Source organism: Silene latifolia, chromosome 10, assembly GCF_048544455.1.
Source record: "Silene latifolia isolate original U9 population chromosome 10, ASM4854445v1, whole genome shotgun sequence".
Classification (NCBI taxonomy): domain Eukaryota; kingdom Viridiplantae; phylum Streptophyta; class Magnoliopsida; order Caryophyllales; family Caryophyllaceae; genus Silene; species Silene latifolia.
This window is the reverse complement of record NC_133535.1, coordinates 62,780,211-62,852,299: the sequence shown is the minus strand read 5'-3', so window position 1 is coordinate 62,852,299 and position 72,089 is coordinate 62,780,211. Positions and strand designations below refer to the sequence as shown.

Sequence of the window (72,089 nt, the reverse complement as noted above, 5' to 3'; positions counted from 1 at the left end):
ATCATCAAAGGGTTATCTCATTATAATTCGACGGTTCGAGAATATATTTCAAATACCGTAGCTATATCGTAACTATATCAACTATATTTCAAATATCGTGACAATTGCAACAATCACCTTAGCATTTCATGACAATACAACTATGAACATATCCAATAAGGAACAACAACACTATTTTATTATCATATCATAAGTTTGAGGTTCAATGAAATAAATTAATGCAATGAAAGTAATAAGTATAACTATAGGCACACAGACTCACATAAAAGACATGAGAACTCAGATGACATCCTACATGTGTGAACATTTAGACATACTCATTACTACCATCCATGTGTAAACATTTAAACATAATTATTATAAATATTCACGCGAGTATATTAGAACAATCAAGTTAACATTTAACGCCACCAACATTACCAAGATATGACAATATAGTTTTATATTTATATATATCCGACCACTATACAAATATGATGAACACACCAGAGATATTACAACATGCCAAACATATATAAAATATGCAACAACTGGACTCGTATAAAATATTTCACCCTTGATTCAGGATCAGATTAAGCTATTCAATTTCACACATACTATCATGCCAACAATGTTATAAACTAAACTTTAATTTTTTTATCACTTGTTAAGATACATAACCAATGAATATGTGTGCTACTATCATCATATAAGGACACTATAATTTCACATTAATAAGGCTCATGAAATAATCGAACAACTGTTTGAAAACTCAACATAGAATTCACATTTTAAAAGTTATGATTCACGTTGTAACTTCCAAAAATCACGAATAAATAACCGTTCAACGAAAACTTGAGTTATATTACTTTTTATAACATACAGAGAGTTAATAATTCGTGAGAAAAAGAATGAGGTCCAAAGCTCAAGAATTCAATTTTTAAAGGATTTTACAACTCAGTTGGTCCAAACAAGTATGTGACAGCAATTGGTCTGAAACTTGGGTCAGTTTGCAAAACTTACCATTTAATATAGAAACATCAAGGATTTTCATGGCTTATCAATTTGAAAACATATGCGGATCTTCTGATCGATGGAGTTGGAATTATGCAAAAATTATTAATACAATTTAAATGAGGATTTTTACAAAATCGTTGGTCAAAACATCACTGCACAGGAACTTCCTGACCACAGCCCACTAAAATATTTATTACTCCTAATCCGTATATCCTATAAGCATGAAACCAACGCCAAATGAACACTAACTCCCGAGGCTATCTCCCATAAAATATTATCCATAGGTAATAAACAGAAAAGAAATGGCAGTAAGGTCAATTAAAGAGTAAAATCAAACAAAACGAGTTTTAGCACTAGGTCATTCTTTACTATGTTACAAGCTCTTATGAACATACTATGTATACTAACCCATCCCAACTTAAATCTCACACTTTGTACTTACGAAAACATCATCCCATAGAATCCCTTCGCATCTCGATCTACTCCTTACATCTAAATCACGATTGCTATGACTAGAAACATGCAATTCAATAGTGTTTCTAATTACTATCACAATACTATACTAGCATGGCTTCGGGATCACATAACCGCATATCATTAGACATAATAGCACTATCAACACGTCATTCAACATCCATCTAGATAAATATCATCAATTCGCAATTATTTCTACGCTCACGATTACCACAATCCAACACTTCATTGATTATCAACCTGAACACGAAAATTTATTTCTCATCTCCACAACATCATATGATCACGTCATCATTCATACAAAATACTTACCGTAACGTTGTCCTGCAGAGTGGTTAGAATATATAGGTCTTAAGGTGTACACCCACTCGATTATATCCAAGGTTTTCCTTCTAACTACCCCACTCACTCAATTTCTCTCGGGTTACCTGGTTCAAAACTGAGAGGGCAAAAGAGCACGCATTAAGGGCGCCTTCTTAACCGCACTGTGAGCTCCTAACAGTTTATTCCCAGGGGTTCATTTTATTTAGACACATCCTACGTTCATTGGGTTCATTGGTTTAGGCCTGAGGATCGTTCGCTCTGATACCACTTTGTAACACCCCGATTTATAAAGGAGCCTCTAGCAAGACATTCCCTAATAAACCGGACTGTTACCATCTTGGTTTCCCGAGGTAGTGAATAACAAATTAAACTCCAAGGCAAATTACATAATTTCTTTAAGTTAACTTTTTTACAAAACCTCATTTACATCAAATTACAAAGAACTAACATAAATAAAAGTGAAAGTCTTCTAAATGATGATCTAGCTACTAAGTCTTCGATGCGTGTCTCACGCCCATCAAGCTCCCATCCTATCTCATAAACCTGTCAAGTCTGCTCGCCAATATTTGGGTCATCACAGGTGTTCACGAATACACAGGGTCAACCACGAGGTTGAGTAGGGAATACAATAAAACAACAAAATATGATATGCATGCTCCTCCGTCACCTCCATCTCCATCTCAACACATATCTCATAACCCGTACAACCAAATGCCATACCGATCCCCGGTAGACTATATATCGACCGTAGCCGATCCGCCATGACTCTTGTTGAGGACACCGAGCAAGTCCTGCACAACCCGCCTGGGCCTTATCAGAACATCATCATCACCACACCACATCACCACAACATCCTCCATCTCCAATGCATATGAATGCTTAAGAAATTAATGCAACACAATATGTATATCATTGAACTGGTAAATCATAGAATCATGCCAGTTTATCGAATGTTGTGATAATATACTCAATACGATCAATTGATCAAGCACATTCCAGGATATGAATCATAACATGAATCAACAACCACGAATCACGTCAACGTTCACAGTTTGGTCATATGAAACACAAACAAGTCAACACAATTCAACAACAACGGTAATAAGTCAAGTGTATTTCCCTACCTTTTCGCAATCCAAGCACACAAGCAATCAATTATGATCCTTCACATATCCATCACCTACATAACATAATTATGTATAATTACCACCTACTCAATCAAATAATCATGCACATAACCTAGACTCATCATAACTTAATAGGAATATCAACTTAAAGAATAAACACGATTTTTCCTGATTTTCCAGCACATGACAGACTCGGAATAAAATACATAACTAATTCCAGAAAAATCAAATTTATACAAGGCCAATTGGATTGGAACCCCATGAGTCTTAGCTACAAATTATATCTAACGTGTTTTTCTCAAATTCCAAACTTATCAAAAGTTTTCAGACTGATTTCCAAAAACTGACAGAAACCGTCGCATAAAAAGTATTGATTCATAAAACGAGTTTAAAACATTATTTTGCAGTAATTCCAAATCCTATTATCATCTAGACTATACAAAGATGATGTATGAAGAAGCCTCATAACTGAATCGACATAAAAATTAGGGTTTTAAATCATTTTCCACAACCAAATCAGATTTACGGACTTTTCAGCGACATGTTCATAAATAAATCACCTAGGACAAACCATAAAGAATTTGACTACGAGATTTTATATGCATAAACTAGACATCAAATAAACAGGACTCTCTTTTCAAACTTTTTGAAGACGAACAATTTAAAACAGTATAAACAATGGAATGAAATCGACTTACAAACAGGGAAATCGAATTAGGTTGGAATCGATGAGAAATCTTCAATCAAATGAAAGGCTCGACAATTCTTCTTCCTCTCCCTTTCTCTAGGTTTAAAAATAGTTTTATGAATGATAAAATGAAAAGAGGGGAGAGGGAGAGCGGCTCTTAGATTAGGTTTAGGGTAAATGGTGGTTACATGTTCCAGGTAAGGCAAATGGGTTAAACGGGTATGGTCGTTGGGTAAATGTAGATGGGTAATTCTTGACCCCAAAGACAAAATGTGATGTAGCCCAACTCAACATATACGATATAAACCCGACTTAATAACATTCACGATATTACGATGCAACCAATATAAAATGTATAATACTAATATATAATAATATCCTTTTAATCGATTATATAAAATACGGGGTATTACAGGGTTTGTCCGAAGTCGGACAAATGGGTTGGAGCATTCCTTTTGAAGCAAGTATCTCCAGAGCGGTGCCATATGTTATTCCCAGATCTGTGAATTCCCTTTGATGTTTTCCCATGATTCCCACATTGGAGTTTTTGGGGATGTTTTTATGAGTTTTGTTTTTGTTTTTGTCAATCCTGCGCGGAAACAGGATTTGGTCGTTGTTAATGGGAAGTTTTAGGGATGTTCCTTGGTATTTTGAAGGGTATTTTGGTGAGGCAATTTCATGTTCTTTATTGGTGGGTTCATGGGTGTCCGAACCATTAGATGATTCCTCATGTTCAACAGTTGTTGGTTGGTGAACCAAGGGTTGGTTTTCTTCGTGATGGTCAGGTTCATTTTCGGTAGTACCGACCCTTTTCTCCTAATTAGCTACTCGAGTGTTCAAGTCACCAATAGCAACTTGCAGCTTTGAGAATATGCTATTGATGGAGACAAAGAGCATCATTATAACGCTTTGAATGCCATCCTCATCAATTGCATGAATTTTCTCATCGTTAGGAGAGATGAGATGAGAGCAGTCTAGGGAAGATTCCTGACTGTGTCCAGTAGGGTTTTCTGGAGGGTTGTTTTTCTTGTTTTTTGAGGGATGGTGTGGTAATTCGCCCTTTTAAATGATATCATTGGTGACACCTTTTAGGGGGAGACACATTTCAGTGTCATCTCCGCGACCTTGGTGATATTGACAAAACTGTTTTCCGTCCCATCTACGTCCTCACTTGTTTTGTAGAGGGTCTGGAGTTGGACCAATCGGTTTGAGCTTTCCTTTGGTGATTAGCCTTTCCAAGGCTGTGGCATAAGGCATACCCAGATGAGGGAAGGACCTATGAGGTCGTCTGGTTTTGGTTGGTAGAGCACTTAAGGAGTTAGCTTCAGTGGTTTTGGTAGCCTTCCAACTAGGGTTGGTTTTGTCGTTGGCAAGTAGTTGGCTTTCAAGGAGCGTAACCCTTTGCTCAATGTCAGAAGAGAGAAAATTCCCAGTTATCATTTTGTCCTCAACTTGGGAGAGACGAGTGCTCAAGTTTTCCACGGTAGCTAGGAGTCGAAGGACCATGTTGTTTGTTTTAGCAGAAGTCATGGCGGGTGAAGGTTGATCAACTTCTTGAGTTCCTGGTTGGCGATTGATGGCACCTAAGGGATTCCTATTTGACATAACGATAGGCTTTATAACTGGTCTTGGCAAGGGGTTGCACAAACAAAGGCAAGTACGACACCTATGTACAAAAGGTAGTTTTGTCGTGAAGACGCGACAGTGTGACTAGGTTATGAGTTCATTAAAGATCGTGAATGACCTCTTGTGTTTGAACTCTTGGTGCATGACATTGAACTTAGACTCGAGTGTCAACTTTGGCATAGTGATGCCTAGACAGACGATTTCTGAAGAGATTTGGAGGTTTGTTGATGGCGTGACGCCGTTAGACAAGACACGTACACATACTTGACCTTTGACCCGTAATGTAGGGGAAAGACGGGTTTAATACCCGAGAGGTTTTGACTCTCCTGACGCCATTGGAGATGTCTCGACAATTAGGCGATACGAACTAGACCAGAAGCTAGGTACTAACTTTGGCAGAGACTCAACATTATCGAGACGACTTTACTTGAAATCGATTCGAGGCTGAATGAGGATAATGGACTGAAGTTTTCGAAAATAGAAATTTTTAAAAAGATTCATTTGTCGTTTTATGGACAGCTTCCGAAGAGTAAGGATCTTTAGAAGGTCGGCCAGTTGAAAGTGTTGTCTTAGGTTTATTTTCAAAAGAAGATTTGATTTGAAATTGCGGTGGCTCTGAAAAAAATGTGTTGTTTCCGAAGACGGTTTTTGAAATTCCGAATCATGGATTTGAAAATCGAGAATTGAAGAATTCAGAATCGTCATCACAATGGCCATGAAAACGGTTAAATTCGTTTTCAAAGAACTTCAAATTGGGTTGAAAATTTGAAAACGGTTAAATTTGTTTTCAAAGATTTGATTTTGAATTGAAATTTTAAAATGGTTAAATTGGTTTTCAAAGATTTGATTTTGAATTGAAATTTGAAAACTGTTAAATTTGTTTTCAAATGATTTGAAACTGGATTTGAAATTTAAAAACGGCTACATTTGTTTTCAAATATTTGATTTTGAATTTGAAATCTGAAAACGGTTAAATTTGTTTTCAAAGATTTGAAATTGGATTTAAAATCTGAAAACGGTTATATTTGTTTTCAGTGATTTGAAATTGGAGTGAAATTTGAAAATGGTAAAATTTGTTTTCAAAGATTTGAAATTGGAAATTATGAGGATTGAATTCGTCATTACGACGGGTTAGAAAACCGTTTTAACCTTTGAAAGACGGTATACAAATCGAAAATTGTGAGAATTGAAATTGTCATTACGATGGCTTAGAAAAGCTAAATTTGATTTCGAAAACGAGATTTGAAATTTGGAAAGTTGCACGGGTTGAAACCATCATTACGACTGTTTGAAAAAACGTTTTTGTTAGAAAATTGATTTCGAATTTTGAAAATTCGAGGGTTGAATTCGTCATTACAACGGCATAAAAGGGCTCTTTGAGAATGCAACAGTCAGCGAGGGACCGAGGTTTGAAATGGCCATTATGACGACGTAAAAGGGTATTTTGAAATGGTTTGTGAAAACCGAGTTTTGAAATCGTCATTACGACGGCATAAGAATGTGATTGATTGGTTATAAAAAACCGGGTTTTGAAATAGCCATTATAACGGCATAAAAAGGTGTTTTTTAACGGTTGTAAAACGGGGTTTTGAAATCGTCATTACGACGGCATAAAAAGGTGTGTTTTTTGAAACGATTGTGAAAGACCGAGTTTGAGAATTATCATTACGACGGCCTAAAAAGGTGTGCAATGGTCGGTGAAATACCGAGGTTTGAAACGGCCATTATAACGGCGCGAAATGTGTTTTTGAAACGGTTGTAGAAAACCGGTTTTGAAAGTCGTCATTACGACGGCCTAGAAAGGCGTGTTTGTTTTGGAATGCAAAGGTCGGCGAAAGACCGAGGTTTGGAACGACCATTATAACGGCGCAAAAAGGGTGTTTTAAAAGTTTGAAATGACATGGAAGGACTTATGATCACATAACAGATAAGCACTCGCAGTTTCGTTATATTATGCATCACGCTGACACTGGTTTTGGCTTAAAAGGGTGGGTTACACACCAAGCAATCAAACCCCGATTTTCTACAGGGATACCAATCCAAACAAAATGTGTAAAGAGGTTGCCCTAGCCTCGTGCTCGAAGGTGATGAAAGCTCTTTGACGAAACAGAAATGTGTAACGTCAATGGCATGCTTGACTCAATCGGGATTCGAAATATGAGGATGAGAAAACTCACGCCGACGAGATGAGCCAATTGGTCGATAAAGATTAGGTTGTGGGCCCGGACAAGGAACCCGACTTATGACCGTAATATCAATTAATGCACTTTAACCACGACCTCGTTCGAGTTTCACCTCTAAGGATCACAAAGACACAAGTGTCCTAGTTTTCTCAGCGGAGTCGCCAATCTGTGGACATGGGCCACAAACCGGTCTACGGGCGAGAGCCATCTACCAGCCCATGGTCACGGGCCACCTACACGCCAAGCTAATCTGTGGACATGCAGCGATCTTTTGAAAGCCACGCTCGGTGACGTAAAAATGTTTTCGACCGAATCGCTTTAGATCGGTCGGTTTCGTCTATGCAAAGGTCTCGAAACGATACAGAGATTTTCGGAGTCGCCACCAAGCATATTTGGGTGCCTGGAACCCGTTCGAAATCAACTTTATACCAAGGTCAACCAAGCCAAAAAGCGGTGTTTGACATAGGTACTAAATATAAGGACTCGTCCCCCTTTTAACATTCTATGCCTAAAATGACTCTCGTACGCCCTGGATAAGGCCATCCACTATCCAAAGGTTCTGAGTAAGGAGTGAGGGTACGTATTGGGAAGCCCTTTAATCGGACACCCAATCCCGCCCGCGTTAGCGGCCTCTACTGATCGATCGTGGTTGTTTAAGTGCAAAAGTTGATAAAACGTTTTAAATGCATGAATGCGCATCCAAAAGCCTTAACCTAACATGTGAATATTTCCTAAGTCGGTTGTTTATGCATGTAACAAGAAATTGGTGTCAAAGTTGGATTTAGATTGATTTTCATGTGAAAGCGGAAATTAAACATCCATTTACCAAATTCGGGTCATGATGCTTAACACGATCGATTTATTTGAAAAAGGGTGTCGAATGACCAAGTGTAAAAAGACGTAAACTTGTCAATCTGATCCGTCATGTATACGAGTTAACCGTAGTCGGGATCGTCCTAGAGAAGTGCTAAAAATGGGACAGAACAGTGCCAGGCAGCCCTATTGGGGCGCAAACCTATTGGCGAGGGAAGGGGCTTTGCCCATGTTTTGAAAGATGGAAATAGGCAGGCTCTTGGGGCGCGAGCCATAGGGCTAGCCAAGAGGTGCCTCCTGGTTGTTAAAATGGTTGTTTAAAACCATATTTGTGTTTAAATGATTTGCAAGTATGATTTGCATGACTCAGAATAATTACTATTATGTAAGTAATATTCGTTGTCGGATTTGCAAGTTTGAAAAACATAGTAAAATGTGTAAAAGAAAAATGTTTGATTTGAACTAATTATGTTAAGTTCAATTATTTGTAATAAGTCAAGTTTGTCATCGTACTCGGATTAAACCGACATGGTATAAAGAACCAAGGATGATTATGAATTATGACTAATATGTTTACAAATGTAAGTAAATGAGAAAAATGGCAAATAAAATAAAAAGGGGGTTAAAATACCCTTTAATTTTTAATTAACCAATAATATAATCGAGTTACAGAATAAACCGTCACGGTATATGGAACCAAGGGTTATTATAATTTATGGCTAAAAAGTTTGGCATAAAAATGATTTGAGGCATTTGAAATGGTAAAAACCCATTGCAAATAAGAAAGAAATAAAGAGGAAAGACGAGAAAAAACACGGATGAGTCTGACCCGATAACCCACAAGAAGCGCGAGACTCTTTGCATAGCAAAGGGCTTCTGTCTCGGGCCAAAACTCGGTTTTGGCTCATCTAACCTATATTTGAATCAGGTTATGCATTGTTTATGTTTATAAAGTTATGAAAATAGTAAAGACATGAAATAAATGAGATATTTACACCCTCAAACTTACGTGTATTGATGTTTGCGTGGTAGACGACTTTAGAGACGGTTTCCTCGTTGTGACTACTCGCGATCAAAGAAGTTTGAAAGAGTGACTTAAAAAAGGATTTTGTTTTGAAAATATGTTTAAAATATGTTAATTAAAACATGTTGATTGATGAATTGAGTTGGTCAAATGGGTCGGTCGAATGCACGATGACGGTACCAAACAAATTGTGTAAGGCTTGTGTTTACGATCTGTAGGTCGTAAACACGTGTCGATGTTGTGAATTAGGAAGTCGGGTCTAGAATTTTAAGGGAGAAGGAGGGGGCGGACTCTCGCGTAAAGATTATGGGGTGTGATAGTGGGTATTTATAGAGAAATGAGGGTGGTTGCAAGTCGGTTAAGTTTGCTTGCTGGCCAAGGGCATGCCAAAAGAGGCGCAAGCTACCTGGTGACTGAAAGGGGTGTACTGTCGCTTTCATAAATTTGGATTTTGCATTTGTTCTAACCAATGTTTTGTTGGTTGTGATTTGTGGTCTTTGACGGTTTCTTAGCCGTGTAAGCTTGATCTTGGGTGTTTTTTGGGGTAGGTATTTTGTGTTCTTGAGTCGGGTTTGACCCGTGTGAGTCGGGATTTGAATTTCGAGTCGATTTTTGGCTCGGTGTCGGTTTTGACTCTAATTAGGGTCATTTTAATGAAAATGGCATGATGAAGACATTCTTGGCGTTATATTTGACATTCGAGATTTGGGTTGACTCGGGTTGACTCAAGTTGACTCGAGTTGCGGGTTTCTGAGTCGGTTTTGTGTCCGAACACGATTTTAACTCTTAATAGTGTTACTTTAATGCAAATGAAGTTAGAAAACCATTTATGAAATCATTTTTCATATCCGAGTAGTGCATTAAACCGTCTCATGTATTGGCAATCCACACACGCATATGAAAAACACGTTATAGTCCGATCATCATCGGGTAGTTTTTGGGAGGTGCAGATACTGGGTATCTACATTATGGAAGGTTGTCAATCCTCCAAATAAACCCAAATAATCTTCTAATTACCCAAAATAAAGGAAGAACAATAGAGAAATTAAGGAAAGATTAAGATGTGATTAATATTGAGAAATGTATTACAACTACACTAAGACTAATTTTAAATAATTACAACTTGATTAAGATATGGTTAAGAAGTGATTAAGAGGTGATTCTAATCTAGGTAGTACAAAGGGGTATTTATACTAAAGATTAGGTACAAGGATTAGGGTTACTAAGGGCTTAAATGACTATAAAGACCCTAAGAAAAGTTGAGGAAATTTGATGTGACTCATATTTGCGCACATTTAGTCCCCTACTTGAACCTATTTTGCATATTATTATAGCGTCTCATACCTATTTTACCCGTCAAATGCTTCCTATTTTGCTTTCCTATAGCTTTGTGTTTGATTTGTAGGAAAGGAGACAATTACGCGGAAAATTCCCGTCTCTTGAGCCTATTTGGAAGGACATTGACGATCTTAGTTGAACGGGTATTGAAGGAAGGCAAGAACTAAAAACCAACATTGCAAAAATAAGAAGTATGCGAAGGGAAGCATTCTGAAGAGGAATCCGAGCATCCAAGGAGCTAACACGCTCGTCCAAGGAGCCCGCAATCCGAGCGTTCTGACTCCTCAGCCGCTCGTCCCTCCATGCAACAATCTGAGCGTCTTACCTCTTGGACGAGCGAACCATGGCGTCTACAGAAAAGATGTCCATCTCTCCGAAATACTTGCGATTTCCTGCTTAGAACTTAGAATTGTTAATTACTAGTTTAGCCCTAGTTAACCTAATGAGATACTACTATAAATACCCCATTTTGATAATAATCAAAGGGGGGCTTCCACATTATAAATTCTTCTTAGATTAGATTAGGAGCAGATTAGAATAGATTACTCCTTAATCTTTCCACAAATCACATATTAATCTCTCCTTAATTATTGTTCAAGTTTATTACTTTTGGTTAATTGAAGATTATTGGGTTATTATTGGCGGATTGACAACCCTTCATCAATCATCAAGTACTTCTATTATTCTTTGCATTATTATTATTTTGGAATCTCCATAGGTATAATTCTCTTAATCCTTGTTTTAATTATTGTTAATCTTTCTTACTTGTTCATCATGTTTGGCTTTGTTAGTATGATTGACAACCTTATTAACATGTTAAACTTAATCATGAGTGAGTAGTTACTTAGCTAGGGTTAATGGGTAATTAAGGGAAACCAACATGGGGATTGATTCATGCTTAATCTAATATGTTTCCAAAATTAAATTTGCTTGCTTGTTGTGATGTCAACCTATGCACATGTTATGTTTGATGAAATGCTAAGCCTATGAATCCTTACATTTACAACCATCTCTTATCTTTTCAATGAGACTTGTATGATATAAACCAACTCGAGTCTTGTTAGACCATGCATAGAAGTGATTAGGAGGAAACTAAGTCGACTTGTAGGTGTTGTACAATCTAATCGATTCGGCTCCGGGACCCAACTCTTCCTAAGAACCGTAAGACATAAACCAACTCGGTTCCTTTACAACATTAATTGCTTGCAACTTTGAGAACATGTTTGTATGGTAAACTCCCATGAATCCCTTGTGAACCCATGACATTCTAGCACTCTTTAATACTTGTTTGCGCTTCTATTCACATTATTGCTTGCATTAGTTTAGACACAACTACAAACCCAAACAAATTGTGACACTAGCATAAATTGAGGTAGATAGACTTAGAACCCAAAGCACACCGTCCCATGGATCGACCTCGACTTACCACTAACTAGTTGTTTGTTGAGTATTATAAATATGTTTGATTGGATGTGTGATGACCAACTCTTGTCTCATCAAAATGGCGTCGTTGCCGGGACGGTGCTATGTGATTAAGTTCTTACTTGTTTGTCTATTTTGATTTTGCTTTCACCTTGAGGAATTTGTTCCTCAAGGATTGTTCTTACCATTTTTGTGTAGTTTCCATGCTTGTAGTTGTTTCCTTGTCTTAGCTATGATGGCTCAAGACTTGACATATGGAGTATGTGGTGGATCTTTTGAGTATGACTATGGGTATGGGGAGTTTGAGAAGCAAGTCAACACAAACCTACCTTATTATTCATACAACGGAAATCCTTACTACTACCCCATTTTCCACCAAAATCACCACATACAATATCCACAACAACCACACACATAATACCCACTTTATAATGAATTTCAGTTGCCACAATACAACCACTTTCACACATGCCCACAACAAGATGATGAACCCATTCAAATTGTGATTCTCCAAATGATGGGAGATCAACAAAACTTCTTTAAACAAATGCTAGAGAAGAGCCAAAAGAGGGACACTGTTCTTCAAGGCATTGTTACCCAAGGTGAGGAATTGGATATTCAAATTGCCTAAATGAAAGAATCCCAAGCAATCACTCCCCACCGTTTTTTGGACATTGATCATGAATGTGAATTTGAAGTAGTAACCTTTGACATAGAAAATGAGAAGTGGGAAGAGTCAACCTCCTTGAGCTCTTGTGAGTATGAAAGTGTGGTATTTGATGAGGAAGATATGAGGTTGAGTAAGCCAAATACTCTTAGCCTTTGTGAGTATGAGGGTGTGTCTTTTGATGTGATCTTTAAGATGTTGGAGAAAGAATTGAATGAAGCGGCCATTTATGATTCATATGAAGATAGTAATGATGACAAGAGCATAAAAGAGGCATACAAAGAATACGTGTCTTACAAGGACCTTTGGAATAGGGGAGAAGAATGGACTTGTGATATCACCTTGCTTGAGGAGCCTATCCTTGAGATATTTGAGATATCTTATCATGAAGATGAATGTCCCTTCCCTATTGCCCATGAAGATTACTTAGCACCCACCATGGAGCCAATGATTGTTAGAGATGATATGGTGGACCTTCTTCAAAAGGTCAAAGCATCATACAAAGGATATTTGATGGAAAAGATCAAAAAGAAACTTGCACATGAAGCTACTTGTAGAAATTTGGCACCCACAACATCAACTCCAAAAGTACCCTGTCATCAATGCTATAAGAATTGTCCTTCTACTCTTGAAGGATTGATAAATTCAAATGCTATCATCATCACCAAAGTCGAAGAAGAAGGTAGTGAGTGGAAGTCTCCGGACAACCATGAACCATACTTCCTACCTTACGCTAACAAGAATCATGGGCTAATTAGTTTGAAGTATCGTGAATATTCAAGTGCCAAAAAGAAGAAGAAAACAAGAATGAATGACAAATTCCCTGGGCCAAGCTTCGTCTTGAAGTTAAGCAAGCCTCACTTATGCTTATTTGGAGCTTGTTCACAAGCTTTTGATCTTCTATTAAGAGCCTTGAGCTCTATGGACAAGAATTTCTACAAATTGAACTAGTTTGGCGGAGTCCTATCTCAAACCACCATTTGTAAGATATTTCTAGGACCTTTACCTTGTATAATATTGTACATTTTCGCATTTTTATTTACAATTTCTTACATGAGAGTAGTGAGAGAGAGTTTTCTTACATTGTTATTGAGCAAAATTTCATAGAAAGATAAGGAGGAATAGCAAAAGGGTGCAAGGGTACGATCTTGCAAAAGAAAAGAAAGAAAAGTCTGAAAAGCAGCGGAAGACGCTCGTCCCAAGTCCTGGACGCTCGTCCTCAGCTTCCATCCAGGTGGCGTTTAGTTCTGACACGAAATCCGAGCGGATTGTTGCCCAAGACGCTCGTCCAGATAAAGACGCCCGTATTCTAAGTTGGACGCTCGTCCTGTAGGATACCTGAAGAAAATTTTGGGACTGAACTGGAATCCGAGCGGATTCTGAAGAAGACGCTCGTCCAGTTTCAGCTGCTCGTCCCAGAAACAATACGCTCGTCTTTTGTTCCTCCCAGAATAAGCAGGACCCCTGTAACGAAATCCGAGAGGATTTTTCTTTCGACGCTCGGACCACCTGAAGAAGACGCTCGTCCCGTCCGTGAAGACGCTCGGATTTTTGCGTTTTCCTCGGATTATCCGCCCAGACCCGACCCTCAGCCGCTCGTCCCACCCCTCTTTTCTATAAAAATACCCCCACCATCCCTCATTTCCTCATCTTATCTAAACAAAATCCATTCATCTTCATCTTCAAACACTCCCTTCTCAACAAAAACCAACCAAACCCTAACTGTCCCAAATTGAAAATGATGAACCTCAAGGGAAAAGCAAAGAAGCTTGTTGAAGCCGCTACCAAGAAACGCAAGGGCTCATTTTCTTCATCCCCTCAACAAATGATGGTACCAAGAAACTTTCATCCCGTGATAAGAGGAGGGGTGGAGAAACTTGAGTACTTTCCGGAGGTACTCTTCACATCCGATGGCCACCATACTAAGTTCGTCAAGTTGCTAGGTAAGCATTAGGAACCGACTCAGTTTATTGACACTAGGGTGTTAGAAACCCTAGTTATAAGGTACCAAACTGAAATGTTTTTTGACGGTTTGGGAATTGCGAAATTATTCCATGCCCATGAAGAGACGTACGTTAGCCTTACCTTGGAATTTTTTAGTAGCCTTCGTATTGTGTCGAACACAAGGAACAATGTTGGTATGGAGTTCCGGTTGTGCAACCTTGCCATAGCCTATTTCTTGACCAATTTGCTCAAATTTTTGGTCTTATTGTACCAACAAACAACATCAACAAACCCTCCGGCTTTGATGTGGACCTAATATGGAAGGCTATTTCGGGGAGGGATTTCATTCACCAAAAACAATGCTACACCTTTGCTATCCAACACCCGGTGATTCGCAACACCGAACGTTTCGTAGCCGGCACCATTAATGGGAGATATGAGCAAGATAGGTGCATTCTCCTCGATTTGACATTCATTGAGTCCTATCTAAATGTCCGGGGGACAAGGAGGTACAACTTCAATACCTCCCTTGAGATGCTTACGAGATTCTATGATTTCTCTCAAGGGAACTCCCAACTTAAGACCTTCGTGATGGGAGGTCTAATTACTATCTTGGCAAACTACCTTTGTCCCGGGTTCAACACCCATGGGACTTATACACCTCTTGAGGGTAGTACTTTGATTGATGAGGATGTCGTCTTCAACCACCACCGGTGGTGTGCCTACACTCAAAATGGGAGTGTAGAATGGTTCACAACAGGGTGTTCCTCTATTCTTCTTTCGGGGTGGAATATACCCGGTACCGACCCAAGGTTGAGCCCGTATTCGCCTAGGCCGAGCTACCTTCTCGACATCCAAATCCTCGCCAACCCCCCTCAAAGAGAAGAAGTACCCCGCCAACCTCCACAACCTCGTGGGATACCGGTAAGGCCCATTGCCCCGCCATCCTATGTGCCTAACCCACCATGCCCTACTCCTCATACACCATTCACACCACAAATCCCCGATGCTCCGGATATGCATGACTTGATGAAACTTATGAAGAAGGTTGATCTCGGAGTACATGAAGGGCGGGTCGATCACTACATGGCCCTTTATCCTCAGTACTACCAAATGGCACAACAAAGGTATATCGACCCTAATGGCCCTCGACCATCTTGGGCTCAACCACATCTTTTGTTCCCTAATCAAGGGAACCAAGCCGGGAACTTTGATGGTCAAGGTGGAGGATACTCTGGTCAAGGAGGAGGGTATGACCAAGGAGGAAGTTCTAGTAGGTATGGCTACCACCAAGATGATGATGACGAGTGAGAGATGCCTACCTCACCACCTCCATTTGTATGATACTTTTCTCTCCCTCTCTCTTTTGTATAGTGTGTTACATTTAGTTTAGCCTTCAACTGCATTTGTATTATATTTCATATTGCATTTGCATTAGCTAGTTCGTATAGTATAATTTGCATTATATTATATTCCTTATGATTCATGTAAAATAATTGCATATAGACTAGAGTTCATGCATAATCACTAATGACCAACCTTATCCTTTTCTACACTAGAAATAGTGTTTAAATCGGTTTGGGGAGGTTTGATCATAGGTGACCATAGTTTAATAGAGAACATGCATCATCTAGTGTAGTTTAGATTGCATTCATTTGTTATATATGTCATATAGAATCGCATTTAGTTAGAGCACGCATTCATTCATCTCATTGCATTTGTACTTCAATTTTCATAAAACTTTAAAAATCCAAAAACATGTACTTTCTTTTTCATTCCTACTTCTACATGTACATTGAGGACAATGTCCAAAATAAAGTGGGGGATGGGAATTTATATTCCAAAAATGCATAAAAATTGAAAATTTTTGAAAAATCATAAAAATATATGTTTTAATTTGATAAAAACAAAATCCATAAAAATTTGAAAATTTCAAAAACCAAAAACATGGTCTTTAATTTAGTAGTGTAGAATTTTATATATACTTGTGTTTTTGTTCTCTTCTCACATAGATACAACACTATATTTGAGGTATTAGTAAGAGAAAATGAAGACCGCTTGGTATGATCGCTCTAATCTCTATTTCCCTTCCATTTCTTTTTCATTATTCATATGAGGAGGATGGGCTTACATGTCAAGGAGGATGTGGTGTATTTTGTTGTTGCGGTTTGTGTATCTATGTGTTGTTAGGAGTTTTATTTAGTTCATATGACATACTAGTTGGTAGAAGCATATGCATTAGGATGTATATATGTTAGTTGCATCATGGCATATAGTTGCATGTTAGATAAATTTTGTGAAAGCATCTATTTGAGAAACTTGAGAAGTGTATATAAGGCCCTTGTAGATACTTTTTCTTCTTAAGACTTTGCTTGTTAGAATACTTGTAAAACACCATAGTATGTGTCATGCTAGTATCCTTTGACCCATGGATTAAGGCCTAGTCAAGAGTACGTTGTGGTGTGATAAATCCTTGGCTACCGTTTATTCCAAGGTGACCCTTGAAACCATGCAACCATCATTCATCCATGTTCTACCATATTTTTGTCATCAAAGGGAAATGGGCACAAAAATTGTTCAAAAATTTGAGTTCAAGAAATGAAATAAAAGTTGAACAAGTTTGCAATTGCATCAAAAAAAAAAGAGGAGTAACAAAAATGAAAACTCCTATGCTTCAAACATAAGGCACCCTCATTACAAATTGGGGTGACTTTGAAAATGTTCAAATGAAAATGCAAAAAGTTGAAAATTGTCAAGTATTGAAATGCCAAACATCAAAGAAATGGCAAGAAATTGTTCTCAAATGTTATATGCCACAAGAAATTGGGGGGGAAACAACAACAAAAGCAAACTCCCAAATAAAACTCAAATCCTATTGATCCCTTTATCCATCATATCCATTTTTGTGCATGGTAGAGAGGGGACGACCCTTCTTCTTGTCTAGGCAAGAAGGGGAATTCCGCGATCCTCCAGTGTTTCTAACATCATAGGGAGTCTATTCTTGACAAAAGCATTTAACGATTGAGGATAAAAGTACCCTAGCTTGACACAACTTGGAGGTGATTTATTGGTATCCTTCTAGGCTTAGTAGTTTGAAGAAACCATATCTATGAAGGAGTGTGTACCCTTGAATTGCCTCCCTTGTAGATAATTTCCGCCACATAGATGAGGAAAGTGGCTATTCTATTGTAGATGCATCCATTACTTGATTTTGTGTACTTTAATGCTTGGATGTGTCGCCATTTTGGCAAGACCCACCTTGCCTTGCAAGAAGGCATCCTACCTCATGGTTGTCTTGTTCTGAGTTGAAGGGACGGAGTGAGACCCGCTAATTGTCTCACATCGGCTATATTAGTAGGTTAGTCTGAAAAAGAATCCTAGTTTTTGTCACCTCTTTACTCGGGACGAGTAAAGGTTTGGTTTGGGGATATTTGATGTGACTCATATTTGCGCACATTTAGTCCCCTACTTGAACCTATTTTGCATATTATTATAGCGTCTCATAGCAATTTTACCCGTCAAATGCTTACTATTTTTCTTTCCTATTGCTTTGTGTTTGATTTGTAAGAAAGGAGACAATTAGGCGGAAAATTATCGTCTCTTGAGCCTATTTGGAAGGACATTGACGATCTTGGTTGAACGGGTATTGAAGGAAGGGTAAGAACTAAAAACCAACATTGCAAGAATAAGAAGTATGCAAAGGGAAGCATTCTGAAGAGGCATCCGAGCGTCCAAGGAGCTAAGACACTCGTCCAAGGAGCCCGCAATCCTAGCGTCCTGACTCCTCAGCCGCTCGTCCCTCCATGCAGCAATCCGAGTGTCTTACCTCTTGGACGAGCAGACCATGGCATCTTCAGCAAAGATGCCCATCTCTCCGAAATACTTGCGATTCCCTGCTTAGAACTTAGAATTGTTAATTACTAGTTTAGCCTTAGTTAACCTAATGAGGCACTACTATAAATACCCCATTTTGATGATAATCAAAGGGGGGCTTCCACATTAGAAATTCTTCTTAGATTAGAATAGGAGTAGATTAGAATAGATTAATCTTTAATCTTTTGACAAATCACATATTAATCTCTCCTTAATTATTGTTCAAGTTTATTACTTTTGGGTAATTGAAGATTATTGGATTATTATTGGAGGATTGACAACACTTCATCAATCATCAAGTACTTCTATTATTCTTTGCATTATTATTATTTTGGAATCTCCATAGGTATAATTCTCTTAATCCTTGTTTTAATTATTGTTAATCTTTCTTACTTGTTCATCATGTTTGGCTTTGTTAGTATGATTAACAACCTTATTAACACGTTAAACTTGATCATGAGTGAGTAGTTACTTAGCTAGGGTTAATGAGTAAATAGGAGAAACCAATATGGGGATTGAATCATGCTTAATCTAATATGTTTCCATAATCAAATTTGCTTGCTTGTTGTGATGTCAACCTATGCACATGTTATGTTTGATGAAATGCTAAGTTTATGAATCCTTGCATTTACAACCATCTCTTATCTTTTCAATGAAACTTGTAAGATATAAACCAACTCGAGTCTTGTTAGACCATGAATAGAAGTGATTAGGAGGAAACTAAGTCGACTTGTAGGTGTTGTACAATCTAATCGATTCGGCTCCGGGACCCAACTCTTCCTAAGAACCGTAAGACATAAACAACCTCGGTTCCTTTACAACATTAATTGCTTGAAACTTTGAGAACATGTTTGTATGGTCAACTCTCATGAATCCCTTGTGAACCCATGACATCCTAGCACTCTTTAATACTTGTTTGCGCTTCTATTCACTTTATTTCTTGCATTAATTTAGACACAACTACAAACCCAAACAAATTGTGACACTAGCATAAATTGAGATAGATAGACTTAGAACCCAAAGCACACCGTCCCATGGATCGACCTCGACTTACCACTAACTAGTTGTTTGTTGAGTATTATAAATGTGTTTGATTGGATGTGTGACGACCAACTCTTGTCTCATCAAAATGCTACTCCCGAGGGAAATGAGCGGATCCTCTTGCTAGTCCTGCCTCGGTCCGCTCGTCCCGTGGTATGGTACGGGCTCTTCTGACTTGTGATCCGCTCGGATCCTAGGGATGATGCTCGGCTCCTAGCGCTGCAAGCCGCTCGTCCTGGGAACAAGACAGCCGGATCCTGGTGTTCAAAGACGCCTGGATCTTGCATGATCCTCTCGGTTTCCTGGACAGACTGCTTCTCTTCTTTAGCTCATTAACAATCCGCAAGGATCATGTCGGCGATGCAAGGATCCTTTCATCATTGCCTATTTCACTTTATTATCTACTTAGGCCTCTACTGTTGTTCTTCTCTTTGATGCTTGGCCATTAGATGCGATCAATTTAGCTCCATTTCGCCTCAGAAATGCAAGGTTAACAATCTTTTCCTACCAAGGAGACAAAACCTCAAAGAATATGCAAAATAGGAAACTAAAGATAGTAAATGACCCAATTATGTGCTATAAAGTATAGAAACGAGGTTAATTCGGGGACTAAATATGCTCAAATATGAGTCACATCAAGACCTATTTAAGAGAATTTGAACAACTAACCTTATAGTGTGCCATAAATGAGAAGCCTGAGCAAAGGATTGCTAGGTTCTTAGAAGGGCTTGATAAGAACATTGCTACTAAGGTTAGAATGCAACCATTGTGGTCATATGATGATGTTGTCAACTTAGCACTCAGAGTGGAGAAAATGGGGACATCTAAACCTGCCACACCCAAACCTAAACCTGTCTTTAGACCCTACACTGTGTTAAGATTGCTGAGACACCTAAACCAGAGTCCTAAACAGTAATAGACAAGGGGAAGGCACCTATGTTCCCTAAGTCCAACCCACCTCTGACCAAGGAGAAGATTAGTTGTTTCCAATGCCAGGGTTATGGCCACTTCAGGAAGGACTGCCCTTCCAAGAAAGCACTAATAACAATAGAAGTAGAGGAATGGGAAAGAGAGGGTTCAGTTGAGTATGAGGAGGAACCAATGAATGAGGAGGCAACCATTGAAGAGGAACCCAACCAAGAAATGGTCATGGCTCATCCTGATATAGGCCATAGTCTGGTTTTGCAGAGGGTGATGCATTCTCAACAGGCACCTTTGGAGGAGGATCAAAGATCCCTCATTTTCAGAAGTTGGTGTACTATTCAGGGCAGGGTGTGCAACCTAATCATTGATGGTGGGAGCTTCAACAATATAGCATCTGTAACCATGGTTAACAAGCCTAACCTCAGTACCCAGGAGCACCCAAATCCTTACAAGCTCAGATGGCTAAACAAAGGAGCAGAGGTCAAGGTGGATAAACAGTGCCTGATTCCATTTTCAATTGGCATTGTTTATAAAGATGAGATCTTATGTGATGTGGTACCTATGGACGCCTGCCACCTACTGTTGGGTAAACCAAGGGAATTTGACAAGAATTCTATCCACCAGGGGAGGAGCAATACTTATTCTTTCAAACAAGGCAGCAAAAAGATCACACTAACCCCTCTACCACCTAATCAGAAGAACTATGGGAGTCCAAGTATGATTTATGGACTTAATTGGGTTCTATTCTTATCTGAAGCAGAAATGGTCAAAGAAATGCAACAAGAACAGCCTGTTCTAAGCCTATTGTCCAAAGAGATTCTTGAGGATGTGGAGCATCAACTGCCAGCAGAGGTTAGGCCATTAATGGAACAATACCAGGATGTCTTCTCTGCTGAACAACCTAGTGGACTGCCTCCACTGAGAGGTATTGAGCACCAGATTAACCTTGTGCCAGGATCTGTACTCCCTAACAGGCCTGCATATAAGTGTGATCCTAATGCTACAAGAGAATTGGTAGAAGCAAATTGATGAACTAATGAACAAAGGATTTTTGAGGGAATCCTTGAGTCCCTGTGCTATCCCAGCATTGTTGGTACCCAAGAAAGATGGCACTTGGAGGATGTGTATTGACAACAGAGCCATCAACAACATCACAGTTAAATATAGGTTTCATGTGCCTAGGTTGGATGACATGCTGGATGAGTTAAGTGGTGCCACGATCTTTTCTAAGATTGATCTTAGGCAAGGTTATCACCAAGTGAGGATCAGAGAAGGAGATGAGTGGAAGACTGCCTTCAAAACTACGCAAGGGCTCTATGAATGGTTGGTTATGCCATTTGGTCTATCAAATGCCACCTGCACTTTTATGAGATTGATGACAGAAGTGTTGAGGTCTTCCTTGGGAATATTTGTTGTGGTGTACTTTGTTGACATCCTAATCTACAACAAATCCACAGGAGAACATTTGAGCCACCTTGAGAAGGTATTCCAAATCCTGAGAAGCAGCAAGTTGTTTGGAAAATTGGAGAAATGTACCTTTTTATCTTCTTAGTAGCAAGTTGGGTACATATTGCTACACTCTCATGCCCTTTGGTCTAATCAACGCCAGAGCAACTTATCAAAGAACTGCCACCACACTCCTACATGACATGATGCACAAGGAGGTGGAAGTATATGTCGATGACATAACGTCAAATCAAAAGAACGGGACGGCTACATCAGCGCCCTCTGGAAATTCTTAGCCCATCTGCGGAAATATAACATGAGACTGAATCCTCATAAATGCGCATTCGGGGTCACCTCCAGAAAACTCCTGGGACATGTTGTCAGCAAAAGAGGCATTGAAATTGATCCTACCAAAATCAAAGCTCTTCAACAAATGCCTCAGCCTAAGAACGAGAAGGAGATTCGGGGATTTCTCGACCAAGTCCAATACATCAGCCACTTCATAGCCAAGCTCACTATGATTTGCGAGCCAATCTTCAAGAAACTTCGCGCCTCCTATCACACCGATTGGGACGATGATTGTCAAAAGGCCTTCAACAGGATAAAGGAAATCCTATCCAAGCCTCATGTCCTCATGCCACCTCAACTAGGAATCCCCTTATCCCAATACCTGACTATCACCGACACAGCCATGGGAGCAATGCTAGCACAATTAGTCGACGGCGAAGAACAAGCCATCTACTACATCAGCAAAAAAATTCATCGAGTATGAGACAAGATATACCCAACTGGAAAAGACATGCCTTGCCCTGGTCTGGTCAACAAAAAATCTGTGACATTACATGCTCAGCTACACGGTTCACATCTACTGCAAGATGGACCCGGTCAAATACATCTTCGAAAAACCCGTACTAAACAGAAGGCTGTCTAGATTGACACTCATGCTATCCGAATTTGGCCTCAAGTTCATACCCCTTAAGGTTATCAAGGGAAGCCGATTTACTGGCAGAAAACCCTACAAACGAGGATACCACGACTGACACATGGTCACTTCCTGACGAAGACATCCTTTGTGCCGACACCGACTTCGACGTCACCAACAATGCAGCCGAATACGAAGCACGCCTCATCGGCCTATAAGCAGCCATAACACTTGGCATAAAGAAGTTGAGGGGCAATGGCGATTCCTCACTCATCATCAATCAGGTGTCCGGATCATGGAAAATTCGAAACGACAACTTAGCACCCTACAGAGCAAAATTCAATCAAGAGGCCGAATTCTTCGAACAAGTCGACTACTTCCACTTGCCACGGGAGGAAAATTAATTTGCTGATGCCCTAGCCAAACTTGTCGCGCTCGTCAACATACCCGACGACGTGACATCAATGCCCTTATGTGTCGAGAGAAGGAGCGAGCCAACTCACATCTACGCCATCAACAACGACGTGGAAAACCATGTCGAACCTTGGTACCAAGCCGTCCTCAACTATAAAAACAAAAAAGAATTCCCTTCTAACTCTCATTCAAGAGGTCAAAGAGCCATCCGTTTACTTGCATCACAATTCGTGATAAACCAAGAACAACTATACAAAAGAATACCCCAAGGGATTCTTCTCCTTTGCGTTGATCACCACAAAACCAAAAAAGTCATGGAAGAGGATCACGATGGAGAATGCGGCCCTCACATGAGCGCAATGACGCTAGCCCGAAAAATCATGCGGTTAGGCTACTACTAGACCACCATGGAAGCCGATTGCAGAAACTATGTCAAACATTGCCACAATTGCCAAATCTTCGCCAACATACAACACATATCACCATCCTTTTTATACACCCTGACATCACCCTGGCCTTTCTCGACCTGGGGCATCGACATCATCGGGAAAGTCAACCCGATAGGCACCAAAGGGCACTGCTTCGTCCTCGTCGCCATCGACTACTTCACCAAATGGGGGGAAGCACAACCCAATGCAGTCTTGATCGCTAAACAAGTGGCCAAGTTCATCCAGGACAACATCATCTGCAGATATGGGGTACCCCATAAAATCATCAGCGACCAAGGCTCCCACTTCCGGGCGGAATCACAAACCTTGCTGGACAAATACAAAATCAAGCGGCATCGATCATCCCCCTATCATCCCCAAACCAACGGAGCGGTAGAGGCGGCAAACAAAACTCTTGTCACCATCATCAAAAAGATGCAAGATAATTACCACAATTGGCCGAGCAAACTCCCATTAGAACTCTGGGGATATCGAACCTCCATTCGTACACCAACAGGAGCCACACCCTTCTACCTAGCATACGATATGGAGGCGGTTCAATCAGTAGAGTTGGAGGTCCCATCTTTATGCATCCTACTAGAGAGTGAAGTTCCTGTGGCAAAATGGACCCGTCGAAGGTTCGAACAACTCACGCTTCTAGACGAACAACGACTCAACGCCTTGCACAACGTCCAGCAATACCAACGACGTACACAACGGGCATTCAACAAAAAGGTCAAACCCAGAAACATCAAAGAAGGCGACTTAGTCCTCAAGTCGGTTCGAGCACCATTACCCATAGATCAGAGGGGAAAACTCAAACCCAATTCGGCCGGGCCATACCTGGTCAAGAAGATACTTTCGGGGGGCGCAGTGAGACTAAGTGACCTAGATGGGGAGAATTTCACAAACCCGACCAACCTAGACCAACTCAAGAAACACTACCCTGTAACCCTAGTAACCAGAAACCTTACCCTATTTTCACAACTAGTGACAACATTATCCTTTTCAAGTCAAGTTCCTCAATGCGTTCTGATTTGAAATTGCATGTTTTATCGAGTCCAAGTTATGGCACCTTGCCATGTTTCAAACGACCTTTGATATGTCAAAGGCAACATCCATTTGCACTCAAACCAAACACCTGAACTAAGAGCATAGTTGGATTTCACCTCTTCAGGTGGATACGTAGGCAGTCCTTTCTTACACAAGAAGGATACAACAACAACACCTAAACAAAATTAACAAAACATTCGAACTACGAGCATGGTTTGATTTTGCCTTTTCAGGCGGATACGTAGGTAGTCCTTTCTTACACAAGAAGGATACAACCATCCCTACACACACAAAAACATCACCCATATCAACTTCAAAACAAAATAAGAAAAAGGAAAAACATTCCCTTTTCCACAAAAATAAAGAAATAGTCTTTCGCCTTTCCCACAAAAATCCATTTCACAAGTACAATATTTAGTATAATTCAAACCGAATTGCCTTTACAAAATGGATGGAAGAAACCACGAGGGTTCATAACTTCTTTTAATACAAGCAATCCTCTTATTTAATAAATAATGAGAAGGATTACAAACTTGACAACAAATAAAGCTAAGCAAGTCTACAACTTGTTAAAGCTAGAAGGTCGAGTAAGACATCTCACATAGTAAAACTAGCACAAAATACACAATACATAGCTAGTACAACATAATAAAAACTCACAAACACTATTACAACATAATAGTAAAATAGGTAATGGAGGTCTTCATTCTTCCTTTCTACCTTTGCCTTTTCCCTCGGGATACAGCTTCCTCTTGTTCTTCTTGTTGGCCCGCCTAGCATAGACTTCCTCATCGGAACGGATCCTCAACGGATCTACAACGGCGACAGCATCCGGTCTTTTACAAGACTCCATACTCGGCCGAAGTCGAGCCCATACACGGCCCACTACCTCTTTGGGACCCAAGCTTCTCCTCATCGGTGGCCTCACTATATCCGGTCTGACAACATCGGCAAAGTCGTCAAAGAGGGCACGGATGGCCTTGCCAACTTCTCTATACTTCAAGTTGACAGCCTCGTCCTTACGAGACTTAGACCTTTCTTCCAAAGTTTGAGCTCATGACCACTTGACATAAGTGGGAGTCACCCATGTCATGGCAACGGGGTTTGGTACCTCCCAAATCGGCCGAGTGGCCCACCACCTTTCGAAGACCTCCATAAGCTAGGAGTTTCATAAAAAAACTCTCTTGGACGAGAGTATCGTGAGCGGGCACCTTTTTTTGATGCCCTATTTGCCTCATGAGACTTTCGAGATAAATAAAGGAAGCAACCTTTAAGCCCACCACCATCAAAGCACAAGGACTAGGGGCGAAAACGAGCCATGTAACATTTCCGTTTTGGAGGTTGATCTTGGCTAGTAGATTGTCTGGGTATCGAGTTTGCTTGTGAGCATTATGGAAGTAAGACAGATTTGGTAACACTTATGTTGTGGGTATCCGATAGTATTATGGAGTTAGCATTGGGAGACTATGCTGTAGTTGAGACGATATCGTGAGCCATGTTGTGGAAGGGAGCGTGGTTGGTGGAGTTAGTGTTAGGTGTCCATGTTTTGTAGGTTGGGTTGGAACATCGGGGACAACGTTCTTTTAAAGGAGGGATGACTATAAAACTACGATTTTCCTAAGTCTGTTACTCAGCCGAATATGGCTTACTCGGCCGAGTAAGTGTGTTGTGTGCTTATGGACAGACTACTGTCCAGGAATACTCGGTCGAGTATGGGAATACTCGTCCGAGTAGAGGATACTCGACCGAGTATACTCTATACTTGACCGAGTATCCAGTCTGACGGAGATTATTTCTGTGGTTTGATTAGAGATGGTTAGAGTTATAAATTAAGATTCACTGTTTTATTTGTTACGTTTGACAAAACCTAAAACATTCTACGTAACTCTAATCCTCTCTAATCTCTCCCAAGAGCATTGATGGTTCGTGAGTCCTTGTTCTTTTCTCTGTTGTGTCGATTTCATTCGTAAGTCTCTAATGCTTTGTAATCAGTTAATAGGTTATCTGTCAGGGTTTTGCCTAATTATTGTTTTGGGTTAATTTGGGAGTTTAAGGTTTGGTCATCATATGTGTGTTGATTGTTCATTATCATTATTGTAGGTCACGATGTGGTATTTGTTATGCATTTGTATGATTGATTGCAGCGTAGCTGATGTAACCATAATTGGCGCATATTTAGCCCCCGAATTACCATTGTTTCCATGCTTTTTAGTGCCTATTTGGGTCATTTCTTATCTTTAGTTCTTTGTTTTGCATATTCTTTGAGATTTTGATCCCTTGGTAGGAAAGGAGTAAGAATCTTGCATTTTCATGGCAAAACAAGGCTAAATTGATCATATTCAATGACCAAGCATCAAGGAGAGACAAGACTAGAAGGCCTTTGTACATAGCATAGTAGAAGAGCATTGTTGAGAAAAGGATCCTTGAGTCCCCAAGGAAATCCCCAAGGAATTCATGAAGAAAAGGGAAGAAAAGAAGAAGAAAAGATGCTGCCAGACAATCCGAACGGATTGTACACAATCCGTCCGTCCGCCCAAGCCCAATCCGAGCGTCCCGCAAAGGAATCCGCTCGGATTCCCCCTCGCCAATCCGAGCGTCTTGCCCAAGGATCCGCTCGGATCCTCCAGCCCAGATCCGGCCGTCCCGACTCCCATCCGCACGGATTTCAGTACAGCACGTTTTCATTCTTCAAGCCACGATAAGAGAAGCCCTTCTCTCGGAGAATACCGGAGTCTCCTTGCTCAACTTAAAAAGTGTAATTACTAGTTTAGCCCTTAGTTAACCCTAATGCATCCTCCCTAATTTTCACTATAAATACCCCATTAGTCTAATTAGAGGAGCATGTTCTTCTTATCAATAATTAGTGTAGTTAATATCAATCAAATCTCTCTTCAATATTGTAATCAAATATTAATCAAGTTTTAATCCAAGTTTTAGTTCTTTAATCTCTCTCTTGTTCTTACTTTATTTTGGGTAATTGAAGATTATTTGGGTTATTATTGGGAGATTGACAACCTCTCAATCTAGGATTCAAGTACTTCTATTATTCTTGCTTTATTATTGGAATCATTAGTAGGTATAATCTCTTAATCCCTTTTTAATTATTGCTAATTACTTTCATTTATTCATCATGTTTTATTATGTTAGTATGATTGACAACCTTTCTAGCATGATCAATATGATAATGAGTGAGTAGTCTCTTAGCTAGGGTTTAATGGGTGATTAGGGGAAACCAACATGGGGAATGATTCATGCTTAAATTAATATGCTTTCATATCTTATTTGCTTGCTTGTTTTGATCTTAATACATGCACATGTTATATTTGATGAAATGCTAAGCCTATGAATCCTTGCATTTACTATCATCTTCTATCCCTTCAACTTGACTTGTAAGACATAACCCAACTCGAGTCTTGTTAGACCATGCATGTGTTGAGTAGGAAAGATTAAGTCGACTTGTAGGTGTTGTACAATCTAATCGATTCGGCTCCGGGACCCAAACTTTCCTAGGATTGTAAGATATAACCCAACTCAATCCATCACCACAATAATTGCTTGCTTATAATTTGAGAACATGTTTGTATGATCATATCCCATGAATCCCCTATGAACCCATGACACCCTAGTGCCTTTAATCAATTGTTTACACCCCTTATTTTATTCATCTTACTAGTTTATTTTCATTGCTATTTTAGTTTAGTAACCTTCTACATCAACCCAATTTGTGACACCCCTTAGACACTACTAGTTACAATAGAATTCTCATTTCAATACCCGTCCCTTGGGATCCGACCTTTACTTGCCTCTTTACTAATTGTAGAGTTGTTTGTGAAGTATAAATTGTGTTTTGTATCGACCATTGACCAACGACCACATATGCTTAATTTGTGAAACGAAATGGACTCGATCAAAAATGGCGCCGTTCCGGGACGGTGTTTAATTGATTTAAGATTCCTTTTATTGTTTTTAGTTGTGTCTTTTTCACCTTGGGGAAGTAAAACTCCTCAAGGTTTGTTCTAATTGTTTTCGAGTTTTTTGATATTTTGCATGTCTAGAAGGTTACAAAGAGATTTGTTACCTTTTGACCGTGAAATCGAAAGAACCTTGACGAATAATAGGAGACTTGTTAGGAGGAATTTGGGAGGTGTTGGTGAAGTTGTTCAACCCACTAGTGAGTTTGTCAATCCTTTCGCAATAGAAGGAGAAGAGAACCCATTAAACAATACCACACAAAATCCACCTACAATGCCTAAATTCTCGTCACACTCTATACCCACCGAGGAGGATTTACCAAATGGTACTCCTACCCCACAACATCTTACCGGAAACTTTATTGCCAAGTCCGCCTTCATCCAACTAGTTGAGAGGAGCCAATTCGGGGGAATGCCTAGTGAGGACCCTCATTCTCATATGGAAACCTTTTGCGATTATTGTGAAGCTATCTCTCAAACGGGCGTGACTCAAGACCAAATAAGATGGGTCTTATTTCCTTTTTCGTTAATCGGCACCGCAAAGCAATGGTTGAAGGGCCTTGATAAGGCCACCCTTGGAATAGATTCTTGGAAGAAGCTAGCTCTAGCCTTCTACAAAAAATTCTACCCACCGGAAAAGACCAATATGCTAAGAGCTCAAATTATGGGTTTTAAGCAAAGGGATGAAGAATCTTTGTATGAAGCTTGGGAGCGGTTTAAAGGTATTTGTCGCTCATGTCCTCACCATGGACTTAGCGAATGGTTTTTAGTGCAACAATTTTGGAATGGTTTATATGAAGATTCTAGGAACATTCTCAATATGGGATCAAATGGAATGTTCACCGAAGTTGATGACAATCAAACATGGAACAAGATTGAGGAAATGGCGGTCCATAATTCACAATATAGTAGGCCTCGCAAGGCTACTAGAGGAGGAAAGTATGAAGTGGACACCGTTACTCAATTGGGTGCTCAACTTAGTGCTCACATTGACACAATCAACTTGAAGTTTGAACAAGCTATGGCTAGACTTGAGGAAAACTCAAAATCATCAAAGCATCATGTCAATGCCATGACGGCATCCTCATCAATCCCAAGCGGGATATGTGAGAATTGTGGAACCTTGGGTCATGACTCAAGTGAATGTAGGGGAACAACCGAACAAGTTAATGCTTTCCAAGCTTACAAAAGTGGTACCCCTTATTCAAACTTTTACAATGAAAACACCAAGTTCCATCCAAATCTCTCATACAAAAGCCAAAATGTTCAAAACCCTCAAACAACATACACTCCACCACCCATGAGAAATCAAAATCAAAGACCCTTTTACAATCAAAACCAAGGCTACCAAAATCAAAATCCATACAATCACCAAAATGACCAAGGTTTTGATGTCCAAAAAGCGGTCCTCCAAATGCAAAAGAATCAACAAGAATTTTTCACTCAAATGCAAAAAGATAGCCAAGCAAAAGACACCACCATCAACAACATTCTAGCTCACACCAAGATGTTGGAAACACAATTGACCCAACTAGCATCTTCAAGCTCACAAAGACAAAAGGGGCAATTACCACCTCAAAGTAATCCCCCTAGACATGAAACGGTTAGTGCCATTCACTTGAGAAGTGGTACAAGATATGAAGCATCGAAGAAGCAAGTTGAGGAAGAAGTTGTGAAAGCTAGTGAGAATGAAGTTGTGGTGCAAAGTCCCAAAGAAGGGGAATCATCAAAGGAAGAAAGTTCAAAGAAAAATGAAGACAAAGCCGAAGAGAAGGAGCCCATTGTGATTAGACTTCCTTTTCCAAGTCGTCAAGCCAAGCCTAAATTTGATGATCAACTTGGAAAGTTCATGGAGATTGTGAAGAACTTAGAAGTCTCAATTCCTTTCACGGAATTAATCAATCACGTTCCGGCCTATGCAAAGTACATGAAAGATATCCTCACAAAGAAGAAGTCGATCCGGAAACTTGAGACTATCGCCTTCACTAAGGTGAGTAGTGCAATACTTCAAGGAAGTTCACCTCCAAAGTTAAAGGATCCGGGAAGCTTCTCAATTCCGTGTACCATTGGCGACACAACGATCAACAAAGCCTTATGTGATCTAGGGGCTAGTGTGAGTGTCATGCCGTACTCGGTGAGTAAAAGGTTGGGAATGGGAGAGCTTAAATGCACCAATATCACTCTTCAAATGGCCGATAGATCGACGAAGACACCATTAGGGATATGGGAAGATGTCCCCGTGCGAATTGGGAAGTTTTTCATCCCGGTGGACTTTGTCATTGTTGATATGGAGGAAGATTCCAACATTCCAATCATCTTAGGAAGACCTTTCCTACACACCGCGGGTGCGGTGATTGATGTGAAACATGGAGAGCTCACTCTAGAAGTGGGAGATGAAAGCATAACTTTTAATCTTGACAAAACCATGAGAGCTCCTCGTTTGCATGAGCCATGTTTCATGATTGATCATTATAATAGGAAAGATGAAAGGAAGAAATCGGAACTCCAATGGAGGAAGAAAGTTGAAGATGCTCCATTCAAAGAGCAAGTGAATTGTGACAAGGAGAGCTTGCAAAGCTCATCAAAATCAACCAAGGAAGAAGATGATGGCCTCATTGGCCAAGAGAAGAAATTGGGAGAGTTGTCTCCATCTAAGCAAGAGATTTTCAATGATCAACTCAATGAAGTTTGTGGTATTTGGGACGACGAATTTGAAGGGATCTTTAATCCCTACATTGGGCATGCCATCGATCATGATCAACAACAAGGGCCACGGTCTATTGAGGACCTCTACCATAACAATGAACAAGCTTTTGATTACTTCTTCAAGGTGTTGAGCAACATCAACAACACCTTGAACATGCCCCCTTGACATCTCATCAAGAATGAGAGTTTGGTGGAGTCCTCCCTAAACCACCACTTGTAAATATTTCTAACTCCCTAACTTGCATTTCAATTTTTGTATTGCATTTTTGTCATTTTTGGATTTATTTACTTTGATCAAAATAATTTTCATGTAAGAGAGAAGTGAGGGAGGGACTAATGATTTTAATTAATGTGTAGTGCTTTACCTTAGTGTGGTGATGGCAATTGCCTAGGCTATTCATGCCTTAGTAGTGCCCCCACAATGAAGAACACAAGATTTGAAAGAAAGAAAGAAAGAAAGAATGATAAGGGAATGCGTTTGTGCACGGATGGAACTGAATCCGTGTACACAAGGACCAATCCGAGCGGATTCCTGAGAATCCGCCCGTCTGAAGAAGATCCGAGCGTCCTGCTGAGAAGACGCCCGTCTTGGGCTGTGTTGAAATTGCAAAAATTCTTGACTGTCAAAGAATCCGAGCGGATTTCTGGAAAGACGCCCGTCTCACAGAATCCGTCCGTCTTGTGAACAATCCGCCCATCTTGCAACTGAAGAAAAACAAAGAAAAATCTCTGGACAAGAATCCGTCCGTCCTGCACGAAATCCGCCCGTCCCATTTCAGTAGAATCCGAGCGGATTCCCCAGAATCCGCCCGTCTCTAGGCGGGATTTTGAAAATTTTGAAGCTGTAGAATCCGCACGGATTGCGCCCAATCCGCACGGATTGTCCCTGCGTCATAAAATTGTCGAATTCTTTAAATACCACCCCACCTTCATTCATTCATTCATTCATTCATAAACACTACCCATAACATCAAAACCCTCATCCTCTCCATCTCAAAAACAAAAACCCTCAACAAAATCCACCAAAATCAAATCAAACCATCTTTCAAATAACAAATCAATCACTCCATCTTCATTAACAATCAAAACCAAGAACAAAATCTTCACCTTTGAGTCGATTTTTGTTCTCATAAAGGCAAAGCCTTTCACCTTCAAAATCGATTTGGGCATTCTACACATTGAAGATTTTTGACTCTTTACTTGGTTAGTTCATCAAATGGCAAGAACAAAGGGAGCAACAAAGGCAACAAAGGCACCAAAAGCAAAGGCTCTCTCTCAAAGGCAAAAAGCTCTACAAGCAAAGAAAGCTTTGGCAATGGTGGTATCAACACCAAACTTGGTAGTGCAACAACAACAACAAATTCCTATGGAAGCATCACCTTCTACTCCGGTAATCGATCAACTCTTGCATTTTCCGGATGTAACATTCATTTCCGATACCCATAGAAATACATTTGTCAAGTTTGCTATGAAACAAATCCAATCCACCAAATTCATATGTCAAGATGCCTTAGAGAAGTTGGGTGTTCTTGAACAAACAAGAGTCTTTTTCAATGCCATGGGTTTGAAGAAATTGTTTGAAATGAAGGAAGTAACATACCCCTCCCTTGTCTTGGAATTCTTAAGTTCTTTAAAAGTGACAAAAGTTGAGAATAGGGAAAATATTGAGTTTCGTCTAGCTAACACTAGTAGACGCATTACCTTTCCGGAATTGGGTGAAATTTTGGGTCTTAGCGATAAAGAGAAATTTTATAAGCAATATGGGAAGTATGATCCCGAGCCTCTTTGGGAGGCAATCTCCGGGAAGAAATTTGAAGATTTTCATGCTTGTCGTGCTCTTTTGGTCCATCATCCGGGCATAAGAATATGGCACAAAGTTGTGGGAAATACCATAATTGCTAGGAAAGACACCAATCATTTCACGGGACTCGATTTTATTCTCCTTGAATCAACTTTGAATATTGGAAGAATTCACACCAAGCCTTACAATTCTTTGAGGCTATTGGTTGATAGATGGCTCCATGTAGATAGTGGGAAGAAGGGTCAAACCGTTATTGTTAATGGCGGCCTTGTCACGGTCCTAGCCAAGCACTTTGATCCTAATTTCAATAAGGATAGCAAGTACAAGGCTAAGGATGGTGGCCATCTTATTGATATGTCCATCTTGATTAACAAGTTTAAGTGGGTTGCTCACAATCCCCTTGATACCAAGTATGGGTGGCTTACTAGTGAGGCTCGATCATTCACTTTACCCGCAAAGATTTGCCGTCTTAGTGTCCACCGGACCAACTATTTACTTCCCCTATCCGAAGAAGCCGAGTACATCATTCAACAACAAAAGGGTGATCATGAAACTCCCTCCTCTTCCATTGTTATACCACCTTACCCCTTTGTGTATGAAGAGTTCAAACCGCAAGGAGTTGAAATTGGAAAAGACTATGTCACTCTTCTTATGCAAGCCATGCACAAGCAAACTTATGAAGATCGGAAGAATGCATATTTGGCTCAATATCCTCCCCTCCTACATCTAGCTAGGCAAGGACTCCTTGATCCATCTTGTCCTTTGCCTAGTTGGGCGGATAGAGAAGCCTTATTTCCGGGTGCATCTAGGGACGTGGCGGAAGACAATGAGGTTGTTGGAAATGGTGAAGAAATTGATGATAATATTGAGGAAGAAGCAAGTGGAGATGAAGAAAGAGATGGTGAAGATAATGATGAGCAAGATGATGGAGAAAGTGATGAAGAAAGTGCCAAGGAAAGTGGCAATGTGACCGCTTCTCATGAGGGAAGTGGTGATGATAATAGCATGATGGAAGACTAGCCTTGGAGACTCCTACTCTCCCATGGTTTGTCTATATCTCTTTGTATTTTATTTCATTTTGATCATTGTTGGTTTAGTCCTAGCAACATCAAAGGACTCACACCTCGGTTCCATTGAGGTGTTCTTTATTGTTCCCATTTTTGAAAATCCAAAATGACAATCTAGTTTCATGCATAGCATAGTGTGTGCATGAACTATACCCATGCTTTGACATTAGCAATAGTGTCTTATTTGGTTTGGGGAAGATAATGCATACACAACGGGAGGTAATCTAAATTATCCTCTCCGTCATAACAAAAACCATGCATCATGTAGTATAGCTTAGTGTAGAATTGCATTTAGTATAGAAATCATGCATCATTTTTGCATAATTTCCATCATTTTGGCCATTGAGGACAATGCCCATATTAGTGTGGGGATGGGAATTCTAACACTTAACTTTTATTCAAAAACCATAAAAATTGAAAAATTTCAAAAACATCATAAAAATTTAAAAATTGAAAAACCAAAAACAAGTTCATTTCCTTTGTATATATTGTCTTGTATATATTGTGTTTGTTTATCCTTGTTCACTTTGATTGACTACGCCACATCCGAGACATGAGGATATTGAAGACCGCATGGTATGATCTTTCCAATCTCCTTTTTCCTCTTTATGTTAATGACTATGTGGCTTTATTTTGATTGATGCGGTATAACAATGTGAACTTAGGACTTGCATTTAGTTTATATGGCATATTAGTTGGTAGAATCACTTGCATTAGGATGTATAAATGTTAGTTGCATCATGGCATGTAGTTGCATGTTTAGAAAAATTTTGCAAAACCGTCTATTTGGGAAGCTTGACAAGTGTATATAGGCCCTAGTAGATGCTTTTTATTCTTAAGACTTTGCTTGTTAGAATACTTGTAAAACACCCTAGGATGTGTCATGCTAGTATCCTTTGACCCATGGTTTAAGGCCTAGTCAAGAGTACCTTGTGGTGTGATAACTCCTTGGCTACCGTTTATTCCAAGGTGACCCTTGAAACCATGCATACTTCTATCATTCATCCATGTTCTACCACATTTTTTGTCATCAAAGGGAATGGGCACAAAACAAAAAGAAATCAATTTGAGTTCAATGAAATGAAAAATGAAAGAAAGTTTGCAAAAATGCATCAAAAGAAAAGAGGAGTAAAATAGACTCCTAAAGCTTCAAATACAAGGCACCCTCGTTACTAATTGGGGTGACTTTGAAAATGTTCAAAAAGAAATTCAAAAAGTTGTCAAGTATTGAAATGCCAAAAATCAAAAGAAATGGCAAGAAAGTGTTCTCAAATGTCAAATGCCAATGAAATTGGGGGGAAAACAAAAATAAAAGCAAACTCCCAAAGTGAAACTCAAATATCTATCGATCCCTTTATCCATCATATCCATTTTTGTGCATGGTAGAGAGGGGACGACCCTTCTTCTTGTCTAGGCAAGAGGGGGAATTCCGCGATCCTCCAGTGTTTCTAACACCATAGGGAGTCTACTCTTGACAAAAGCATTTAACGATTGAGGACAAAGGTACCCTAGCTTGACACCTTTTGGAGGTGATTTATTGGTATCCTTCTAGGCTTAGTAGTTTGAACAAATTGCATCTATGAAGGATTGTGTACCCTTGAATTGCTTCCCTTGTAGATAATTTCCGCCACTTAGATGAGGAAAGTGGCTATTCTTTTTGTAGATGCATCCATTATGTGTTTTTGTGTGCTTAATGTTTGGATGTGTCGCCATTTTGGCAAGACCCACCTTGCCTTGCAAGAAGGCATCCTACCTCATGGTTGTCTTGTTGTGAGTTGAAGGGGCGGAGTGAGACCCGCTAATTGTCTCATATCGGCTATTATTATTAGGTTAGGTTAGTATTGGTCCTAGTCTTTGTCACCTCTTTACTCGGGACGAGCAAAGGTTCGGTTTGGGGATATTTGATGTAACCATAATTGGCGCATATTTAGCCCCCGAATTACCATTGTTTCCATGCTTTTTAGTGCCTATTTGGGTCATTTCTTATCTTTAGTTCTTTGTTTTGCATATTTTTTGAGATTTTGATCCCTTGGTAGGAAAGGAGTAAGAATCTTGCATTTTCATGGCAAAACAAGGCTAAATTGATCATATTCAATGACCAAGCATCAAGGAGAGACAAGACTAGAAGGCCTTTGTACATAGCATAGTAGAAGAGCATTGTTGAGAAAAGGATCCTTGAGTCCCCAAGGAAATCCCCAAGGAATTCATGAAGAAAAGGGAAGAAAAGAAGAAGAAAAGATGCTGCCAGACAATCCGAACGGATTGTACACAATCCGTCCGTCCGCCCAAGCCCAATCCGAGCGTCCCGCAAAGGAATCCGCTCGGATTCCCCCTCGCCAATCCGAGCGTCTTGCCCAAGGATCCGCTCGGATCCTCCAGCCCAGATCCGGCCGTCCCGACTCCCATCCGCACGGATTTCAGTACAGCACGTTTTCATTCTTCAAGCCACGATAAGAGAAGCCCTTCTCTCGGAGAATACCGGAGTCTCCTTGCTCAACTTAAAAGTGTAATTACTAGTTTAGCCCTTAGTTAACCCTAATGCATCCTCCCTAATTTTCACTATAAATACCCCATTAGTCTAATTAGAGGAGCATGTTCTTCTTATCAATAATTAGTGTAGTTAATATCAATCAAATCTCTCTTCAATATTGTAATCAAATATTAATCAAGTTTTAATCCAAGTTTTAGTTCTTTAATCTCTCTCTTGTTCTTACTTTATTTTGGGTAATTGAAGATTATTTGGGTTATTATTGGGAGATTGACAACCTCTCAATCTAGGATTCAAGTACTTCTATTATTCTTGCTTTATTATTGGAATCATTAGTAGGTATAATCTCTTAATCCCTTTTTAATTATTGCTAATTACTTTCATTTATTCATCATGTTTTATTATGTTAGTATGATTGACAACCTTTCTAGCATGATCAATATGATAATGAGTGAGTAGTCTCTTAGCTAGGGTTTAATGGGTGATTAGGGAAACCAACATGGGGAATGATTCATGCTTAAATTAATATGCTTTCATATCTTATTTGCTTGCTTGTTTTGATCTTAATACATGCACATGTTATATTTGATGAAATGCTAAGCCTATGAATCCTTGCATTTACTATCATCTTCTATCCCTTCAACTTGACTTGTAAGACATAACCCAACTCGAGTCTTGTTAGACCATGCATGTGTTGAGTAGGAAAGATTAAGTCGACTTGTAGGTGTTGTACAATCTAATCGATTCGGCTCCGGGACCCAAACTTTCCTAGGATTGTAAGATATAACCCAACTCAATCCATCACAACAATAATTGCTTGCTTATAATTTGAGAACATGTTTGTATGATCATATCCCATGAATCCCCTATGAACCCATGACACCCTAGTGCCTTTAATCAATTGTTTACACCCCTTATTTTATTCATCTTACTAGTTTATTTTCATTGCTATTTTAGTTTAGTAACCTTCTACATCAACCCAATTTGTGACACCCCTTAGACACTACTAGTTACAATAGAATTCTCATTTCAATACCCGTCCCTTGGGATCCGACCTTTACTTGCCTCTTTACTAATTGTAGAGTTGTTTGTGAAGTATAAATTGTGTTTTGTATCGACCATTGACCAACGACCACATATGCTTAATTTGTGAAACGAAATGGACTCGATCAGTAGCAGATTGTGAATAGGTAGGGTTTTCCCTACTCAGTTTTACTGTTTAATTGAATTAAGATTTATGTGGTAATCGTTGTATGATTGATGTTATGATCATCTGTTGGTGTTGGTGTTGGTGTTATTGTTGCTATTGGTGTTGGTGTTGGTGTTGGTGTGGTGTTGGTTTGGTATTGTGATGATTGTGGTGGAGTCACTTGCGGGAGTGGCTTCACACCCTAGTTCGCCCTCCGTGGAACCCGCCACGGGAGGGGATGTGCACATTAAGGGACAGGGTAATTGCTCGTTGATGAGCGGGACCTTGGTGGGTGTGGGTGCGGTCCCCCACCGGCTTGTGATTGGGAGTTGGAGGTGGATAATGATCATCAGTATTCTTTTGTACTTGTGTTATTTTGATTATATAGTAACTGACCCCGTTGTTGTTTATAAAATCTGCGGTGTTCCATTCGGGGATGGTGAGCAGATTGTGACAGGTGATGGAGTTCTTTGGCTATGTGGGAGTCATGGGGAGTCAGCACTCGAGTCTAGATTCCGCCGTCATGAGACTTAACTTTCATTTCTAGTTGTTGGACTTTCACAGTTGTACTTTGGTTTTGGTTATGGTTTTAGAGAACAGGTAAACTTTACTCATTTATACTTTAATAATTGTGTTTTGGATTGTTAACATTGATATACTAACCTCGGGCAACCGAGATAGTAACAGTCTCTCATGCTAGGGTGGTCCTTGGTAAGGCACCTTGGTATGTGGGGGTGTTATAAAGTGGTATCAGAGAGACGATTCTGGCACCTAAAACTAATGAACCCAATGAACTTAGGGAGTCAAATAAAATGAATCCGGGGAGAGATGTTTGGAGCTACCGCAAAGACTTGGGAGACGTCCCGAAGTCGCATTAAGGCCCTTATGATCTTAAGCTGGTCACAAGGGGGAGTCTTAAGAACTATTGTATGTTGAGTCATGTGTGTGATACCTATAACTTGCATCTTGTGAAGTTGTTGGATGAATGGTGAAAGTGTCGGAACATGGTAAAATATGAAAGGTGAATTGTGAATTCATATGCGATAGATCTTGTGCAGAAAATATGTTGAGCATGTTACCTGTTTAATACATGGCTTTCAAAAGGGTAGTGGCACATGTGTATATGACCATGATGATGTTAATGTTTGGTTTGTTGGTAGTAGCATGTGATTAAGGTCATGCGTCTATATATATGAATGTCGTGTTTAATTTTCATGTGGGTATGATAAAAGTTCAACTATGTACTGTTTTTTTTTTAGAATTATTAAGTTGTTATTGTTTGCCTTATTCATATTTAAGTTGTTTTGTTAAGAAAAATTAATTTATATGAAGACTGATTATGGAAGGGTTGTTTTAAAACGGTCATAAGTCGAGTTCTAGAAAGGATATTGCGGTATTTCCAATTGGAGGTGATAGCTTGTCCTCTTACGATTCTAACGATAGGTCACACACCCAAAATGACCAAGTAACGAGTGAGATATGACTATTTTACGAAAGGTGGACGTTGCTGAGAACTAAGTTGGTACACGACCGAGTAAGGTAATACTCGACCGAGTAAGGGCTACTCGGCCGAGGATTCCCAATACTGCGGCCGAGTATTACCAATACTCGACCGAGTAATCCTTCTGTGACAATTGAGTCAGCTTCTGGAGTCGAAAACTCGACCGAGTAATATTGTTACTCGACCGGGTATCCTTTACTCGACCGAGTATGCCATGTACTCGATCGAGTATCTCTTTGAGCGGTCATTTTGAGTTGGTGGCTATGTTCTTACATTTGTTTTGAGTCATGGGGTATGTGCACATGTACGTTTTGGGTCTTAAAGCATTTTTTATGTATGTGACGGTCTTGATACGTAAGTTACCAGCTACTATGATGTGGAGAATGCCAACTTATAAAGGATATGTGTTGGGTAGAGAGGACATGAGTACACGGGATTGTGATGGATAGTGGAAAGAATAAGTGACGCTGACGAGTTATTGAGATGAGTAGCACATTCTGTGGGCTATGGTGAGTGAATTAGTCGTTGACTTAAGTGGTGTAGTGATGATTGTATATGGTCAAGTGAAGATAGAGCAGTAATGTAAAGTCGAGGAATGTTTAAAACAAAAGTTGAAATGAGGGATGTGAAAATTATGGTAATTTGGGATATATAGTGATTTCTGGAGAGAGACGATTATGACGATGTTGGGTAAGGAGATGAAAATGGTGTCTAGAGAGCTTAGATCGAGGGATGCCGCAATAAGGATATATAGGTAGAAGTTGTTATGGAGATTTATGTTACTAGAAGGTGAGCCTAGTGTATAATCATTTGGGAGGTCACAGGATGAAGTGAAACTTGGTTATCTAGGATTATTAGAAGAAGATGTAATGAATTAAGGAGAAATCATTGAGTGGGTGAATCTATCGGTGGAGAGTATAAGTGAAAAGTGTGATGAGAAGGATTGTTGATAAGAAATGAGTGAGAAATAATGACATAGGCTGATCGAATTTGATTTTTTTGGAAGTAATGGAAAGAGATGGGTGATGGTATGTTGATTGAACGTTAACAAGAATTAAGGGACATGAAAGCAGGCATCATGGAATTGTGTGATGCTACCATGAGGGCGTGTGTTAATATATATATATATATATATATATATATATATATATATATAAATTGCAAGACGACTTGTCAGACATGAGTTGAGGATTTAAAGGAGTAGGAAGTCGGTAGAGTGTTTGTACGACAGGAGACTATGGTGGTGAGGTGGGTGATTATATAATCAAGGATAAAGGTTGGATAGTTATTGAGGTAAATTTTGTTGATGGATTTATTGTTATTTATTTGGGGTGATAACCAGGAGAGGAAATGAATTGTTATATTTAGAGGTGATGGTAGGAGAGTAGTCACACGAATGATGGTGGTGTCGTAGTGTTATCATTAGTGGTTGAAGATGATGTTACATAAGGAAGTTAGTTGTTCTAAAGGGGTTGATTTTGTGGAGACCACTGATTGGTATGTATGATTGTGAGGGAGTATAAGATGTGGATATAGGAGGTGTTTGCTAGTAGTTGGGTACTGATGGTATCGTTACATTTGTCAGAAAGTGGTAGTTATACGAATCGGAGAATGTTTTAGGAGGGGCATACGAGTTAAGCACGGGCGAGAGGTAACTTTATCATGTGGTAACTTACGTAATCAGGATTGGCTAGTTACATTCGATTTTTTTTTTTTTTTGGTAAAATGTAAAAATTATATTAAAAGCTCAAAAAACCATATACATCCTTTTTACAGTGAGTATTATAACTCAAAACTCAGCCAAATTGACTGCACATTTGCATGCATATGCAACTACATAAGCTTTTCAATCCATTGCCTATATTTCGTAGACATAGTCCCCTTTGCTTGTTGCTGTATTCTAGTTCTAATGTCTCCTTGAATCATGGCAGAACATCTTCCAGGACTGATGATTGTATGCTCATGCCTGCTCTAATTTCTTTGCCTCCAGATATAATACATGGTAGTATTTATAATGCTATTCAGAATCCCAGTCTTCAGTCTGCTAAATCTCCTCTGCTACCACCAGTTTTGAACATTATCAATAGACAGTTGCACTCCAATCCATTCTTGCATTTTCCGAATTACCCGTCTGCTGTATTGACAGTTAAAGAATAGATGTTAAGCCAATTCTTCCTCTTGAGCACAGATACAGCAGCTGCTATCCAGGCTAATACCAAGTCTGTGGAGCTTCTCCTTAGTATTAAAGCCTTGTTGATAGTAAAGCCAAGCAATGAAGCTATGTTTAGGGATGGACCATTTGGTCCATACAATATGATGCCAATTCACTTCTTGCCTGCCAGGTCTTAACCAAAGATATCCCTTTTTAATTGTGTATTACTTGCCAGGTACAATGCTTCATTCATTCTGGTTGTAAGCATCTTGCAACTCCCTCTTCATTTTACACACCTTCTTCCAAGTCCAGCTGGCCTCATGTGGTGGGATATAGTCCTCCCATGGCTTTCCTTTCAGATATACATTTTGTACCCATTGCACCCAAAGTTTGGATGGATGAGAATGCACCCACCACACCAGCTTCCCTATTGTTGCCTTGTTCCAGATACATTCATCTCTTAGCCCAAGTCCACCCTCCTTCTGATCATTGCAGATTTTGGACCATGCTACAGTTGGGGTTCTTGTATACTCAGTCTCTCCATGCCACAGGAAGTTCCTACACACTGCTTCAATCTTGGTTACGATAGCCTTAAGAATAATGAAGATAGAGGCCTAATATGAATGCAACGTTCTATACACAGACTTTATCAACACCAGTCTCCCTGCATATGAAAGCTTCTTGGTCCCTAACATCCTGATTCTTTCCAAAACCTTATCAATCAGAGGTTGGCAATCTATGATTGATAATTTAGACGGCTTGATGGGTACACCAAGATAATTTAAGGGGAGTTGGCCCTCAATACATCCTGAAACCTGGTTTATTTCCTTTCTAAGCTCACTACTCACTCCATTAAAATACACATTTGATTTCCCTTGCTCATCTTCAGACCTAAGGCATGAGAAAAGGTAGATAAGGTACGTAGCAATATCATGATGGACTTAGCATCTCCTTTAGAGAACAACAATAGATCATCAGCAAACATGAGACTGCTCAATTTCTTAGATTTGCACAATGGATGGAATTTGAAGTTCATAGTAGAAGTAGTGAAGGCCAGTAATCTTGTAAGATATTCCATGCATATGGTGAACAGCAGAGGGGACAAAGGGTCTCCATGCCTCGAACCCCTTTGTCCTTTGAACCAGCCAAAACTATCTCCATAAAGGTTTAGATTGTAAGTTGCTGTAGTAACACATTCCTTACTAACATATTCTTTAATATGTTGCGTCGTGATCTAGTAGAGCGGTTTTAATAAAGTCTTCTGGTCAAGGAAGTTGTGTTAAGTTAGTGTTATGAGATTGTAAAAGTTGCGATGACTATCGATATGGTTGATGTGCCTCGAGTGGCGATCTGGGCACGGTTATATGGATTGTTGTTTGTTTACTGCTGTTTGCTATCAGTGTCGGTCTGGGCATATAGAGTGTTGTTTTGTTTATTAATGTTTCTTACCAGTTTCGGCTTAGGAGTGAGGGTAGAATAGGATATGGAAGAAAGTTGCGTATGTTTTCGTTGTTGTCATGGTATAGTGATATTTTTTTATAGGACACAGTTGTGAGAGGTTGTTAGAGTACTTTTGATCTTGTTTTAGATGAGGCATTGGTGGACATAGTTGTCGCAAGAAAATTGTGGAACATATGTGGTATTGAACTGAAAACTATAGGTGGTTTAGCACATTTTCTTGGGACAGTGAGTACGGAGTTTTGGGACTTAGTATCCTGTCAAGTTAAGGGTGAGTTTTGTGGTAATAAAAGAGATGAACTTGAGAAGCTAATGTAAGTATGTGTAACAATTGTAGATTGTGAGCTAAGATCGTGGAGATGAGTGTATATGTATATAGAAGTATGTTGTTTTGCGGTAATGTGGAAGAGATGGAGTAGTGATTATAGTGAGGATTTTATGATATATGTTATGTGAGTTCAGAATAATTGGAGGCAGAAGAACTGTTAGAGAAGAGAGCCCTGGATATAGGAATGGTTGTAGGTGTTGAGGTTATAGTGGGTTATCGTTGACATGCGGTGGTAATGAGGTTTATGGGAGGTATAGCACAGGACCTAGTATTAGTGAGTTACGAGGACGTAACATTTATATTAAGAGGAGAAGGATGGGACAAGAGGGTTGATGGTCATACGGTTGCAATTAGAATTTTGAGTGTTGGTGTAGAATAAGGATGGATTGTGTGATGGTCGATTTTATTACAGGTAATGACAGTGCTTGTAGTAGTATGGTGTTTAGGAGTGTGGGTAAACTTCGATAGTGTTAACAGATTGGGTGATGATGGTTATGTGTATGAGTAAACTTCAAGGACAAAGTTCGTTTTAAGGGAGGTAGAATGTAACATTTCCGTTTTGGTGGTTGATCTTGGCTGGTGGATTGTCTTGGTATTGAATTTGCTTGTGAGCGTTATGGAAGTAAGACAGAGTTGGCAACACTTATGTTGTGGGTATCCGATAGTATTATGGAGTTAGTATTGGGAGACTATGCTGTAGTTGAGACGATATCGTGAGCCATGTTGTGGAAGGGAGCGTGGTTGGTGGAGTTAGTGTTAGGTGTCCATGTTTTATAGGTTGGGTTGGAACTTCGGGGACAAAGTTCTTTTTAAGGAGGGAAGACTGTAGTACTACGGTTTTCCTATGTCTGTTACTCGGCCGAATATGGCTTACTCGGCCAAGTAAGTGTGTCGTGTGCTTCTGCACAGACTACTGTCCATGAATACTCGGCCGAGTATGGGAATAATCGACCGAGTAGAGGATACTCGGCCGAGTATACTCTATAATCGACCGAGTATCCGGTCTGACGAAGATTATTTCCGCGGTTTGATTAGAGACGGTTAGAGTTATAAATTAAGATTCACTGTTTCACTTGTTACGTTTGACAAAACCTAAAATATTCTACGTAACTCTAATCCTCTCTAATCTCTCCAAAGAGCGTTGATGGTTCGTGAGTCCTTTGTCTTTTCTCTTATACGTCGATTTCATTGGTAAGTCTCTAATGCTTTGTAATCAGTTAATAGGTTGTCTGTTAGGGTTTTGCCTAATTATTGTTTTGGGTTAATTTGGGGGCTTAGGATTTGGTCATCATATGTGTGTTGATTGTTGATTATCATTGTTGTAGGTGACAATGTGGTATTTGTTATGCATTTGTATGATTGATTGCAGCGTAGCGGATTGCGAAAAGGTAGGGTTTTCCCTACTCAGTTTTATTGTTTAATTGAATTAAGATTTATGTGGTAATCGTTGTATGATTGATGTTGTGATCATATGTTGGTGTTGGTGTGGTGTTGGTTTGGTATTGTGATGATTGTGGTGGAGTCACTTGCGGGAGTGGCTTCACACCCTAGTTTTCCCTCCGTGGAACCCGCCATGGGAGGGGATGTGCACATTAAGGGATAGGGTTATTGCTCGTTGATGAGCGGGACCTTGGTGGGTGTGGCTGCGGTCCCCCACCGGCTTGTGATTGGGTGTTGGAGGTGGATGATGATCATCAGTTGTCTTTTGTACTTGTCTTATTTTGATTATATAGTAACTGACCCCGTTGTTGTTTATAAAATCTGTGGTGATCCATTCAGGGATGGTGAGGAGATTGTGACAGGTGATGGAGTTCTTTAGCTATGGGGCAGTCATGGGGAGTCAGCACTCGGATCTAGATTCCGCCCTCAAGAGACTTAGCTTTCATTTCTAGTTGTTGGACTTTCACAGTTGTACTTTGGTTTTGGTTTTGGAGAACATGTAAACTTTACTCATTTATACTTTAATAATTGTGTTTTGGATTGTTAACTTTGATATACTAACCTTGGGCAACCAAGATGGTAACAGTCTCTCATGCTAGGGTGGTCCTTGGTAAGGCACCTTGGTATGTGGGGGTGTTACAGGCAACCCCGTGAAGGACCTCAAGTGACACTATGGCACCACCGAATTGATATGAGGACCACCCTCCTCCAACAATCTCAAGGTCCAATAGGCCTCCGTGGATGCAAAACTATCCGAGTACAACTTCTTTCTCATAGTAAGGTGACAGAAGGAGTAAGAAGAAGAATCAATCGGAGGCTCTACATACCTAAGCCTCTCCAAGAGCCACACTTGGAGGATCCTTGGAGATCCAAACGAGGGAGATTCTCCACAAGAGCCCTTCTTATCCAAAGCTTGGATGATCCCACCAAGCACCAACCATGATGGATCCCAACCGTGTTCCATTTGCTCAACTACATGTACAAGGGTCATACTGCCGTACCACTTTGACCCCTCCTTCAAGGCATCGACAAGGAGGTATGCATGCACTAGGCAAAAGGCAAGAGCTCTTCTCCTAGCCACCTCTGAGACATTGACATCCAACCAGTTTAAGAAGATGTTGATGAGAGCCATCATATCCACACCATGGGGAGCAAGAGAAAGTTAACTTGGCTCGTTGACAAGACCAACATTGAACGAAACTTCTCTTTGTAACACAACCGGGTCAAAAGAAGCACCAGAGTACAACCCGGTCATCCTCCAATGGCGCCCACTTCTTCGGCAAGAGGGCGAATTTCACCTGTCGGGAAAACGAAAACATGATGTTTCGAATCCCAAAATCGGGAACATGCTTCAAGAAAAGAGGATTTCACCTTGACTTGACGAAGCACCAACAATTGACTAACTCCCATTACAACGAGTTGATACTTCTCGGGAGGCGACAAATCCCGACACTAATGTCGCATCCTATTTTCGAAAGTACCAATGTATTATTTTGTGGAAGAAGAAGAAATGTTTTCGTACAGATGTTTTTCATGTTTCTGATGATGAAACAATGAAGCACAAACGTCCCTATTTATACAAACAATTAGCGCTTTTTTCCAAAAAAGGGGGAAGCTCATTTGAATCGCCTATGGCTTCGCGCCTCTTTGGGCTGGTCCTCAGGATCCGCACCTTGATTTGTCCCTATCAAGTTGTGTTTCTTCCTAACACCTAAAATTTCTCGTCTTAGGGCTCGCACCTCTTCAGGCCTGTCCGGAAAGTTTTGTGTTTTTCTCACACTCACATTTCTTTGTTTTCCCATTTTACGAAATCCGACACGGTTTCCATGACGCAGCTTTAAACATACGGTTTTTTCTCTTCTTTTTTTAGGGGGGAAAAGCTAATCGCCCCGATCCGCGATGGATCGTTTCCATGTCAGCTGAAACACCCTGATCCGTGACGGATCGTTTCCATATCAGTCGAAAATTCCGAAATTTTTTTCGTTTTTTCGCATTTTCCAAAAAATTCGAAAATTAATAACACGATGTCAATTTTCTTCAAAAATTCAAGCTCTTGCAAATCCGAGTCTTGATCTCACAGATATCAAATCAAACACACTCGCAAAATCTCTTTTGAAATTCATCCATGACGGTTTGAATTTTAGTTTTTCGAGTTGCAAATCAATTTTCAACAAAATTCGGTGGAATTTAATTCAAACACGAATTTAATTCTCGAAATTTCAAATCAATTTCTTTTGAAAAATCCAAACGTGACGACTGGTCGCACAATTTTCAAAATTTCTTTTCGATTCAATTTTAACTTTGAGTCATCGTGGTTATTTTTTGTTTTCATCAAATGCTTTTGTGTGTTTACGTTCTACATGTTGCCCGTTTTCTACAATAACGATGTAGGAATAAATGCCGAAGTAAAAGAGGAATCAGGCGCAGACCGTGCTTCTCCAAAACACAACACAAAAAAGCCAAACAAAATAAACTACAAGCCAGAAACACATATATACAAACCGCCTCACGCAAAATGTACATATATACAAAAAAAAGTACAAAACACGGACAAATAACTACAGCTACTCAACGCCTCCTGGTGGGCCAGTCTCGGTCTCACGAGGAGTCGCGGGCAAAGCAGACACCACCTCCTGCTCGGGCCCCTCTCAGGAGAACTCTCCAACGCCTCGTACTCCATCGTGACGCGAAGCTCCTCCGCCGCAGCCAACTGAGCCCTAAAAGAGGCAATCTCCACATCTCGGCTCCGTAACCTGTCCTCGCGACGCTTCAGCTCCTGGTCCCGACTGATGATCCCCAGCTCCTGTGCCTGGATCATCGACCTCGCTGCGTCCAACTAAGCACGGACCCGAGCAAGCTCTGTCGGATCCGCAGTACCGTGCAAAACACAATACAGGTCGTTATGATCTAAGAACGTGAAATGAAACACAAAAACACGCAAAACAACCAACAGAAAGGTACCTGCGCAAGCCGAGACTCCCTCGCATCCAGGTCACAATCAAGTGCTCTCCACCGGTTAGCCATCCGCCACAGAGCCTGATGACTAATGGTCGACACCTACGACTAGAAAAGCCTTTCAACAAAACAAAAACTCAAGGCAAAATGCAAACAAGAAGGAGGGTTCAAACTAGAAACTCACCCTCAAAACTATCAACCTCCACTCCATGCCAATGTCGGTCACCTTACGTGTCGCAGACTCTGGCAAATGCAGCTGTAGGTCCTCACCACCCAGCCCCTGGAAAGTGGTATGTGTCGGCAAAGTTGGGGGCTGAGTCCTCATGAGCGCGTCAACACCCTGCAACGGGAATCCGCATCGAAGTTAACAAAACCTTCGCCAAAACGCAAAAAGAGGCAACAAAACAAAGAACAGAGGAAAAAATACCTCAATCGGGTACCAATAAAGCCTTGACTTATGGAAAGTGTCATATTCAACCTCCCGTAAAGCAAATCCTCACCCCCACGACCGTGAAGGTGCTCCTCAACCTCATCGGGTGCCGACTTCTGGAACAACACTCTAGGCGGATCGACCGGCACCACGAAGGTCTCACTAAAACACTGACGAGCTAGACGCTCGCCCAGGTACCAAACTGGCTCGATCGCCGTCTCGAGGTACAAACGTTGGCAACTGCAAGGTCGCAGACACTCCCTGACAGCGGCCGGTACACCCGTGTAGTGCTCCCAAGGCCACCCGACAAATTGCACTCAAGGCAAACCTAATCAACTAACTAGGACTTTCTAGGCTACCTAATCATCCTTTCTCTATCCTTTTCTACAAAACAAAAGATATAAGAAGCAATGACTTACGTCACCAACCCTGAGGGCGTTCACCCGACGCCTGCAGTCCTCGTAAGTCGACTTGGTCGTTTTCTTCCGAGGCACCGTCCAACCCCTCACAACAGGGTAAACCAATGGCACGTCACGTGTCGTGTTCGGACACAGGGGGATAACGTAACCAAACACCCAAGCCTATAACAAAACACACCAATTGATGCGTGTATTTTATATAAGATTTTTGCCCTATATTTACACGCATTTCTATGTTATTTATGTGGCATCTAGCTATAAATGTCACCCGAATAGTCCACTTTGATTTGTCTTGTATTAATTACAGGTATGAACCAGAAAAGGGCAAAATCGAGCCTGAACCTGTCCCAATCGTATGTATTTTGGAGAAGGAATAATCGGAGCTTGGAATATGTCACTTAGATATGCGTGAAGTGGCTTCGGAAGGTGTTCAAGAGTTCATCCGTGCTAATACAGCTCGATCGACCAAGTTGGCTCCTGAAACCGGTCGATCGAATGCTTTATGCTGTTGAAGTTCCTCGATCGAGTTCTCCCTTTACTCGTTCGAGATAGGTGGATATTGAAGTCTTCAATCGAGTACCTGTGTTACTCGATCGAGAGGTTTGTTGAGTTTTGTCCTCGATCGAGTGATTTTATTCTACTCGATCGAGAGGTTTAGTCTGATACGCAGATTTTAGTTAATTTTCGGATATTCTTTTGTAACTAGGAATAAATAGGGGAAGTGACGGCTGTCATAAGACTCTCTCTCTCTCTCTCCTCTTTTTCTCTCATTCCTTTTCTGAGAACTTTACTTTTGAAAACCTAATTCCTTCATTGCTACTCTCTTGTATTCGGTATTTCTACTCTTTATTTCGATTAATTATTATTGCAATATCATCCTTGTTCTCATATCTTTTATTGGTTTCTCTTTCTCTTGTCTTTGTTAAAAATTTATTCATTACGTCTAATTCAATTGTTGTGGTTATTGTTATTATTCCCTCAACTTTGATTATGCATAGCTAAATCATTTATGCTAGGACATAGGGGAGCGATGGTAATTACGGAATCATGAATAGGTGATTAAGGTTTGGTGTAGACTAGATCAGTGTTGTTAATCATTGCATTTAACTGTAATTAGCTGCTTGAGTCGAAACATTTAGCTGATTAACTTTGGTACACCTTGACCTAGATCGGGAGATTGGAAAGGGTAAGACTTGCAATGAACATTAGGGCATGCTAGTGAGGGTGAAAGCTAAGCTAGTATTGTTTTAGGGCGAATAGCGGACCGAGAGGACCTTTTCATTACCCTGCAGACCGAATTTATACCAACCTGTGACCCTAGATTGGACTCGTAGAAAGCCATGGTGAACCTACTGTCCTAGCTGTCTCTCTTTACTTGTCAATTTATCTACTTTTTAATCCTTGTTTCTTCTCTGCTCTCTTTCCTTATAACTTCGTAGTTTAGAACTCAAACAACCAAAACCCCAAGAAATAGTTACTCATACGGACTTAGTTTAGTATACAATTTCCCATCTCCCTGTGGATTCGATACCCGACTGCCTCTATTGCATTTATTAGAGACCAGTTGGTTTTATTTTTGATAGGGTCGCGACAGCCGTGTCAAATTTTGGCGCCGTTGTCGGGGAGGTGGCGTAATTTTGTTGCTTTATTTTAAGTTTGTTTCTCGTCTTAAGGAATTTATTCCTTGAGACTGATCTCATATTTTTCTCTAGTGCTTTAACTGTGTTGTAGGAAATTTGTCCTAGAAGAGGACATTGTCGTACCTGCTGCTCTCTCAACTTTGCTTGCTAAAATGCCGAATATCGCCAGTCACTCAGAACCTACGATGGATTCTCTACCTAAAGGTTTCCTGCTTCCTACTACAGACGCAAGCACCTTTGGAATTCATCAATCTTATATACAGTTGGTTGAGAGAAATCTCTTTAAAGGGGCAGCTGGTGAGGACCCATGTAAGCATATAGAGTTGTTTATAGAGTATTGTTCTACCATTCCTTTAGCTGCTGGGGTGACACAGGGTAGGGTCAAGAGAGTTCTTTTTCCTTTTTGTTTGACTGATGACGCCCGGGAATGGTTGAGAGACTTGGATAGGGAAGCTGCTGGTGTTACTGACTGGAATTCCCTAGCTTTAGATTTCTACAAAATGTATTTTCCACCACAGCGCACCAATGTGCTGAGAGGCCAAATCACCACTTTTACACAATTGGCCGCTGAAGATTTGAATGAAGCTTGGACTAGGTTCAAGAAGTTTGTTCGCTCTGTACCTCATCATGGTTTCCAACGATGGTTCTTATGCACCTAATTTTACAATGGGTTGTATGATGATTGAAGGGCCATGTTGGATAATGCAGCCAAAGGGAGATTTTGATAAAAATGTTGAAGATGACAAGGGATGTCATCTTATTGAGGAAATGGCCATTCATGTAGCTGAGTATGGGAATCCCAGAGGGGGTAGATGAATATGCGAATCTCTAGTGGCTGAAGTGGAAAATCCTACCGGAAGGTTTGATAATTCGGAGATTCTACAAACTTCAGGTGTACATGAGCAAGTCCATGCTATGATTGAGCAAGAGGTAATTTGTGGAAGATGCGGTACCGAAGGACACGATCCTATTACTTGTATGGAGGATGTAGAGCGAGTTCGTGCTTACCAATAATTCAAGCAAGGAGTTCTATTCTCTAAACTTTATGACGATTTGACCATGCCAAGTACCTCTAGTATTCCTAATCCGATGCCACAATAAGTCGACTCACCTTATACAAATGTAGAAGTTGCGGAGTTAAAGTCCTTGGTGCTATCCTTAGCACTTCAGCTCGAAAGAAAATTGGACAAAGCTTAAAATTCTATAGAGAAGTTGCAAGACCAAGTCGCGCAACTTACATCCGAGCAATTAAATCAAGTGAATCGCTCACCTCATTGTGATCCGATCAATAGAATCAATCTCCGAAGTGGTCTTACATACGATGGACCAAAAATGCCGAAAAATGATGATCTAATTATTAACGAAATTCCGGAAACCATTTTAGAGGAATTAATTAATGATGACCCTGCTGAGCATCGTCCAACTACTCGATCGAGTGAATCTTATCCTCGATCGAGTGGTTTGTCCTTCGAAAATACTCGATCGAGTAATCTAGGCTCTCGATCGAATAGTGCCCAATCTGATATTCTCGATCTAGGGGATTGTATTTCTCGATCGAGTGAATCCCATGAAGAAAGCTCTCGATCGAGCATTTGTACCATCGGAGATCCTATTTTGACGACTAAACCTGCTGCTGTGTCATCTTCCCCTGCTGCGGAGATGCCACGTTTAGACAAAGGTAAAGAGAAAGTCGCAGACCCGCTTATTGATACCAGAATTCCTTATCCGGGACGTCTGAAAGTTGCTAAGGGCGAGCGGCAGTACGGTAAATTTGTGGACATGGTCAATGTGACCATTATTTGAGCATATTTAGTCCCCGAATTAGCCTCGTTCCTATGCTTTTTAGTGCATATTTGGGTCATTTACTATCTTTAGTCCTTTGTTTTGCATATTCTTTGAGGTTTTGTTTCCTTGGTAGGAGAGGAGTGCAAACCTTTCATTTTCATGGTAAAATAGAGCTAAATTGATCGAATCTAATGACCAAGCATCAAAGAGAAGACAAGACTAGAGGGCCTTTGTACATATTATAGTAGATGGGCAATGATGAAGAAATCCTTGCATCACCGATAAAATCCCGGAGGATTATTGGAAGAAGAGAGGAAGAAAAGAAGAAAAGGAAGGCTGGGACGAGATCCGCTCGTCCAACCATAAAGACGCCCGTCCAAGACTGAAAGAATCTGAGCGTCTTTGCCATAGGGACGCTCGTCCAGAAGCCTCCCAGGACGCTCGTCCAAGCCAGCAGGCCACCCGTCCAGCCACCCCAGAATCTGCTCGTCCCAACCCTTGGACGCCCGGATTGTGTTACAGACCCACACGTCCTCTTCTTGCTCCATGAAAGATGCGCATATTTTTGAAAGACCAGCAAAAAAGAGACCCGCATCTTTTTCTGAGAGGAGCGATTCCTCAAGGACTTAATCGTCATTTAAGCCCTTAGTAAACCCTAATTTGTGTACCTAATCCCCGCTATAAATACCCCATTTGTCTAATTAGATTAATCATGTTCTTCTTATCAATCTTTAGTGTAGTTTATATCATCCTAATCTCTTCTTAATCTTGTAATCAACTTTTAATCAAATATTAATACAAATCTCATTTCCTTAATTTCTCTTTTGTTCATCTTTTATTTTGGGTAATTGAAGATTATTTGGGTTATTGTTGGGAGATTGACAACCTTCCAATCATTCATCAAGTACTTCTATTATTCTTTGCTTTATTTTGGAATCATTATTAGGTATAATTCTCTTAATCCCTTTTTAATTATTGTTAATCATCTTCATTTATTCATCATGTTTTACTTTGTTAATATGATTGACAACCTCGTTAACATGTTAAACATGATAATGAGTGAGTAGTTTCCTTATCTAAAGTTAATGGGTAATTAGGGGAAACCAACATGGGGGATGATTCATGCTTAATTTAATATGTTTTCATAATTTATTTGCTTGCTTGTTGTAATCTCAACTAATGCACATGTTATGTTTGATGAAATGCGAGCCTATGAATCCTTGCATTTATTACCCATCACTTACCTTTTCAATGAGACTTGTAAGACATAAACCAACTTGAGTCTGGTTAGACCATGCATATAGTTGAGTAGGGAGGATTAAGTCGACTTGTAGGTGTTGTACAATCTAATCGATTCGGCTCCGTGACTCAAACCTTCCTAGGATTGTAAGATATAAACCAACTCGATCTATCACAACAATAATTGCTTGCTTATAATTTGAGAATATGTTTGTATGATCAATTCCCATGAATCCCCTATGACCCCATGACACCCTAGTGCCTTTAATCAATTGTTTACATCTCATCTTAATCATCTTGCTTGTTTACTTTTATTGTTATTTAGTTTAGTGATCTTCTTATCTCAACCTAAATCGTGACACCCCTAGACACAGCTACTTGCAATCGAAAAACCTACATCAATACCCGTCCCTTGGGATCCGACCTTTACTTACCTCTTTACTAATAGTAGAGTTGTTTGTGAAGTTATAAATATTGTTTTGGTCTTGGTGCTCCTAACGACAAGTAACCGAAAATTAAGCTCCAAGTGAGTCCGACCAAAAATGGCGCCATTGCCGGGGACGGTGTTAACTTTATTTGATTTTCTTAGATTGTTATTAGTTGTGTCTTTCTTTGCCTTGAGGAAGTAAAACTCCTCAAGGTTTGTTCTAATTATTTTCAAGTTGTTTGATATTTTGCATGTCTAGAAGATCACAAGGTAACTTGTTACCCATTGATCACGAGATTGAAAGGACTTTGACAACCAATAGAAGACTTGCTAGAAACACTTTGAGAGGAATTGGTGGGGTTGTAGATATTCATTCTCTTAAGTTCATCAACCCTTTTGCAAGAGAAGGTGAGGAGAACCCAACACAAAATCAATCACAAAATCAACCCACAATGCTTAAATTTTCATCACATTCCGTACCAACCGAGGAGAACCTACCCAATGGTACTCCCACACTTCAACACTTAACCGGAAATTTCATTGCTAAATCCGCATTTATCCAATTAGTCGAAAGAAGCCAATTTGGGGGAATGCCTAGTGAAGACCCTCACTCTCACATGGAGACTTTTTGTTACTATTGTGATGCGATTTCACAAACCGGTGTGACTCAAGACCAAATTCGATGGGTCTTATTTCCTTTTTCTCTAATTGGCACCGCAAAATAATGGTTGAAAAGCCTTGATAAGGCTACTATTGGAATTGACTCTTGGAAGAAGTTGGCTCTAGCTTTCTACAAAAAATTCTACCCTCCGGAAAAGACTAACATGCTAAGAGCTCAAATTACGGGTTTTAAGCAAAGAGATGAAGAATCTTTGTATGAAGCTTGGGAGCGGTTCAAAGGAATTTGCCGCTCATGTCCTCATCATGGACTTAGCAAGTGGTTCTTGGTACAACAATTTTGGAATGGTCTTTATGAAACTCAAGAAACATTCTCAACATGGGATCAAATGGTATGTTCACCGAAGTTGACGATAATCAAACTTGGAACAAGATTGAGGAAATGGCGGTCTATAATTCACAATATAGTAGACCTCGCAAGGCTACTAGAAGAGGAAAGCATGAAGTGGACTCTATTACTCAATTGGGTGCTCAACTTAGTGCTCACATTGATACCTCAACCTAAAGTTTGAGAACGCTATGGCTAAACTTGAAGAAGCCTCGAAATCACAAAAGCATCATGTTAATGCCATGGTAGCATCTTCATCAATCCCAAGTGGGATATGTGAGAATTGTGGAACTTTGGGACATGACCAAAGTGAATGTAGGGGAACAAATGAACAGGTGAATGCTTTTCAAGCATACAAGAGTGGTACTCCTTATTCCAATTATTACAATGAAAACAGCAAATTCCACCCAAATCTCTCATACAAAAGCCAAAATGTTCAAAACCCTCAACAAACATACACCCCACCTCCCATGAGAAACCAAAATCAAAAACCCTTTTTCAACCAAAACCAAGGTTACCAAAATCAAACTCCATACAATCAACAAAATGACCAAGGTTTTGATGTTCAAAAAGCGGTCCTCCAAATGCAAAAGAATCAACAAGAATTTTTCACTCAAATGCAAAAAGATAGCCAAGCAAAGGACATCACCATCAACAACATCCTAACCCACACAAAAATGTTGGAAACTCAATTGACCCAACTAGCATCTTCAAACTCTCAAAGACAAAAGGGGCAATTACCACCTCAAAGTAATCCTCCAAGACATGAAACGGTTAGTGCCATTCACTTGAGGAGTGGTACGAGATATAAAGGACCAAAGAAGCAAGTTGAGGATGAAGTTGTGGAAGCTAGTGACAAAGAAAAAGTTGTGCAAAGAAAAGTCAAGAAAAGGCCAAGAAAAGGCCAAGGAGAAGGAGCCCATTATGATTAGACTTCCATTCCCAAGTCGTCAAGCTAAGCCTAAGTTTGATGACCAACTTGGAAAATTCATAGAAATTGTGAAGAATTTGGAAGTCTCGATTCCTTTCACGGAATTAATCAATCACGTGTCGGCCTATGCAAAGTACATGAAGCACATCCTTACGAAAAAGAAGTCGATCCGGAAGCTTGAAACTATCGCCTTCACTAAGGTGAGTAGTGCAATCCTTCAAGGGAGTTCACCTCCGAAACTTAAAGATCCTGGGAAGCTTCTCAATACCGTGTACCATTGGCGACACCACGATCAACAAGGCTTTGTCTGATCTAGAAGCAAGCGTAAGTGTTATGCCGTATTCGGTAAGTAAAAGGTTAGGGATGGGAGAGCTTAAATGTACCAACGTCACACTTCAAATGGCCGATAGATCGACGAAGACACCATTAGGGATATGGGAAGATGTTCCCGTGAGAATTGGCAAATTCTTCATCCCGGTGGACTTTGTCATTGTTGACATGGAAGAAGACTCCAATATTCCGATCATCCTAGGTAGACCTTTCTTGCACACCACGGGTGCGGTGATAGATGTGAAGCACGGAGAGCTTACTTTAGAAGTGGGAGACGAGACCATAACTTTGAATCTTGACAAGACCATGAGAGCTCCCCTATTGCACGAACCATGCTTTATGGTTGATCACTATAGCCAGAAGGATGATAGGAAGAAGTCGGAATTCCAATGGAAAAAGAACGTTGATGATGCTCCATCAAAAGAGCAAGGATATAGCAACAAAGAGAGCTTGAAAAGCTCACCCATGACAAGTGAAGAGGATGGCCTCATTGGCCAAAACAAAAAAGAAGGAACGAACCTCGTCAGTTGAGTAACGTAAATCGATAACAGTTGGCTGACTAGAGTTTGACGTTATTGTCGTGAGACAGCGGTGATCAACTTACCCCTTTCAGTCACACCTAAAGGAACGAACCCCAATTGACAACTAATTAATTGTATGAGATACAATTTATTTAATCCCTTGATTAATAGACTAAAAGTTTAGTCGATTATTTTTAGAGAGATTTTGAGTTGCGAACTCGAGGAGCGGCAGTTATTGTTTAATTACGCGATAATTAAATAATAAATTTTATGAGACGGGTTTTAGTTAATTAATTGTTAATTCAATAAAATTGTACTAATTGATTAATGTGATTAATATTAGTACGTAAATAATATGTGTAGGGGTATACGTATATATACGGAGTGATTTGGACGAATTAATGATGGAAGTATTTAAACATGAAACGATGTTTAAAATAAAATTACACGTATTTGTGCGACAAATATAAGAACCAATATGGAACATAAGTTATCTTATTATAGATTTTGCATGTGATGTAAGATTAAATAATATAAGACAATTTGTTCACTCCTACACACTTCCTCCTACCACCCGCCACTTTCCCTTCTATATACTCCATCCTTTATTCATTTCTACACTACATCATTTGTATGTTTTTGCATGTGAACAAAAATCTATCATCTCTCTAAAATTATAATTCATATTTACTAAGAAGTTAGTAATCAATTTTTATTACTCAGAAATGTTAGTAATATTACAAATAATATAAAGGGTATAATTTTAACAAGTTTCAACTAAAATACTTGTTAGTTTTGGGTTGAGTTCTTGGGTGCATCTTGAAGGAGATCTTCTCTTTAAAGATTTGTTAGGAGGATCATCCATTTGTTATAAGCTCAAGATCAAACTAGAATGGTGATCTAGTTTGTGCCCTTATTACCATAAAATCAATGTAAGGAAATTGTTTTTACTTAAACTTTCATTTTTATGCTTTTATATTTGCATGCATGTTACATAGATCACCTAAATGATAAATTATGAGATAATTTAATTTTTATTAGAGAGTCTAATATGGATATATGATCTTTCAAGTGGTATCAGAGCATAGGCTTGTAATTTGCATGTTGATTTTAAGCATTTTAATGAATTATGAGATAATTTATAAAAAAACAAAAATTGTGTTAGAAGAGGTTTTAGCAAGAAATTTTTGGGGCATGCATACCTAGTGATCTTAGAAGGTTTGTGGTTATGTTTGGTGATTTTTGAAGTTATTTTGCTACTTTTAATGATTTTTGGTAGAAAACCGAATCAAAATGCCGTATTTTAGTTAAAAAAATTGACTAAAAATAGTTAAAAGTTGATTCGGTGCATAGATTCTTTATGGTATTTCATGCATGTTTTCTACTGATTGTATGCAAAAGGTTGAAGGTTGGTTCGAGTTTTTTGCATGTTTATTGATTTTATGAGATAAAAGTCGATAAAAGTGAAATTAATTAATCATAATTTCATTGCTGCATTTGTGAAAACTCAGATGAAACTCAAGCTCATCTGTTCTTTCAATGTGAATACAGTTAAAGAGTCCTGCAGGCAGTTGAGAAATGGTGTGGGTTCAGTGTTGATGTTACTATGGCAGTTTTGGCATTACCTGGTAACAGAATGAAAGGCTTGAAGCAGCTGGTGCATTGTCAGCTCTGGGTTTCCTGTCATAATCATATCTGGTTGGAAAGAAACAGTGCAAGATTGCATGCAGTGGTCACGTCCCCTACTAAACTGGCTGAAAGGATAGTTGCAGAAGCTAAGACGAGAATTATGAGTAAGGTCTGCAAGTCCAAAATTGCGCAGGATAGTGTGTGGTTAAGGAAATGGGGTTGTTTAGTAACATGAGTGTATCTTAGACTTCCTTTTTTTTGTTCCTTGGAACAAATCCTTGTATATCCTTTTGATTTTTTATTATATTCTTACATTTCACCAAAAAAAAAATTAATCATAATTTCGGAACATTTGATTATGCCCTTGATAAATTTATATTCATTTAAAAATATTATTTAAATGTTAAAAGTGAATTTTAATATGCGTTTTCACTTTGTTTTAATGTTTATTGGTTTTAGTGGTTAAAAACCGATAAATATCGATCTTTTTCTTCATAAATTGTTTGGGTAATTGTTCAATTATTTTGGATTTTTACTTAAATATTATGATTTTATCGATTAAATTAGCAAAGTATCACCAAATCAAACTAATTATTTATCATAAAATTAGTGAGGACTAATTTTGAGGTTCAAAATAGTTTGGACAATTAGTTTGGATTTAAATAAGATTTAAGAGTTGATTATTGATTTTTACGTGTTAAAAATCGATTAAATCCACAAAAAACGAGATGGAAACCAACGATTGATAGATTGGGCGATTTTGGCATGATTTTACAGCATTTTAAGCATATTTATTTAAAGTATTTATTTTGTTGTACCTAATATGGCCTAGTTTTACTTTAATCGTTATTACCGGAAATGAATGGGAATATCGATTTGTTTGTAATTAAATACGATCTCGTATCGTCAGTTTGTAATTAATTAATAGTTTTATTTATTTTATTAATTAATGTATAATAGGAATAGCTATGTAGTTCAATTGTAATAGTAATTTTACCGGCGTTTCCAAAAGACGGATTACATCGAGACGGAGTCTATTTTTGGAAGGTGTTCCAAATCCCACAAGGAAGAGCCACTTTTGGAATGAAGAGGCAAGGGACCAAGGAGTTGGTTTCCGAAATGTAATAGACTAGTTTTTATTAACTAGGTGGCCATACTAGGATTTATTCATATGCTTACTTGTTTGCTTGTTTTATTTTCGCACATGCCAAAATCGCCATCCACATGCATTTTATTTTCGCGGTTGTCAATTCACGTCATTTACATTCACCGACTTAGTTCACTTATAGGGAATTTTATGACTAAATTGACAAGATTTCTCACATAACTAAATTGAGATTAGTCTTACCAATTAGTAACACCTATGAATCTCTTGTTCATTAGAGCCACGCTCGCCCAAGCGGGGTGTTCTATTTTTACCTTGAGTAAGTAGGGTGGAGCGGTTATCACACGCCAAAATTGGTTGGTCTCAACGGGATATAAGACGGTCTTGTGTTTCGGGACTAGTAGATGGATTTAAGGAAATTCGTCGACCAGGAGTTCTAGAGGTAGAATTAGTCAACGTGACTTACCGAATTTACACAATTATGAGATGTTTCGCCCAAGCGATTCTCATTTTTGTTTAAAATTTGGGTCTTGGAATCATTTATATAATTTAGTGGGAGATTATTATATAAATGTTAAAACTTGTTAAAGATGTTTCACAAGTAAAATTAAAACATTGAATGTTAATTTTTCCTATTTTTCGTTCATTCTCATAAATGTATGACATCGCGCACTTCATCCTCCTTTCTCTATTTATAATTATACTCGTTTCGTTCTTTCATAGGAAGCGGTTTCTTTGAAGGAATTAGGTAGCAATGATTGGTAACATGATTTACTAATTCACCTACATAAGTTTACAACGATTTTTGCGGTTATTATACAACTTAATTAACGTCCATACATATTAAAAAGGGGGTTTCATGTTGCAAACTCATATTACGAGTTTAAAAGGAAGTCACATTTTATCAAGAGAGTCTTGATTTCGGAAGTGACACCTCCGTCATGATGATGACATATTAGTTTTAATTACTCAAGTGTAATTCAAAAGTTTGCGAAAAGAGTTTTCAAAAACACTTATAATACTCCAATATGATATCGTCAAATGGCTCACTTTGAGAAAGGCCAAATCGATTGTTTATGCGCTAAAGAGTTTAGGCATATGATAACAATTGAACGGTTAGGTAGTCTAATTTCGCAAGAAGTTGATATTTTGCCACATGTTGCACTCACTTTATAGTAATTCACTCTTACTAAGTGTATAAAATATCACGAATGACATGAAGAGAGGTATTCATGAGATTCACTTTTGCTTGATTGAAGCAAAGAAGAATGTGAAAGTGAGTGGGAGTTAAGAAGAATCAACCCTAGATGTATGCGATAGAACAAAAGTTGAAAGAGACATCTACTCAATGGATAGGCTAGTTCCACTATCTTGGTATGAGATACCAAGTACGGGTCATTTCTTTGTAAAGAAGTTTACATGAATTAATAAAACGTAAGACGTCCAACATAGGACATTTTTGTATCGAAATGGTGCTAGAGTAACAATGATTTCGATAGGGACAAATGTACCTAAATTTGGTTTTAAAAGAATGTAATTATCCATGTTTATACATAGAAGGCATCACTCATGTGATTTAAAACAAAATGTTGTACCTACTCCTATGATGACTTAGTGGTTGGTTTAGACCATTCAAGTTAGAGGAATTTTACATTCTTCACGAAAACTAAATATTATACTATCTTGTAGATTTTAATGTATCTAATTCGGTGAACCCAAATTGATCAAACCTCAAGTAAATTCGTTTACACGAATAACCGATAAGCACATCGAACAACCATTTGATTGTGAGTCTTATGGTATGTGTGCATGTATTATGTTTTCTTTTGCAGAAAAGAAACACAATAGTGAGGTGATTGACCATATACATACGGATGTGTAAGGACCATAGTTGGTTATATATATACTTTGTTACTTTTACCGTAATGTTAAGTAGATATGAAAACCTCGTATCTATTTAATAAGAGATAAAAGTGATTTTTGAAACGTGGTATATTTTCAAAATGATGTATTAAACCAAAAGCACATCAAGATCAAGATGTTGATCGGAATTTTCAAAGTAATGACTTTGAAGATTAAATGGGTAATATCAAGCAATGACCTTGATAATCACTAAAAAGATTGTGAACCAGTTCACATAATACCTTCTCCTTGGGACACCATAGAGTATGGTGTAGTCAAGTAAATAAACCGAACTTTATAAGATATAGTTTGAGGTTTTTCGTAATTTTGTAAGCTATTTTCTCACTAAAAGTTTAAAACCCGACTATAATAGCCTAAATGACTCCATATGAGATATGGATAGGGAGAGTCCCTAACTTATCATTTTTATACATTAGGGACCATAAATGTTTATGTTCAGAACCAATTTTTGTATTTGTGAGGGTTATCCAAAATTAAACCACTTGGTTTTTACTCCTCCAAAACGAGAACAAAGAGTTTGTGGCTCGTAATGCTGTCTTTCTAGAATGATTTTCATTTTCTGGAAGACAGAGTGGGAGAAACTTGGAAATTACGGAAGTCCAAGCCCACAATTTGAGTACAATGCAAGAAGACGTTCTTTATTATGGCTCAGTGGTTATAAGGAGATAATTTTGCGATAATGTTGCGTTACTTTTCAAAGTGACGAATCTTAAACCCTCATCAAAGGCTTTTCTATAGGATGAACTCTATGTGATGGCATGTCACCATGCAATTCGAATTGATCTCCTTGCACATGATGCGATAAGGAAGGAAACACGAGATGTTTTCGAGACTTGATTTAAGATGAATACTTTGGTTGGTTACCTTGATCTTGTCGTAAAGGTTACATAAGATGTTTAAAATTTGGGCTTGTTATAGAGAGTTTGTGACAACCCAAATGCCTTTATCAATTCGTATGGTCTTAGCAATATAGCCTCTCATGAGGATGAGTTTAGGCAAAAGGATAACGAAACTTCTCCTTGAATTTATCTTATGAAGGGATAAGTTTTGTTGATGTTGTCAATGCTAAGAAGCCTAGCATGCTTGAAAGATCCCTTTTGTGATCTATATACGTCAAAGAGTTGGAACTTTGGGTTCAATCATGTAGTCTATCAAAACGGTATTACTCGAGTGTCGAGATAACATGATGATACATGGAGTTTAGTGGGAGCTAAAGTGAGTTTCTTAGTCTAAAATATGTGCTTGAAATATTATTGACTAGAAATATAGCTAAGGTGATATTTCTTAGTCTAAAATATGTGTTTGAAATATTAGTGACTAGAAATATTCTCGGGTGAATAATTGAGAGTAGCATGGCGCATATTAAATATCCAGATCTAATGAGATAGATCTCTATGGATATTATCATTATAGTCAAGAGACTTATGTGATAAGATTCTTGACTCGTTCAAGTTGTTGAACAATTAATATGATCTCTTTTGCTTCCGCTGCATAATCTATTAAATATGCAAAAAGCTTCTCTCGTCGGGACTTATCATGTTGAGAATATGAGAAGTCATTATAAATCATTTTCTAGTGAGTGTCACTAGATCATTATCAAGAGGATCCTTGAGTACTTGAGAAACACTGAGGATTTACTCTTGTTGAATGGAGGAATTAATGAATTCCGTGTAAAAGGTTACACGATTACATTCCTATGCTTATAAGATGTTATGAGTCTCGTTAAGGAATGGTTAGCATGTAAGAGTGTTATGTGCATAAAGAATAATATGTATAAGAGGTTATACATTTATGTATAAGAAGTTATACGTGTATAAAGCATATATGTATGAGGAGTCATACATACAAGTTGTCATATGAAGGATGTGTATATATAAGTATTATACATACAAATCATGAACGAATGCTAAGTACACTACAATATCCGATGTTGTAAAAGAGATAACTGATATCCGGATTTTAATGGAACTAGAGTAATTCTGTTAGCCGAATAACGTCTCCCAAGAGACTGTGAAAACAAGGGGAGTGTTTAACTGGCTTTAGAACCAGAGTCTAAAAACTTGTTTAGACGTGTACTTAGAAATGCTCTACTTGATGAAAAGATTGCATAGAACAAAGGAAAATAGCAATGGAAATTAGAGTGCTGCAACTGTTGCTTATCCTCTAACCAAAGACGTACACATGATGGTTATGTCATCTCTATGTGAATTGAGGAGTATACCGTAATTGCTAAAGATCGTTATGTAAATATTGGATAGAGTATTGATATTTACATAAGTGATGATCGCATTCATTGTTAGAGTTTCTTTAAGAACTCAATTATTCAGTTATACTGAAAACATTGAATACCTTGTTTATCTGAATAAGTTGTTGAGACAATGTTGAACACTATTCAAGTGAATAAGATGAACATTGTATTTTGTCCCTAGTCACTTAATGAGGTGATATCTCGGAGTGACTAGATTGTAAGTCGATTGATGGTTGTTCAACACCATAAGGTCATATGTGATGACTGGTCGATTACATAGATAGAGTGTATGACACTTTGCCGGGCAGTGACCATTTAGAGAGTCCCTAAGTTCTATTATAGACGCCTGGTCGTGGCGGGGATCTCTAAGATGTTCTAATGAGTCGATTCTTTTGACTGGAGACTATTATCTGAGCAAGTGTAGTTTCCGAGTGACTTTGGTTTTTGTCCTAGAAAGGAGGCCAAAAGGGCATTTACTAGGTCATGGTGAGCTGTATTATGCAATATGATAGATAGGGCATACAGGAATTGTCCACCCACGCTGGGTAACTATATCTCAAGGCCACTCGAGGAGTTAATGACTACAAACGCGTGGCCACGCTCGGAAGTAATCTGTGAGAGATTTTTCCGGTCAGGTAGTCACACTCCCGATCGAGAAAACCACTCGCGATGTGTTCATGTGCAAGTGCGACCTGAAAGACACCTTGCATTGAGTGGGAGATTATAAACGGAGAAGAGAATTGGTAGCGCACACCTTGTGTCGGACAAGTGGGAGATTGTTAGAGTTAGTGTCCTCCACAATAGTGCGTTTACATAATAAATCTAATTAAAGGTATAACATCAGATATTTTATTATTTGATCCTCGTGAGTTGATTAACGTAAATCGATAACGGTTGGCTGACTAGAGTTTGACGTTATTGTCGTGAGACGGCGGTGCTCAACTGACCCCTTTCGGTCACACCTAAAGGAACGAACCCCAATTGACAACTAATTAATTGTATGAGATACAATTTATTTAGTCTCTTGATTTTTAGACTAAAAGGTTAGTCGATTATTTTTAGAGAGATTTTGAGTTGCGAACTCGAGGAGCGGCAGTTATTGTTTAATTACGCGATAATTAAATAATAAATTTTATGAGACGAGTTTTAGTTAATTAATTGTTAATTCACTAAAATTGTACTAATTGATTAATGTGACTAATATTAGTACGTAAATAATATGTGTAGTGGTACACGTATATTTACGAAGTGATTTGGACGAATTAATTATGGAAGTATTTAAACATGAAACGATGTTTAAAATAAAATTACACGTATTTGATATGGACCCGTAAATGGGCAAGTGGAACATGTAAAATAGAGTAGTGGATGATTAGGAACATAATCATTTCACCTTACTTTATATACTTCCATAAGTTATCTTATTATAGATTTTGCATGTGATGTAAGATTAAATAATATAAGACAATTTGTTCACTCCTACACACTTCCTCCTACCACCCGCCACTTTCCCTTCTATATACTCCATCCTTTGTTAATTTCTACACTACATCATTTGTATGTTTTTGCATGTGGACAAAAATCTATCATCTCTCTAAAATTATTATTCATCTTTACTAAGAAGTTAGTAATCAATTTTTATTACTAAGAAATGTTAGTAATATTACAAATAATATCAAGGGTATAATTTTAACAAGTTTCTAGTAAAATACTTGTTATTTTTGGGTTGAGTTCTTGGGTGCATCTTGAAGGAGATCTTCTGTAATACCCCGTATTTTATTATCGTTTGGGCGAGTTTTATTATTTGATGGTAGCGTAAAGGTAATGGTAAAAGCGTAAGAACATAATTGTTTAATCTATATCGCGAGTTGAGTCGGGTTTATAATTGAGTGGCATTTTGGGTCGAGGGGTCATAACCCATTTACCCACTTACTACCCATTTACCCACCTACCATTTTACCTCACCAAACCCTAAAAACAAACCCTAATACACCTTTAAAACCCTATTCCCTCCCTACCGTCATTTTGACATCACAAACAACAACCCCTTTTTCCTTTCACGTTCAAGCTCTATACACGGCCAAAGAGAGCAGCGCCGGTGAGTGTGGAGAGAGTAGGGTCGCCAGAGTCCGGGGAGTCGTTGCTAGGGGTCGAGGGCGGTTGTACTGGTCGGAAAAGCTCAGGTCGACGGCCGTCACAGGTAAGGTTCCCTGTTTTCATTTCTGTCACACTGTTTTGTTTTGAGTATTGCGTCTTTTAGGGACTGTTGTGGTGGTCGTGGGGTTGTGGGATGCGTTGTTGGTGTGGAGTCGAGTCAGATGGTGGTGGTTATAGTGGTGGTCGTGGCTGGTGGTGGTTTCAGTGGTGGTGTTTAGGTGTCGGGTTGGTTGGGGATTTTTGGTTGCGTTTGGACATAGGGAAAGGGGTGGCACCACCGTGGACTCGGGGGAGGTCGAATCGGTGGTGCCACGTGTGTCAGAGTCGCCGTGCGACGGTGGTGTCAGGGGTAGTGGTTGGTAGGCAGGAGGGGTTGTGTCGTGGTGGCTGTCGGGTTAAAAAGGGGGGTTGTTCATGGCGTTTTGGTGGCGGCTGGGTGTGAACAGGGGGTGTTGGTGGTGGTGGTTCTGACCACCGGCTGGGGTCGACCACATTGGTGGTGGTGGGAGGTGACCAGGCCAGACCTGGTGTCAGGCCTGGTGGTCGGCGGTGAGGATTGGTGGTAGAGGGGCGGTTTGTGACGGGTTGAAAAGGGGGGGTGTGCGTGTGTCGAGTTGTGCGTGTTTTTGAATTAGTTTTGTTACGGGTTTTATTTTAATGAGTCGGGAATGTGTATATTTCTAATATTTACAATATTAGTTTGGATTATTAAGTTAAATTTAAGTAGCGGTGACGGAATAATGTAATTAAGCTTTTGAGTCGGGATTTTATTTCGGGAAAGTTACTATTTTTAGTAACTTACTATTTGTGGTAATTGCTATTTTGGGAAACTCCCCATTTTAGGAAACTTTCTATTTTGAGTAACTTATATTTTTAGTAATTTCTAAATTGGGAAAGTTTCTACTTATAGTAGCTTTTGATTATGGGAACGGGATTAGTAAGAGAATTAATTATGTTATATATAAATGTTTAGGTGGCGAGTTTCGGGTGGAGTACTTCTGATCTGCAGTTAGCTTATCACCGCTATTTGAGGTAGGGGAATACACTGGACTTGATATATTATTATGTGATGGATTGGTGAATCGGTGATTTACATGTTATAATTTGATTGTCCGATTTAATTCCGTTAAGTACTATTGTTGAACTGTTTTATTATATTATTACCTTGGAGTTGGTGGAGGTGGTGATGATGACATTGTGATAAGGCCCAGTGCGGGTTCTCGCAGACTTGCCCTGGTGTCCTCACCGCGAAATGGCAGATCGGCTACGGTCGATATCTATAGTCTACCGGGGATCGGTATGGCTGGGTTGTCCGGGTTGTGAGTTGTGATTACGGTGTTGGTGATGGAGGAGTATGTGTTTTATGTTCTTCTTGTTATTGTATTACCTACTCGGCCTTCGTGGCGACCCCGTGTATTCGTGTACGCTTTGTGATGATCCAATTATTGGGGAGCAGATTGATGGTATTCGAGACCGATGGGAGCTGGTGGGAAGAGAGCTTGGATGACCGACTTAGTGCCTAGCCCACCTTAGTCTTTTTAATAGTTTTATCAGACTTATCTTTTGGTCGTATTTGGAGACTTTGTTTAATTTCAGTTGTAATGTCACTTTAAACATTATAATAAAGTACTGTGTTTCTTTCCTTTGTTATCTACTGCCTCGGGTTTCCGAGATGGTAACACCATCATTTATCTGAGGAGTCCTAGTTCAGGCCCTTAAATAAATGGGGGTGTTACATCTTCTCTTTGAAGATTTGTTAGGAGAATCATCCATTTGTTATAAGCTCAAGATCAAACTAGAAAGGTGATCTAGTTTGTGCCCTTATTACCATAAAATCAATGTAAGGAAATTGTTTTTCCTTAAACTTTCATTTTTATGCTTTTATATATGCATGCATGTTACATAGATCACCTAACTGATAAATTATGAGATAATTTAATTTTTATTAGTGAGTCTAATATGGATCTATGATCTTTCATGGAGTCCTCCCTAAACCACCACTTGTAAATATTCTGACTCCGTAACTTGCATTTAAATTTTTACATTGCATTTTTTTCATTTTTAGACTTACATTTTTGTGCCTTGATCAAGATATTCATCATTTTGAGAGAAGTGAGGGAGGGACTTATGATTTCATTAATGTGTAGTGCTTTGACTAAGTGTGGGGATAGCAATTGCCTAGGCTATTCATGCCTTTGTAGTACCCCTACAATGAAGAACACGAGAATTGAAGAATGAAAATGTTACGTGTCATGTAGTACCCACGGATGGACCCGAATCCGTGTGGACAAGAAAGAATCCGAGCGGCCAAAAGGGAATCCGCTCGTCGTCAAGGAATTCGAGCGTCCAAGACACAATCTGCTCATCTGGCAAAGCTGCAGAATTAAAAAAAATGGTCTGTCACAGAATCTGAGCGTCTCAATTGAGAATCCGCTCGTCTGATTCTGGACGCTCGTCTTACAAAGAAGACGCTCGTCTTTCTGCTATTGAATTTTAAAGTTTCTCCCTGTAACAGAATCTGAGCGTCCGTCCAGTAAGACGCTCGTCCCAAATTGAAAAATCCGCCCGTCTTTGCTGAAAGACGCTCGTCCTGTGGCGTCATTTACTGAGGCAAAACACGAAGAATCCGAGCGTCCAGATCCTTGGCCCGCTCGTCCCCTGCTGCTGTTTCAAAAATAACGGGTCTTTTAAACCCTCTTCCCTCATTCATTTTCATTTCTTCTACATTCAAACACTACCCAAAACCCAAAAACCATCATCCTCTACATCAACAAAACCAAATTTCCTCAACCAAATTCAACAAAATCAAATCCAAACTTCCTCTAAACAAAAATTAATCACTCCTTTTACAACTAACACCAAAATCTTCAACTTTTGAGTCAACTTTTAAGATACAAAGCAACATTCTTTCATCTTAAATCGATTTGGGCATAACTAAAAATTGAAGATTTCAATCTTTCTTTGGTGTAATCAAGAATGGCAAGAACTATAGGAGGTAACAAGGCACCCCCAAAGAAAACACTTTCAAAAAGGCAACAAGCTCTTCAAGCAAAACAATTGTCAAAGGCATTGGTAGTCCATGAGGCAAGGTTGGAGGTTCAACATGGTCCCCCTATGGAAGCTACAACATCAACAACTCCGGTCATTGAGCAATTATCCAATTATCCGGAGGTAATTTTCACTTCCGACTCTCATAGGGATAATTTTGTTCTCTTTGCTAAGAAGACCATTATGCCTACAAAATTTATTTTTGAAGATGCTTTGACAAAGTTGGGTGTTCTTGAATAAACCAAAACCTTCTTTGAGGCTATGGGATTGGGTAAATTGTTTACCATGAAAGAATTGACATACCCCTCCCTCACCTTGGAATTTTTGAGTTCCTTGAAAGTCGGAAGGGTGGAGACTAGAACCCACATCGAATTTCGTCTTGCAAATGTTAATAGACGCATCACTTATGGCGAATTGAGTAAGATTTTAGGCCTTAGCGATACCCCAAAATATACAAAGATCCCCGACAAGTATGACCCCGCTCTTCTTTGGGAGGCAATTTCCGGAAAGAAATTTGTGCGCTTTCATGATTGTCGTGCTCTATTAGTCCACCATCCGGGCATTAGAGTGTGGCATATGGTCATTGGGAATACTTTGATAGCAAGAAATGGCACTAATCATCATACCAAGCTCGATTGTGTTTTTTCTTGAGTCGGCCTTGAACATAGGAAGGGAATATACTAAGCTATATAATGCTCTAAGACTTTTGGTTGAACGATGGCTCAATGTCGATTGTGGTAAAGAGGGCACCACATTCATTGTAAATGGAGGACTAGTTACCCATTTTGCCAAGCACTTTAACCCAAGTTTCAAAGACAACACTTATGTGGTGGTTAAAGGAGGCCATCTCATTGATATGGACACCATGATTCAAAAGTTTAAGTGGGTCAAGCATGATTATCTTGACACCAAATATGGGTGGTTAACCAATGAAGTTAGATCCTTCACCTTGCCTTCAAAGATTTGTCGATTGAGTGTTCACCGACCAAACTACCTCCTTCCACTCTCCGAGGAGACAGAGTATATTATTCAACAACAAAGAGGCGAGAATGACGAGCTCCCCTCCTCCATTATCACACCACCCTACCCATTTGAGTATCACGAGTTTCAAACCCAAGAACTCTACTCATGAGGGAAATGCACAAACAAGCTTACAATGATAGAGTGGATGCTTACAAGGCGCAATATCCGCCCCTCCTACATCTAGCAAGGCAAGGACTTCTTGATCCATCATGTCCTTTACCTAGTTGGGCGGATAGGGAAGTTTTCTTTCCTAGCACCTCTAGTGGTGGAAGACCGGGTGGAGAGGAGAATGTTGATGATGAGGGTGTTGATGATGAAGGTGAAGAAGAAGAGGTCCAAGAAGGTGCTCAAGAAGAAGAAGCTCAAGAAGAGGAAGAGGAAAGTGAGGAAGAGCAAGGAAGTGAAAGTGGGAGTGGAGATGATTCCACATCTATGGAGGAAGATGATGATAATGATGATATGATGGAGTATTAGCAAACATTGAAGGCTCCTACATTATTTCATCCCTCTTATGGTTTGTCTACTTCTTTTGTTTTCTTTATTTTATTTTGATCATTTGTTTGTGGAGTCCTAGCAACATGAAGGGCGAACACCTTGGCTTCATTAAGGTGTTCTTTTTATTTTTCCCAACTTGTAAAATCCAAAATGACAATTTGTAGTTTCATGCATTGCACTCCATGTGCATGAACTACCCCGAAATTCAAGACGTTAGAAATAATGTCTATTTTGGTTTGGGGAAATCCATGCATATACATCGAGAGCTAATTTAAATTATGCTCTCCGCCATAACAAAAACACATGCATCATGTAGTGTAGTTTAGTATAGTTTGCATTTAGTTTAAAATCATGCATCATGCTTGCATAATTTCCTATCGTATTGGCCATTGAGAACAATGCCCATACTAGTGTGGGGATGGGAAATTCTAACTTGACTTTTATTCAAAATCCAAAAAAATCAAAAATTTCGAAAAATCAAAAAAAATTTGAAAATTTGAAAAACCAAAAACATGTTAATTTCCTTTTTAGTGTAGTCTTGTATATATTATTGTATATATATTGTGTTTGTTCACCCTTGTTCACATTGATTGACTACGCCACATCCAAGACATAAAGATATTGAAGACCGCATGGTATGATCTTTCCAATCTCCTTTTTCCTCTTTATGTTAATGACTAAGTGGCTTTATTTTGATTGATGCGGTAATAACAATGTGAATTAAGGATTGCATTTAGATTATTTGGCATACTAGTTGGTAGAAGCATATGCATTAGGATATATAAATGTTAGTTGCATCATGGCATGTAGTTTGCATGTTAGAAAAATTTTGTGAAACCGTCTACTTGGGAAGCTTGACAAGTGTATATAGGCCCTAGTACATGCTTTTTCTTCTTAAGACTTTGCTTGTTAAAATACTTTTAAAACACCCTAGGATGTGTCATGCTAGTATCCTTTGACCCATGGATTAAGGCCTAGTCAAGAATACCTTCTTGTGTGATAACTCATTGGTTACCGTTTATTCCAAGGTGACCCTTGAAACTATGCAGCCATCATTCTTCCATGTGCTACCATACATTTTGTCATCAAACGGAATGGGCACAAAAAGAAATTGTTCAAAAATTTGAGTTCAAGAAATGAAAAGAGAAGAAAAGAAAAAGTTTGCAAAATGCATCAAAAGAAAAGAGGAGCAAAAATAGACTCCTAAAGTTTCAAATATAAGGCACCTTCGTTACTAATTGGGTGACTTTGAAAATGTTCAAAAGAAAATGCAAAAAGTTAAAAAGTTGTCAAATATTGAAATGTCAAACATCAAAAGAAATGGCAAAAAGAAAGTGTTCTCAAATGTCAAATGCAAAAAGAAATTGGGGGGAAAAACAAACAACAAAAGCAAACTCCCAAATGAAACTCAAATTCTATCGATCCCTTTATCCATCGTATCCACTTTTGTGCATGGTAGAGAGGGGACGACCCTTCTTCTTGTCTAGGCAAGAGGGGGAATTCCACGATCCTCCAATATTTCTAACGCTGTCGGGAGTCTATTCTTGACAAAAGCATTTAAAGATTGAGGACAAAGGTACCCTAGCTTGACACAACTTGGAGGTGATTTATTGGTATCCTTCCAGGCTTAGTAGTTTGAAGAAATTGCATCTATGAAGGAGTGTATACCCTTGAATTACTTACCCTTTAGATAATTTCTGCCACTTAGATGAGGAAAGTGGCTATTATTTTTGTACATGCATCCATTACTTGATTTTATGTGCTTTAATGTTTGGATGTGTCGCCATTTTGGCAAGACCCACCTTGCCTTGCAAGAAGGCATCCTACCTCATGGTTGTCTTGTTGTGAGTTTAAGGGGTGGAGTGAGACCCGCTAATTGTCTCATATCGGCTATATTAGTAGGATAGTTTAAATAAGGGTCCTAGCTTTGTCACCTCTTTACTCGGGACG

The 72,089-nt window shown here is 39.3% G+C and overlaps 2 non-coding genes across 2 annotated transcripts; both read right to left on the bottom strand.

The window, feature by feature from the left end:
* Positions 1–29,344: 29,344 nt before the first annotated feature.
* On the bottom strand, positions 29,345–29,451 carry LOC141610215 (small nucleolar RNA R71). The gene has a single exon (XR_012528109.1). It is a non-coding gene; the product is annotated as a small nucleolar RNA R71 (small nucleolar RNA).
* A 25,096-nt stretch (positions 29,452–54,547) lies between these two features.
* On the bottom strand, positions 54,548–54,654 carry LOC141609672 (small nucleolar RNA R71). The gene has a single exon (XR_012527592.1). It is a non-coding gene; the product is annotated as a small nucleolar RNA R71 (small nucleolar RNA).
* Between the last annotated feature and the right edge of the window lie 17,435 nt (positions 54,655–72,089).